Raw genomic sequence first — 72,089 nt, forward strand, 5'->3', positions numbered from 1 at the left:
AGCCCAGCCACACTATGTTGAATCAAATGCAAACTGAACATGAAGATCTGAAAAGGACTTTGAAGAGCAAAGAGTCTGTAACATAAAAGTAAATTATGGACTGTGTATATATCTATAAAGAGGTGGATACCTGTAAGAGCACTGGTGGGCATGTAGGATCACCAGGCAGGATATCAGAAAAATGAGAAGCTAGTTGAACTGGTAATTGCAGGGGAATTTGGGCAGGTTCTGCATATGGTAGTGAAGATGAAAAGGTGTCAGACTGCCAAGGTATCACAACAGAAACGCTGAAAGAACTTGGAACTGCATACAGAGGTGTCACCGTGTGTTGTACAGAGCACAGCCAGGGCTCTGAACAGGCAGCACCACTGACAGAAAACATGCCATGTGCGTGGATGCTGCAGGTGTGATTTGTGAAGCTGTGCACTGGATTTCACTTAGAAAAACCCACAAAATTTTTGGCCGAAAGTGAGTGGTAATTTTGAACAGGCTGACGGGGACAGTCCTGAGAGGGTGTGATCTCCCAGGGGGACATGTTCTCTCCTCAGCCCACTCCAGCTCCTTCTCTTTGACTTCTGCTGCTTTGCTCTCAGGTGGGTGGGCACAGTGGTCCTCCTGCCTTCAGTTCCTGCTCTCCTGCCCACACACTTGTAACTAACTCCACCATCTAAGCCCATCCTCACCCAAAACTAGCTCATTCTCAGTAAGACACAAATCTTCAGCTTCTCTCTGACTTCTGAAAGCAGAGAATAATAATGGGAAAAATGGGTACTTGGCCTTTTTGATATTTCATGAGAAGGCTGTATTATTTATAAATAATTTATGACTTCAAAGCTACAGACTTTCTCCCCAGGTTATATGTCTTGTATAACTGAACTGTATGATTTACCTTAAATTGCCCATCTGCCATGCATCGTGAATCTCTTTACAGCCCTGTTTCTCCTCTCCTGTATGGCCTTCACTCGTGGATAAGAGATTTGCATAAAATGATTTCTTCATGTAAATGCGATCAGGCTGCGGCTCCAGCATCTTGTTATAACACATGTACCAATCCCCTTGAATTGGGCTCGCGTCTACCTCGGTAATTGAATCTGTTTGTTGCTGTAGTTTCGGGAATTAGCGGGGAGCAGATGCATGTGCTGATGTGTTTTTACTGCAGCCTTCGTAGCCTCACCTTATCCTAAGGCTTCTTTGGAAAAAAAAAACAGCAGGTGGGGGTCGGGATGGGGGTCGGCAGTGCTGCAGCTTAGGCGGGGCTGGAGCAAGAGCCAGGGGCTGAAGGGGCTCCTCGGGGACACCCCGGTTATCTTCACTGGCCCTGAACTGGGCAGCCAGCCCTGTGGGGACAACCCGCCCAGGGCCAGCACAACCACTGTAATTAAAATGGTGCATAAGCCAGAGAGATAAGGAGCTCTGGCGTTTCAGTTGGTGTCATTCGGGCCATGACATGGGGCCTACCAGGGGTGTGTGAGATGCCGGAGCGTGTGGAGCTCCTGCCTGAGAATGGAGCTGTCAAAGCACCTCACAGGCCTTTCCTGCACCCCTCTGCTCCCAGTGGTCTCAGCCTTGCATTTGTATTTTTTCTTTACCCTCAGTGTTTTTAGCTGAACTCATTCACTCATGGTCTCTTCTCCCTGGACTCACTTTCCTTGCTCTGCTTGATTTCTCTTTCCAGCTCCTTTTGTAGCCATCTTGCCCCAGCTTCTGCCATCTGCCGGGCACCTCCTTGTCTCCCCTTTACCTGAAGCATGAATAAATGAGATAATGAGACACAGACCAGTCATCTCAATTACTTTGTATATGTATGCATATGTATGCTCTAACCTACTCCCTTGTCTCTCATTTTTCTGTCCTTTCCTACAGCAGTCTCTGGAGGATGGGATTATCTTTTGGTGTGTATTTGGCACATTGATGCTGCTGCAGTATGAATGGCATTGACTAATATTATACATCTTTTGAAAAACTAGAGCTGTATTGTAGCGTTCATTTGGGCTGGTAATGCCCAACAAATTACTGCATAGCTTAGCTTGTCATCGCTGTCAATAAAATGTTTTCCTGCCTTCAGGTTGTTGTTGTATAGTTTTACATTTTTGAAGTTGGAAAGGCCAAGAAAATACACTACAGCCACTAATAATTATGTAATGTTTTTATACTAATGCTAGTATGTTCTGAATAATGGTTTATGGGAAAGATGTTCTAATTCAGGTAATGGTGATAGTATTTTGATCAGGTGTGTATTAAGTGCAGAAGTTGGAGGGTATTCTTTTTTTTGAAGTCTTCTCCATCTTTCTGTAATTATCAGATAGATAATACGAACTTGCCAGATCCAACATGCTAATGATTGCCTTACAGCTTTTAGAGAGACAGAAATTATACACTAGCTGTGTCTGAACGAGATTCAGCTTTGGTAGTGTAATAAAACTTACAATACTGCGCTCTCTTGCCATTGCATAAACATCTATGAATTTGTTCCTGGCCTTTCAATACAGAAAATAAAGAAGATGAAGCTAAATTTACTTTAGGAGTACTCAAACAGCTATTGATGGCTTGGGAATGCTGGTTTATCAATAGTAGATGAACTGCTTTGCTGTTGTCTGACACTTTGTAGAGGTGTTTCATGAATCATTTTCAGATAAAAGGTAAATGCTCTTACTGTCCAATTTTACTCCTTTTAAATTGCTACATTTTTCAGCGTTGTCTGCAGATTTCCTGAAGCAAGTTCTCTGTGGCTGAGATGCAAGGTATTTTCTTAGCGAGATGCCTTTTTTTGAACTGGCTCTGAACTGTGCTGCCTGATTAAAGTCAAGTCTGCTAAGATTGTAGCGTGCAATGATTGTCTGCTGTGCTCTGTGTTCCTCGGGCAAGTTAGTGCTGGTCTGTGCTGGGCTGTTGGAAGGAAGGTAAAGAGAACTGTGTTTGGATGGTGTTTTTAAATATATCATGTGCCCTTGGTGCCTTGCAGTTGGGTCTAGACTAATGGGGAGATAGCGCATTTTGGCTGTTGGGCCACTAGCGATTTTATTAGTTGTATCTTACTGTAACTCACTTGTAACGGAATAATTTGCAGCCCACATATCCCTCTGTGATGAAGAGCGTTTTTTCCAGTATCAGTTTTCTTCTAAAATGTGGTCGGTATGGGAGGTTTCGACAGAGGTACATGGAGACCTTCAGTCTTTCATACTTGCTACCATCTGCTTGGGACTGTGTAGGTAAAGGAGTAGTCTGAGGTACTGTGTCAGCCTTCGGATGAAGAAGAATAAAAAAAGCAAAAAGTGGTAGAAGCGGGAGCAACAATATTCCTCAATCTGCAGGGTATCATCTAATCCCTAGTTAATATAAAACATTCCTAAAATTACCCAACCCTTTGAAATTGTTTTTTTTGCTTCAGAAATAAGTGGTGCATCCCCAGGGCAAAGGGTGATGTGAATTTACTGGGATATTCCTGCTGAAAGGTCCCTGGAGATACAAGACAGGAACCTCACTTCTTTGTTTGCCTCAAGAGCTTTGAACCAGATCACAAGTTGGTCTTCTCTGCAGGGCATGGGGAAGTTCTGGGAGAAAACATTTATAAACTTATTCTGTTTGGTTTATTCTGAAAATCCATAAATTAGATACTGTTATTAATAGTGTGTGTTTTATACTGGTTGGTGTTAGGAGATGAGGCTCAGATTCTCCCACGCTTCTTTCAAGGTGTATATAGTAAACTCTTACTGGATACTTTTTTGTATTGTAAGTTTCTGTGATAGCTGAACTTTTCTAGCTAAGGCGAGGACTGAAATATATGTTGCCCAATGGTTTAAGGGTGGTTTGGGCTCAGAAGCCCCAGTTCATGGGAATGTGTAATACCAGGAAATCGGCTTTTATGTTTTTGGATGACAGCTGCATATTTTCTTGCCTTTCCTATCTCCTCTCCCCCACCCTGGATTTTCCCTTGAACTTGCTCTAACTGATTATGTGAAATTGAACTTCATTAGAATGACTGCATCAAGCAGCAATGAAGTCTCCTGCATGCACTTTTGTTCCAGTAGCTAAGAGGCTGCTGTTGACATCTAAGTGTATTGCTGAGTTGCTTTAAAAACTACTTCCGTACTGGGTCATGGGAAAGGTTTTCAGTGCAGTATTTTACCCTGATGCATCTATAACTCTAGGAGCAGCCATCAGCAGCACCACTTCTGCAGCTTTTTCAATAAAGAAATAAATCTCACAGTCATTTTTCCTGGGCTCTGCACACCAGATCTCTGAATTAAAATCCACAAAGAGAATGCAGCACAAAGGGAGAGTAGTGGTGTACCTACCAGTTACCATGGAAATAATTAAGGGCATACTTAAATTAGTGGACCCAGGAGCCCTCAGATCTGGGGATACTGTAAGTGTGACCCATCAGGGTGAGCCTGGGGCAGGTGTCCCCCTCTTCTTGTCTCTCTTCCTCCCCTGCAGCGTGGTTTCTGCAGGAACGGCACCTGGGTGTGGGGTTCAAAGGGAGCTGCCCACACTCCTACTTTGCTTGCCAGCCTCCAGAAACCTGGGGAGGGATGTAGTGACAGGAGCACCTGAGTATTTCTGGCAGGTTTTGAAACCTGTGTTTACTTCAGCGAGTGGTTTTTGTCCTTCAGTCACAAGCACCAAAAAGATCTGGCTACATGTCTTGCTCGCCTCTTGCACAGTCTGCCGGTGTTGTCCCTGTCTTGTCCAGCAGAAGCTGAGGGTCATTTATTCTACCCTCGTGGTTGTACGTGGGGAACAGTAGCTGTGCTGGAGGCAGTGCAAGGATGTGGGACATCAGTGCCCTGCAGAGCTGTAGCTGGCTCTTCACGGTGTCCAGCAAATGCTGGATGGGAGAGACTACAGGTCTCCCTGTGGCAGACCCTTGAGCTGTTGATATGTCTAAGAAAGACAGTTTGAACAAAATCCATAGCTTGTGTAGATTGGTATTGCACCCTTAACACAGGCACAGAATGTTATCGTTTCATGTTTTGAACAAGCTATACTGTAATATCGGTCCATTTTATTACTGCTATTGGTGCCAGCAGAGCTGAGAAATTAGGTAAAGCCCACTTGTCCCCAGAGTGTATATTTTACTGTGGCTGCATACCTGTGCTCCATGGATTTGGCTCTGGTCTTTTCTGACCTTCTCCTTTTGACTAGACCTGTTTCTTTTTCTCATAGGTTGTTTGTCTTTTCCTAAGCCTTATTCTTTCTTCTTTGCCTCACTTTTACCACGCTCCTAGGTGTATTTCCCTCTGCAGCCACTCTTCATATCTTAGCAATCTGTCCATTTTCTCTTTTTGCCCAAATGGACTTGCATTACTGTCCTGTCTTTCACTTGACTCCGCGTTGTCACCAGCCGCCCATGCAACTCTCAGGTCTCTCTGGCTCCCCAACCAAATTTTTTTTGCCTATGCTTATCCATCATTTTCCCCGTATATCTCTCAGTCCCAGTTTTCCCCTCTTTTCCTTCCTCTTCTCTCATTTCCTTACTCTTGTTCCTCTTTTCACAGGATTATGCCTTTGCCATTTCAGAAGGCAGTAAAAAGCATCTCTGACATAAAGCTTTTTCCTAGGTCATGTCAACTCCCTGCTTCAAAGAGTAGAGATACTTGAGCTTCTCAAAGAAAAAGGATGCCAAGACCTTCTAACTTGGGCAATGAAAAGTACTTTGGCTTTATTTTCAGATACATGTGCATCATTTTAATGGAGATACCCAAAATCATATTTAGTGTGAAGCTGCATTTTTTAACCATTGAAACTGGCTCTGAGCAATAGGAATTGCCCAACAGCTGTGAGAAGCAGCTCTGCTGCCAGCTTCATCTCTGGTATTCATCATCAGGAAATGCCATTACAATCTTCCAATTCCTTTTTCTCAACATGGTGACAAATATGTAGTCTTGGGAAGATTTAATAACGATGCCACAAATTTTACAAGGCTCCCGGTAGAGTCAGTTGTCCAAGGAGAAGCAGATGCATGAGCAGTGAATTGCTGCCTGCGTTGCTGGCTTGTGAGAGTTAGTTGAGGAGTGAGAGCCCCACTTTGGAGCTGGACATTGTTTGGGAGTCCCTTGACTGTGTGTGTGTGTGTGTGTATATATGTATATCCTAATCATCCATGCTCCAAGGCTAGTTCTATATGTGTAAATCAAAAAAATAAAAGACACCTCACCAATTGCAGGAGCCTGTATCCCTGTAGCCTTTATGTTTTATAGAAGGGTCAGACTGGGAAGCTGACACCCAGAAGACAGTTGGCGATGCTGCAGAAAATTTACAACTGTAGAAATAGATTTTTGGATTTTAATGGGTAAACTCAGAGAGCAGTTCTGCCAGGTTTATATTGTACAAGATCTGTCTGTTGTGTTGTACTTCTCCCCAGATAATAAAAGGAAGACATGATCCCCAGTGACTTAATAAGAATAATTCTTTCATGCTGGGGGAAAAAAGTGAAAGGAAAAATGAGCTACATAAGATTTGTCTGTGACATTTAAAGACTAAATCTGAGTTTGTCTGAGTAATTTATCTTTGGATATTTGCAGGAGGGCGAGCAGGAGAATATGAATGAGTGTATCTCAGTTATGTCTGAGCTTCCTGATAGATGAAGAGAATATTTTGGTGACTCCATCTGGCTAGAAGGTCTATCTGTGTGATCTCTTATCTGGCAGATGGTAGATAACACTAGGAGGAGTCCTTTGATTATCAAAGCATGGGAATTACTTCAGTGCAGTATCACCCTGAGACATGATCTTCTTTCAGAGTGACAGGTGATGTTTCTAGGATGTTAGAGCTGATTTACCCCTGCTGCACTGAATGTGTGTACGCCAGATTTTCTTCAGTGATATTAAAGCTATCCACTTTCTGTACCTGTCGCTGGTGAGGAAAGGAAAATAGAGAGTATCCACGTAGAGAATATAGCAAGTACAAAGGAACCGAAGGAAAAGGATGTGTTTGTCAACGTCATTAATATTTGTTTTACAGTCTGCTTGGATTCTTGGAGTTTTTATGAACTACTTTTTGAAACATGTAAAATATGATTAAGCTGACATTAGTTAAAGTCTTTTCTGAATGTAGAGGTTCTTTTTCAAAGAGTGTAGCGGTTTTTATTTCCCACTACTGTTGGCTTTGTGCTTGCAGTACCCCATTGAGCAACCTCACGCTTCTGTCAAGACTTCTCTTTGCAACATGCAATGCTGCAGGTGAACCTACCAGCACTCTTGCATGCAGGCCTTCCTTTAATTTCTAAGAATAAGATTCAGCTTGTTCTTATGAGTATGAGAAGTAATGGAGCCAACGTTAGCCTTCTGTGAATTGCCTGCCGCTTTGGCATGTGACTTGCACGTAATTGTCAGAAAGCAGCTACACGTGTCAGTCCTTGCTCAGAGGTAGAACAGGAAAGGACTCTGCAGCCGTGGGAGTCGTGGTTCAGCTGGGTTTCCTCTGGGGCCTGGGGAAATGTGGGCTGGAGAAGACAGTCTGTATCTTTTTCTGCACTGGAGTATGTTCTGGTCCATAGGAGGAGAGTCCACATGGCACTTTTGGAGGATGGCTGTGTTTCCAGCAAGCAAGGTTGGAGCACTGTTTTTTTCAGCCTCTGCTTGTTTCTCACCTGCTTTTCCTCACAGTTGCACATCACATAGAGTCACTTGAAATAAGTTTGTTTTCATCAGCTGTTTGCTGGTGAAAGGGCTGGAAGGAATGTGCTATGAGGAGCAATGGAGGATTCTGGGTTAATCTAGTCTGGAGAAAAGGAGGCTGAGGGGTGACCTCATTGTTCTCTACAGCTTCCTGGGAAGGGGATGTGGAGAGAGAGGTGCTGGTCTCTGCTCCCTGGGATCCAGTTCCAGGACATGTGGGAACGGTTAACAGCTGCAACTGTCAGGGAAGGTTCAGACTTTACATTAGCATTGGCATTTCTTTACTGAGAGGGTGGTCAAATGCTGCAACAGGCTTCCTGGAGAGGTGGTTGATGCCCCAAGCCTGTCAGTGTGTAAGAGATATTTGGACATTACCCTTAGTAATATGCTTTAACTTTTGGGCAGCCCTGAAGTGGGCAGGCAGTGGGACTAGGTGATCATTGTAGGTTCCTTCCAACTGAAATAGTCTGTTCTATTCTAATGTTTTAGAGTCTGGACACTGGCTATGCAGTGGAATTCACCTGTGCTAATGGTACATAGCAGACTATAAGTTTAAAAGCCATGCCTGTGAGAGCATATGTGCCTCAGTCACCACTCCCCTTGTGCTGGAGGAAAAAGTCTTGTGAGGGGACCTTTTCCTACATGCAGATGATATTTCCTGACTTACCCATGCTAGTTGTTGCAGATCAGGATAGAAAGTTAGTGGTCTGCATCACACTTCCGTCCAAAGTCATAAAGATGTGTAGAGGTCATCTTTGTTGGTAGGAAATACTCATGTAGGGTATCTCACTGTTTATCCATATGGGTCATATTATGTACGAACTTGCCTCTTTTACCACATAGCTATTATAGCCTCATCTGTGACATTAACTTACGTTTGTACAAGCAGTCAGTGCTTTGTTCCTCAGAAACCCGAGGCAGATGAAGAACAGTCAGGTTTTGGGGGTGAGATGAAGAATTACCTTCTGTGGAGTTTCCTTGCATAATTCACAGATACATCTTGTTATCTCCCTGATCACTGCCTGTTTCATGTCACCTCTTGCTCAATTTTGGTTTTCAACATGAAATTCTTAGTCATAGCTAATATCATATCTTCAGGAAGTGCCATTATAGTAATCTTACTGTTGGTCTTTTGTTCTCTTTTGGTGCTTAATACAGAGAGGACACTGTAAACATTTGAGGTTCCAAATATCAAACCTCAAGATCCTGTTAGGGCAGCAGTTTAGTTACTCTACAAGCTTTGATTAAAATGAATGTGTTTACTGCTTCTTAAATATTTCCTTTGTTTTACAGTAATATTTGTAAAACTTTTCCTGCCTTGACTAACTTTTGTAAATCTACTTATCTGTTAATACCCTAACATGGCTGTGTGTAATTGATATTTAAAGGAGTTTTGATCTTCAGTGTGATTCCTTTGGCACTCTGACTTTTTTTCTCTTTGCTATTCACATTGGCCACCTGAGACACTTACTAATTTATTTTGTTTTTTTGATATAACATTCAATTTGATTTTGTAGTTGATAGCATTATTATTTTATCAAATAACCTGATAAATTGTTACAGCAAGACTACTGCAGCAGCAGCCAAAGCACTGATGCTTTCTAATGGCGCACTTTACCTCTGCTCTATTATCACTGCCCATTTCATTATTTGCAAGTTGATTACAGCTGCGTTTCTCAGGGGCTATGAAATATTCAACAGCGAGGACCAGCCTGGGGAGAATTGCAGTTTTTGCAGCCAAACCAAAGGCAAAGAGGAACCAAAAACTTCTCGTGTTTAAAACTGATGGGGAAATTTCTTCTGTGCTTTCCCACAGTGCTGACTTAGAGGTGCATGGTAATTAAAAAGGGCCGCTTTACTTATGCCTTTCATTGGAGGGGGAGAAGAATAGGAATAAATGTACAACTACTGCATTTCTGCCATACTTGCGTGGCTACAGTGAAGAAGGAAAGAAATGTTGGTACAATTGGCAGCCTCTGTGTCAGTGTGAGGCAGTTGGCGTTCTGGGTGGAGTTGGGAAAAAAGCTCTCCATTAAGGGCAAAAATTAACACTACCGGTTATGTTCTCACACTTTGTCTCTCTGGAGGACTAGCCAGCAATGATTGACTGAAATGTGCAATATTTTACCAAGTAGGAAACAGATAAGATTTTTATAAACAGGATACTTCATCATTAAAGTAAAGAAACAATTGCTTTGACCTTGACACTGAATAAGTAAGGCCAGCATTGTGATAATTGAGAATGTAACTAAGCAACAGTTCTCCGGGAGCTTGCACTGCTTTATTTTTAGTAGACTGCACCAGTAAGGGCAGCGGGGGGGACTGAACGAGCAAAGCAACTGGTTAATACTTACAAAAAAGAAATCATTTCTTTGTGCAAAAAGTTTGAATTGTAATATACCCTTATACCAACTTTAATTTGAGTTTATGTCAAAAGAAGGTAATTGAATCAGTATATCCTTCTGTGGTCTGAACAAGCAGATAGTCTGACAGTATCTCTAATTTCTTAAGTTCCTTTAGAGACTTGAGGCTCTTCTGAAAATTAATGATGTAGAAGAAATGGCATATTCCTTCAGAAATATTCTGGCTTATATCTATTTCTGCTTATTTCAGTGGTAATTAGGTTTTCTAATCTTACTGGTTAGTACTGTACAACCTAATTTATTTGAAAAGTTGGACAGTAGTTTAAATTAATTCGGAAAGTCCTTTAAATAAGTTCTTGCAAACACTTGCTGTAGACAGACTCTAACTTTGCTTTAGACTAGTCTTACAATACTATAGCAAGCCAGTTCGCTACAAACGGTGTAAGACCTTTTCAATCTGAAATAAACATCCATTGAAAGGAAGGTGCTCTCTTCTAGCTAAATCAATTTACAAACCAAGTTAGTTTAATTTTTCACTTAGGCAATGGAACGAAAATCAGTCTGAGATGTTCAACATTTTTATTACGTAGGCATTGAAGGATTGATTGCAACCATATGGCAACTCCGTTATCCTATAACTACAAGTATATGTTGCAAGGCTGGTGCTAAGGGAAAGTTGGCAACTTTTCTACCTCTCTCTGTTCCTAGTAAGTTTCTCATCACTGACTTGGGTGTTCTTTGGATGCCGAACCAATGCAATTTCTAAGAAACAATGAGTTTCTGCTTATAAAACCCAAGCAGTTGCAGAAATCTCTCTGAAGATACTGTGACTGCATCTGTATAAACCATCCTAACTTTACATATAAAGAGCCTTTAATTCTGATTTGGTCTATGAAATCCATATTATTGGCAACATTACGTAGGTGAGAGCATTAAAATGTCCTAATTCTAAGCCTAACTTCTTTACCAGATTTTTGAAAGTCAGAAGAAAGTAAACAGACAAAAATAATAAAAAGGAGTTTAAAAACTGTATTAGTTATTCTCTGGTATTTTAAATACAGGAAGAAAACCTTTTTCTAAAGTACTTTTCTCTGGGTATGATTTTAAATTTGAAGAAACAAGAGATGATGTATATTGTCTGTCATATTCTTATAGTGTGGCATAACTGAATTCAGAATTGTGAAGTTGTTATTTTTCTTGCCTAGGAGAAAACGCTTGTCAATACTGTATATCACTTGAACATCAAGCTTTACAGAGGCTCCAAGGTAATTATTTATGCAACTGCTTTTTGTTTCCTGTGGTGGTCGGCTTGGCTTGAATTCAGTTTTGTGAAGACCCTGTAATTTATGAAGATGCCAGCGCTAAGTAATTCAACTGGGTAGCAGCAGTGTTACAAGAAGCTTTTTCAGAAGCTGTTGCTTACAGCTTCATGATCCATGAGGTGCCATGTGAGATGCCAGTGTGCGCGTATAAAATAAAGATGTGATACATTTTGAAAATGGAGCTGTTGTTTTCATGTCTTAAAAAGCAGCAGTACCAGTCCCAGCTGAAAGATAAAATCAATCAGCTGGGTATGGGTTTGTATATGGCCATTCAGAAAGCCTTTCCTTACTCCTTAGCACCTCAGCCTTCTTGCTGGTTGTCTTCCAGGAGCTGTGCGGGAAGCACCGGGTGCTCTGCGGTGCTGACACAGCCTTTCCTGCCCCAGGTTTTGGGCGGTGGATCTGCTTTGGTCAAGCAGAGCGATGACTGTCTCCTCAGACATTACCATCTTTGATCACTCTGCCAGGTTCTTAAAAGCTGTTTCTGTTGTAATTGCTGTAGATGGCACAGATCTATACATTGCATTGGCTTGTTTCAAAGCCTGTTTTGAAAGCATAGCTAATAGTGTAGCATAGCTAGATAACAAAATAGACAACTGAGGGTTCATATTTCATGTTCCAGTTATAAAGCTATCCCACCAAGGAGCGTGCAGAACAGAATACCATGGCTAGGCAGTTAATCTGGGTGTGCAGCCTCGAAAGCATATCTGGTGCCTTTCCATGGAGACCAGTGAGATCCAGTCTTCAATGTCCAGACTGGTGTTGCTTGCATTCGTTACTGGCGGTCTGATGAGATTTGAGCAACATCATATTTATATTGGGTTGCCACTTTAATAATTAACATCTCCCAACATCTGGCAGATGGTAGATTTTCAAACAATGCAGTTATTTTGTATTCCACGTATCCTGGCCCTTGCTGGGTGGCTGTTTCTCATAAATGATGATATGGTACCGGACTGGATTTGGTTGTATGTAATGCACACAGTTTGTGGCTAGATTGAGAAATACTGGGAAGATTTCAAGTCCTTTTCTTAATGCAGTGATAGCCTTTAAACTCTCCAGGCTATCAGTGTTTGTTACTGCATACAAAGCATGTGGTCTCTGCTTAGGGCATATTGTTAAGACCACAAGCAGAAAACTTTCAAGGTAACCACACTGCATTAACTGACCTGGTGCATGTTCGTGGCTTTTCCTGAAGTTGCTTTGCTGAGACAAGCTTACTGCTTTAACTTTGAAGAAGTGGAGTGCACACCTCTGGTAGCATACTTGGTTACCACAACTTGTCTGACCAGGTGCCTCCTGAACCACAGTGACTGGTTGTATGAGTTTGTGTGGATGTGCTCCGAGTCCCTCTCTCAGTCTTTTTTTGTTATCTGTACACAGTACAGAGATGCTTTGATCCCAAATCCATTTCTCTCATGAGAAATGCATAAATATGTTTCTATTAATCATATGTCAGCCATTGCTTCTTGATAGCATTTGGATTTAAAATGAACATACAAATCCATGAGCTCGCCCCATGGAGATGGTTTACCTTAGAGATAAAATTAATGTAAAATTAATTTAATACCACTCATGCTTCTGGAGTCTTACCTTGTGGAAGCCAGAGGATTGTGATAGTTGTTTTCAAATGTGTCAAAGATGATGCGTTTTAGTTTTGAACTCTCATTCTCTGTAAAAGATACTCAGTTCTAGAAATGAAACATCTCTGAAAGGTAAGGGTTTTTTCTGTCTCTTTCCTGTTGAATAGCTTATCATTTTGGAAATTCTGTTTGCAATAAAAATGTGTTGATTATTCTAAAGGACCTGGATAACCTGAAATCTTGCACAGGAAATCAGAAATTGTGAACAGATTATCACACCGTGTAATTCTCTGTCAATGTTAGACAGTGGCACAGTACTATATGAGCACAGCTGTGGGTCCAATGAATTATCTTTCCAGTTCAAAAAAGCTGGTAGTCTCAGAGCTGAAAAAACAAGATTGTTTTATTGGGGTTCTAGGGTCTTTTAAAAATCTGGATGCACTTCTCTGATCCCCTTTATAGTACAGCCCAGAAACAGCTGTTTGGCCTTGAATGAGGCTGAAAGGTGAAGACAGGATCCTTTCAACCAGCTGTGTTGGTGGAGAAATAGTATGAAACTTTAGTGTGGGATTTTTGACTGTGTAAAAAACCAAACAACCCCTCCATGGGTCACTTGGCAGGTATGGCTTAGAGAGTGACCAAAGGAAGTACCTTCAGATGGAGGTAGGGAAGGCAAGTGTGACCAGTGATAAAGGAGATGGGTGGACTGAGAATTTTTTTGAGCCAGTTAGGCTGCCAAGGGTCTCTCAGCATGGAACCACATCTCCAGGTGCTATATGCGCAGATGGGTGGGGATATTTCACTGAGGGCTTCCTCCCCCAAGGTTGGTATGGCTCTGCCATGTTGAGGTTGAGAGGTTACAGCCTGTTTCAGCTTTAGGAAGCATAATTATTCATTCTAATAGCATAAGAAGCATAAAAGAGTACAAGTCAAGTGGTTGTTGGTCAAGTGGTCCTGTCATCCAAGGGTTTGGCATAAATATGTATTGTGTGGTCATTTTGTTAGAAATGGAGGAACAGTGGTTTCCTGTGAATAGATACTGTGGGGTGAGGGATGTCTGAGAGGTGAAGAGCAGGGCAGGGCTCTTTTGAGTAGGTCTCTGTAGCTGAACAGCTGAGGTGTCTACAGGCCACCCCTGCAAACCTACATCTTGCATAAGTTGCACAGGCCTGGTTTGATGTGCATGATGGCCATTGCGGGGCTTTGCAGTGGTCTGCCACGTTCCGTGTCTCTGTTTTGGGTTGTCTGGCCTGGCAATGGCATGGCAGAGGCACGAGGCATGGACTGGAAGGAAGGGGTGCGAGCTGGTGATCAGGTGCCTGAAGGAGAGGGCTTGCTGACATCTGAGCTCTCATGAAGGCTGGAGGAGCACCATCAGGAGCCCAGCCATGCCGGGGCCATGCCAGCTGCCGGAAAGGCAGTAAGAAGGGATGAAGATATGCTTCTCCCACAGTGGCTTCTATGCATGGGATGTGTGGTTTGGTGCTTGAAATTTATGGTTTGCCTGTGTTGGAAGTAATTCAGGAATAACTGCTTTTGCTTGTGGTTTCCATCCTGTTTCCCTAATAACATTCACATGCAAACAGTTCACTGCCGCGCCCAAGGGTTGGGGCTTTTATATATTCAGCATAAATAAAAAGCGGTACAAGCTTCAGCCTGAGCCTTCTCCTTTTTGCTTGTGTGGGTTTTGGGGGTTTTTGAGGGGAGTGATTTATTTGTTTGTGGGGGATTTTTTGTTGGATGGTTTGGGGTTTTTTTGTGTTTGTTTGGTTGATTTTCCTATAAAGCCTCCTCGTCTTTAGCATTTTCCTTTCTTTGAGTTGGTAAAAGTGTTTTCTGTCTGTGGCAATGGCAGCGATATGGGCTAGGGTGGACCTCAAGACATCTCTTACCTCTGCTGTCAGTGGCAGCTTCTGCACGTCTGCAGGTTTCCTTCCCCAGGGCATCAGGTTTTCCCTCTGCCTTCTGTAGACTGCCCTTCCAGATGGCCAGCTCTCCTGCAGGAGGAAGCACCCCCAGGCAAGGGCACTCATTGCAGCTCCTCAGTCTGAAAGAGTCATAAATACATGAAGTTTGTGCTTTTCATTACAGTGGATGTAACAGGAGGAGCTGCTGTGTCCATCCACATGCTCCCAAGGGGAGGATCTGCACTAAAATGTCTGCATAACAGCATGGGGCAGGGGGTGAAAAAACCCTTTTGAGAGCAGTGTCCCTGGGCTGGGTGTGGGTGACTTGGAGTCAGTGATCTCAGAGGTCATTCATGGGTCTGACTACAGCTTGCTGTCTTGTCTTTACCTCTTTGTTTTCTTCCTCCTTTGGTGTTTGCATGACCATAGTGCTGAGCCTGGGTGCTTGTGGCTGTTGTGAAAGCTGCTGGCAGTGACCACTGGCAGCTTGCTGCCATGCCAAAATAATCCAGCCAGCTCCTTATGGGTCTCCAGTGTCAGGCTGAGGAGCAAGGAACATGATGGGAGGAGGTGAGGATCCGTGAGACTATGGCCTCGCTGGCCCTCAGTAAGCATCGGCAGGGGCTGAGCGCTGCCGCCTGGCACAGCCCCAGCTTTCCTGGTGCTGGAGGACACGTAGGTGGAAGGAAGGAAGGAGGGAGGGAGGTGCAGGAGTCAAGCTTGTGCAGGTCCACCTTCAGTTAGATGTGGGAAAGCAAGTGAGCAGCAATTCCTACGATGGTGCTCACTATATGGTGTGTTTAACATAACCCACAGAATGGTTGGGGTTGGAAGGGACCTCAAAAGATCTAGTCCAACCCACCTTCTAAAGCAGGTTCACCTAGAGCAGGTTGCACAGGAATGTGTCCGGGCGGGTTTTGAATGTCTCCACAGAAGGAGACTCCACAACCTCTCTGGGCAGCCTGTTCCAGTGCTCTGGCACCCTTAAAGTAAAGAAGTTTTTCCTCATATTCAGATGGAACCTCCTGTGCTTCAGTCTGTGTCTGTTGCCCCTCATCCTATTGTTGGGCACCACTGAAAAGAGCCTGGTCCCATCCTCTTGACACCCACCCTTGAGATATTTATAAACCATCCTTCCTAGACATAACGTAAAGGAATTAAAGAGCTGCCTTGCAACAGGAGTTGTTTTATTTAGACCTGTCCTATAGAAGTGGAGGAATTCAAATATTCCTGTGGTGGATTTGCATCTGTGGGGCTACAGTGGTGGGTGTCTGATCCACGAACTACGCTGACTGCAAAAATAGGCTTAGATTGCAGGAATGACTAAGGTTGTTACTGAGATGCACGAATGATTAAATTACACTGATTTTGTTTCACTTTCAATTCCAGGCCCTCTGGGAAAAAGAAAAAAAAAAAAAGAGGCAATTTTGGAAGAAGACATTCTTGAAATAAAAAATAAATCAGTTTTAATAACAGCTTAACTACACAGTTATGCACCAAAACTACTGCAAGAGGAGCAGACTGAAAAATCAGTTGCTACTGTATCTCTATAACATGACTATTTGAAATTCGTAGACAAGTAATCACCAAATACTTTGCAATCAGAATATCTATTCACGTTTTAGGAGGATAATATTATTCTTCTTCAAATAAGATACAGAGTGACATAGTGGTAGTGCTTGCTTAATAACCCTCCATTAAGCTCAGTTTAGAAAGCATTGGTTTTGTTATTAAAATTACTCCACATATTTGAGACAGACTTCAGCTAACAACTGCCTAACACGTGCTAGACACATATTGATTTTTTTTGTCTTAGCCCAACGTTTCCCCTGGGCATCATATTATTTATTCATAAAGCAGAAATGATGTCTGACAGACAGTTAGAGGGGTGTAGAGCTGTGGCCCTGAAACAATGTGAAAAGCTTTGCAAGGACCCTAAGAAATCAATGTGCTGATGCTAAAGAGCAGCCTTTTAATTCTGAGCACACATTCTTGCAATCATTCAGTGTGGAAAAGGGAATTTAAATAACAAATAGTTACTATGAAAAGTGTAGGCCTAAATTTTCATTCATCTTTATTCCAATTATCCGAGCCAAGGTGGAAGGAGGAGCTGAAGGCAGCTGGCCAAGCCCAGGCACCTCTCCGCCTTAAAGCAGCCTTGCTGCTCTAGCCCTGATTTGCACATTTGTATGTAGATTTCTATGGGATATTTTTATCAATAAAGATTTGAAACTTGAACTTTGTTCAGGGAGCCAGATATTCCTAAAATGTGCATGATTCATAACCACTTACTCTAATTGAGTGTTAGACTGATGTCTATACAGCAGATTAAAATAATAAACAGCTGATATTTTTAGATTGTGAGTCGAAATATTTTGATAAGCTAGTCATTGTGATAGACTCGTTTGAAAAAAATAAGGCAAAAGGAGATTTGGTCTGGTTTTGTTCATTCAAAATTAGATCACAGCATACTATCAAGCAGTATTTGCTGGTGGCAGATATATTTTATTTCCAAAAATGTCTATTGAAAAAAAAAAAATTGAACTGGTGGGTAATCTTAGGAAAATTTTTATCTGACCTGATGCTTCTCTCAGCCAAATAAATAACTTTAGTTATTAAGTATTATATTTGAAATGAGATGGACATCTGAATATCACGTCAAATCAGACCACTGTGGAATTTGTTTCTTGTTATTTAAAACACAAATAATGCAGTCAAAAAAATAATCATGTAATTAAATATTACATCTTAATGTATAAACGCAAGAGAGCTGAACTGAATTTGCTCTGGCATTTCTTGACTTTCTAGTACTTGACTTTGAACCTGAATGTTCTTTGATATATAGGGTTGGGAATTTCAAAATTTACTTTGCATATTTTGAGGGGGGATGGGAAATATAAGAAAATAATTATTTTCTACTCTATAGACATGAAAGTTCCTGCCTTTCTCTTGGTTAATAAAAAGGTCGTGTTATTTACAGTGAAACCAAGGCACACAGTAACCTCACGAAGCTACGAAGTTCATGCATATTCCTTAAATTGTTCTGCAGAACACCTTATAGCTGTTTTCCGCAGGGAAGTCTTTGACCTCTTCAGTCATTAAACATCACAATAAACGCAATTTTAAATCACTCAACTGGGACAGCATAATCTGCGTCCATCCAGAAAAAGGAAGAGTGCCTGAAGCATGCACACATTTATATTTTTTCCCCAGGAAGTGGTATGGTTTTAAAAATAAGGGAAAAATGTGATACCTTGTTGGTATCTTCTAGGAAATCAAATGTATGAACTTTCACATTTAGTGTTCTGACATATGAAGATGATGGCATTGGCAAAGCACTACAGTGTTTCCATCTGCCTTTCATGGATTTGAAAATCCGATTTCACTTGACTTGATCTGAAGAAAGGGTAGCAAAAATGACATTTTTCTGGGCTGCTGTACATGTTGCAATGGGCACATTTTTTACAGTTGTTATCTGATGAGAATATGAAGTCATGAAAATACTTCTTTTCTAAAAAATGCATGCATTTTGATTTGCTCTTGCCAATTCTTTTGAATGCTGCTGTTAACTCTCAAGAGTTCCGATGTATTTACAAGTAGGTTTTAAATAACAAATATACTGCATAGAGTTAAGCGTGTCTGAATGTTTAGTGGGTTTAAATGTCACTTTTCCAAACTGTTAAACAACAGCTGTAATAATAATTCTTTTAATCTATTTAGAAAGCTGGTAGCCAGTCAGTTAACGGAGTTTGTTCATCCAAAGCTCAACTGCATCTCTCTGCCTCTCTGAACTCTATATTCTTAATTTAGTTCTGTCATTACTGTTGTCAGGAACATAACTCTCTTGCTTTTGACAGCAGAATACCTACCCCTAGATAAAGCACTAAAACATGAATACAGGCATTTTCTGCTTCACCAACCTGGAGTGCTCTTCAGGACACTCAGACAGAGGATGACACCCAAGGTCTCCCACTAGTCAGGGGAGAGAAGCAGCTACTTTTAGGACATGGTTCATTTAACATATTTTGAAGGCTTATTTTATTGTATGGTAAGTTGCATCTTATAAGAGCCTTACAGGATGCTGTAGTCTGAAGGGATTGTAGGTACCCGGTTGTGGGGTGGAATTCAGCTTCAGGCTGAGACAAGCATGTTGAGTTACTTCTGAGCATCTAGGTCCACGTGTGAGCACAGCATCTCCCTTCACATCAGTGGAGATGTCCTTTGGGTGTCAATTCTTAATAGCTTTTAAAAGATGTGGTGAAGAGCACTAAGCAAAAAAAAATGAAAGGTAAGCATATTTTTAAAAGGCATTTCATTGTTAAGGTTTATCTGAAGACAGTACTGCAAAAAGAGTTTCCTTAATTTCGTGATGTTGTGTTCCTAAAATTGCTTTCTTCTCATGCTTTGCTGGAGCTTTGGATGAAAAGTGGTTGATTTGGAAACCAACGTTAAAAAGGTCATGTATGGGAAGAAAACATCTGCCTTTTTCTATTTATACCTTTTTTCCCCCTAAACAATAGTTTACCTAAAGTCAACATGTCTTGGGTGAACACCTTGCCCCATCAAACAAACATTTTCAGAGGCTTAGTAAGAGGCTGGTAGATATTAGTCCATGTCATGGATCAGTTGAATAAAAGGCAGTACTGCTGTCAAGACTGTCATCTACTGAAAGGCAAATGTGTTTTAAGACCAAGGTTCATTACTGAGCTCAAATGGAACCCAGATGCCTTTGCTTTCTTAACTTTGTAAAATGGCTGAGCAAAGGAGGTGACAAAAAAACATTACCTGAAATATTTCTAACAAAATTAAATAGCAATTACATATGTGAATCAATTTATAAAAGACCAAATTAGTCATTGAACACAGAAGTTTCCGGCTGTTGTGTACAGATATTTTAGGAGTCATTAGAAGATAATAATTCATGAAAACAACCAACTTAGCTAACAATGTCCTGGGATAAAAAAATCAACTGTGAAGGATATTGAATAAGTCATTCTTCTTCCCCCAGAGATGTCTGTGGGCCAAGAGGTGTTTAGGAGCCAGCCCTAGGGATGCCTGTGGTCGTGAAGCAATGCCACCCCTCAGTGCTCTGTCAGGCACGGTCCACGTATAGCTTGTCTAGCTTTTACCTTGTTCAAACCTGCTGTAAAAAGAAACCTGTTTTCTTGTGAGCATTTCTGTAATATTCATCTATCTCTCATAATAATGGTAGTGAGAAGCAGCCTGATTTCACATCCAAAGCTCTTCTGGCCCATCCGTTCACACATCCCTCCAGTTCATCTGTGTATCTGCTTCATTACTGACCTGCCATGTATCCAAACCAGCATCTGTGGGCTTTATTCGCTGCTACTGCTGAGGGTAAGGATAAGCTGTGGGCAGACATCAACATACTTAACCTCATTTTCCCCTTTTAAATCCCTTCTTAAAATCTCCTCTGCCATAATCCCTGAAAAAAAAAATATATATAAGTAGGTTAGTGATGTGTTACAGCCACTGCCTCCTGTGTTGACTGATGCTGTTCTTTGTTTCCTCCTCCTTCCTTGTCAACCATCCCTAGCCGCTTACTAGCCTTTATTTTATGTTTAATTGTGACTCTCAGAGGCAAGAACCATCATTTTTGTTCTCTTTGAGCACAGCTTCCAGTGTGCCTGTATCCTGACCTGGGGTTCCTAGGTGCTACCATGGTGCAAGGAAGAGAAAATAGCTGTGATGGTTCAATGCTCTGCAGCTTTCATAGGCTTCTTCACAGCACCATGTGAGGAAAATGAATTATTATATGGCAGTGGTGAAAAATGAAGGCATATGTCTTTAATAAGGAATGTTCTTAAAATATTACTATGAATTTTGAATATCTGAGCTGAAATACAGAATGTCTTTTTCCTTAAGAGCCTGGGCAGGTGTGGGTGGCTTTGCACTCGCACCACAAAAGGTTCCTCCACACCAGCCACATGTGTGGAGGATTTTTACACCAGTACTATTGAAATATAAATATTATAATAGATATAAATATTACAGATTTTTTGCTGTTTTATTGCTATTACTACTCAGTAGTTTTCTTACAATTTAAGTTAAACTTCAGTGTCTTTTATTGTTTCAATAAGAGTTATGCAAATTGGAGTAGGACATTTAGTGAACAAATGTTTATTGAGGGACAGTAGTCCTCCTGTAGATTGCATATCTCATAAAAGCACTCCAGTGTGCTGTTATAACCATTTGCTCCTTTTTATTGAAAAGTAGGACCTACACACAATACATGCCAGTATAAGGTGGGATAAAGTTTAGCTACCATTTGGGATAGGAATATTGTAATTGACATGAAATCTATTTTTTTATATATCTCTGTTGGCAAATCTTAGTGTTGGACTTTGATTATACACATTTTGATGGTGTTCCCTTCCTGAAATCATGCTAAATCTCAATATATGGCTTTTTTTAGTGTATAGGAACTTCATGATTTTAAATGTCACTGTCTGTGACACATTTGAGACAAGTAGTATGTACCAAGGAGAAACTAAACTGCCTTTTCACTGGTGTAAATCCTCTTTGTGATATCTTTAGATGGGCTGTTGCTCTGTTTCAGTAAAGTAGGTTGAAGGTCCGGGTAGCCTGTGTCTTTGGTGTGGAGAATATCTCCTTTTCACATGATAGACCAGAGGAATGTATCCGTCACAAGTTGACTCAGTTGATGATGGTGACTTGGGGTTGCTGGCGTATGGTGCGAGAAAAATTAGTGAATAGGAGAAGCACATAAACATCATTTGCATGTCCTGTATTTGCAGGATGTTTGTCAGTATGTGCATGTGTAATGCATTTCTAATTGCTGCTTGAACAAACATAGTTGAGGCTACGCTACGACACTTTTTACTGGTGGGAAAGGGGTTATAGAGTGAAAATTTAAAACACCCAAAGCTCAGTCTCTAAAAATATATGATATAATACATTTCTTGCTTATTGAGGAAGTTATACAATGGATCTGAAAATAGAGATTAAAAAACCCCACAAAATCAGAAGCATTTAGGTCAAGCTTTTCCAAACTGAATTAAAATGTATTTGGAAGGGACATCTCTAAGATGCAGCAAAGTTAGTTTCTTTTTGTTCCTCCAGAGAGTCTGACTTGGAAATCCATGTTCAGGGCAGAAGAGGAGTTCAGTACATGTGGGACTCCAGCTGCAGGGTTCTCCTCCCTGCAGACACTGTCAGCAAAGCTGCCCATGACAATGGCACTTGCTGTAGTGTGGGCGCTGGGCTTCTCCCAGCCGTGCTCAGATCATCCCTTCAGGTCAAGCAATTGTCACATCGTAGCAACTTGGCTCAGTAGTGGCTTGACCAGCAATTATGTTCAGTACCGGGACTAAAACCTACCAAGTTCTCTTCCAAGTATTTTATACAGGGCATAACTTAACGGCTACTTGGAAATTTAGATTGACTCTTGTTAATTAGTGAAATATCCACATATTAATTCTCTAGTTTTTCTCAAGAAAATATTTAGAACTCTCTGCCTTGACACCACCAAGAAAGGATGTGGGCTTCAGCTTTCAGCCTTACCTCTGGATGTTCTTATGGTCGCATATTAAGAGACTATACCTTGTCTGAAGCTGTCAAGATGTTTTGTGGCCATCCACTGAACAAAGAGAGCGCCAAACTTCTCGTTGTATATAAACTTTATTCAGAGCCACCGATGGACTTTTTTTTTCAGAGCTAGTGAAGCTGTAGTCTGAAACTCGCTTCGAGGTAACTGAAAAATAAAATGGGAATAATCAGTCCTATCAATATACTATATGCTGTTTCTATTTAGAGGCCTTTTCAGCATGTCTTTGCAAATGATTGCTGTAAAGCTTTTAATGTTCTTGCATTGCAAGTAGCTGAGCAACATTTTCAGTGCTTATTCATAGCATATAGTCTTGGCATATATTCCTGCAGTCCACATCAGGCAGAAATCCCCCTTGAATTAAATGGGCTTTTTGCCTGACACAGTCTCTCATTCTAACTAAATTATCAGTAACAGATTTAACTTCAAATAATTTTTTGCTCTGGGCACATTCCCTCATAATTGCCCTCCACTAGTATATACTTCACTGTATCAGTGAAATACGAGAGCTTTTAATTCTTTAAACTCAGCAACCATCTTTTATTTCAGGACTGGTTCTATTGGAAGAGAAGTTTGCTTTGGTTTTATGGTAATAGAGATCACTCTTAAAAACAAAACCTGAGTGTAGAAGTAGGAAATTGCCTTATGAAATTACTGCCTTATAATATGTGAAGTATGAAGTTTTTCCTCACTGAACACCTCCTGCGTTAGAGATTGGGCAGCCAGGTCTAGGAGGGTTGGTTCTTTTTTTAATGCTTTCATTTTCCAGGTATGCATTAATATTGAGAAGAGGCTGATTCATGCTAGACTACATTTTTGGTATGGATTTAATTCCACCAGGAATCGGGGGAGTGAAACGTGCTGCATGGCAGCTGGCACAACAGCATTTTTAATCAAATAATAGGTTCCATCTGGTGGGGAGTCAACTGAGTTCTAAAGCAAACGTGACTTAATGTAGGTCTTCCTTATTTCTTCAATAAAACATGTTACCTTTGCATATTAAGCAAATATAAATGGAGGAAGGGAAGGAAACCAAATTCGTACATTTTCTAGAAATAAAACTAATCATTATAACCTCATAAGGTGAATTAAACAAGGGAGAATAGGGAGTTTTGTGTTCTGCATGATAACTTATCTTGTACTCTTCTCACATATCATGAAAGGATTTCTGTTTTGCAGGTGTGCTTGTGTTTACAAGATTTCATTTTCTATACTCTGTCCTTGAATATTGCATTGGGTGCTCTTTAGCTACCTACTACTGTCACTGTCGCCAGAAGTCACTGACACTTCTTTCAGACAGTCGTTTTTCAGTTATGTCTTTTTCTCTGCTCTTGCTAGAAGTGTAGAGATTTTGATAGGATTCAGATAATGAGGATCCTATTGATATGTATAGCTGAAACAATGTGATTGTGCTGCAAAGCCAAATGTAAGGGTACTGGAAAGGTCAGTGCGTATTGAAAAATGTCAACAGGTGCTGCATTTTCAATTATTTTTCTTATTAGTTTCTGTCCCATGATCTAAGCTCAGCATTTAGCCAGGACAAGCAACTCATTCATCACTTGATGCTTACCGAGGCTTAGTTCATGCTGTTGAAAGAAATGGTAAATGCTACAAAACAAACAGAACATTGGCTAAGGCTTTTTCTTCTCCTAGCTTTCTTCCCATCTGGAAGCTGGAAGTTGTACGCTGGCTGGTTGCTTTTCTGTAATTTTGCTGTTGGATGTTCCTGGCAGAACCAAGGTGAAGTCCAGCATCCCCTACGAGAATCAGCAGGGTCTTGGTGGGAGCAGGTATCCTGCTGTCCTGTCTGCAGCCGAGAGGAATGAACCTTTGAGGAGCTGATAACTCCCATTCCATTAGCTGGAGCTGCAGAGGTTTGATTTTTCATACAGTCCAGCCTGAAAATAAATGAAGTAGGAAAAAAGCATGTCTGATGTGAGGAGACCCTTTCTGAGTTGAGCAATCCCCATTCCCGCCCAGTCCCCCTGAGGTCACTTGTTTCAGTCAGGAACGGCTGCATGGTAGCAAGATCAAAGCCATTGGGAGCAGTCAGACCTCGTCATGACATCTGCTGAAAATGTGCCTACAAGGTAAGTTTTCCCCTAAAAAAAAATCATTTATTTTTACTTTATATGTGTGTTCAGAACTTCATGCTCAGTGAAAGTCCTATGGAAGAATACTATGGAGTATTTTTCTGTAGATGGCTGCAATTAACATCAGTCTATTAATCCAGACTAGCAAGAGAGTATTGATTGCAGTGATTTTGCACTACCTTCTGACAAAAGGGAAAAGTGATGGGAGAAAAACAAAGCCAAATTGATCTCATAATTTCAGGAGCTGTCTTGAAAATAAAAATAAATATTCACATAGCTTCAATTTATTGCCTGTATTATTTCCATGATGTTTCTTTAGTTATTGTCCGTTTCTGACAGCATTACAGTATATATTAGAGACCTTTTGAGTTAGATTTGGTTTTGCTATGTCAGTTGTCTTTTTCCTCATGTAACTTATTGATGCCATAAGTAAGTTTAAAATGGTTTTGAATGTGGAAAATGAACAGAAAAAGAAAAAGGTAGTCTGAGATATGGAAAATACTAATAGGACTTTGAAAGAGATGCTTAGGTAAGCTTTTATATTGAATGTTATTAAGAGTTTATATTAAGTTTCTGTTATGCATTGGTAGTTCAGGAGTGGCACTGGAAGCGTGATTGTTTGTGTCAAATTTATTTTGGTGCCAAATGCTAGGTTTGAAACTTGCTTTTTTAATTTTTATGCAGAAGCAAAACTGCGTCTTTTGCAAACATTAATCAAGCAATATGAAGAAAAATTCATCCCAAAGCAGCCAGGTGTATTTTGGCCAGGCACTTTGCTGTAGCACCAAGAACCCAGCCTCAGATCTCTCATGTGACACGTCCTGAACTAATGCTGTCAAATACAGTCAGCAGCTTTTGGTCAGAGACACATAGCTCCTGCTTTCTCCTGCTCTCTCTATTCATCTTGAAATTTTAACTCACGTCTGAGAAATATTTCAACCATCAGCTTTCTTAGGAAGTGACTTACTGGTGCAAAACGTTTTAGTCACCTTCTAAATTTGATACATTTAGAGCCAGCTTTGGTAATTCAAACTAACCTGGGTGAACAGTGGATGTGTTCTCATTTTCAGAAGGACCCTATCAGTTAACAGGCTTTATGTTCTCTAAGGTGTCTATGTGATGCACATCAAAGAGTTGAGGTTGTGATGCCCAAGTTATAGATTTGGGTTTGTCTACAGCCTTATTGACTGGAATGGCAGTACACTGGTTTTTATTTGGATGCATTGAGTTTCATGTACCACCTATAGAGATTTGACCAACAATCTGTTGGTTTTAATGAAGTTGTGTCAGATTTGCAGGATTCATTTCAATGAAAACTGATAAATGAAAGGTAACATATGACATATTGGTCATCTAGTTTAAGAAAACAGCTATTTCAGAACTAATTAGTCTATTTATGAAATAATCTAGTAAATATTTAATGATTTGTTTGATTCTTATAAACAAATACTTGTGCTTGTAGATGCTAATTACATGAACAGAGCCCTTCACTTTGCATGGGCAGAGTTATATTTGTGTTGAAGTGTTTGTTGTATTTGTGCCAAAAAACAACCAGAAAACCTCATTAAGATCTGATCCTTCAGATGTGCATGTGCTTAACTTGACTGCTCAAGCAATGTTGCTTTGGCACTGCTGATTTCAATACTTTGATCATGAAATAACTCATGTAAGGCGGGGGAAGGATTAATACAGCGGTAGCGTTGATCTGTATAAACAGTCATTGATGAGTACATGTTACACCCTCCCCTGGAGGCAGAAAACTATGTTTCTGCTGAGTTGATGAGTAAAATGAAGTAGCTCACCGAAGATACTTATTGTCTTGTGGTCCGTTTTGCTTCTGCTATCTTAGCACCAACTCAGATTTCAGAGTGATTGTTTCTGTATTTTCCTGCCCACGATTTCTCTGGGTGCTGCTCTCCAGTGTTCAGGCTCTTCCTCTTGTTCTCCAAATGTTGTTATTAGCTGCAACACCTTCGGCTCAGTTCCCTGAGCTAAGCTAGGGATAGCACAAAGACACTTATGAAGGTAAACAAGAATATTACTTGAGTGTCTCTACAAATAACAGAAGATAATTTGTTTCCCCAGTGGAAGAGGATTGTTTACTATCTAGCAAGGAAGGAAAAGTATTTTTCCTCCAGGCTTTACTAACTAGAGAAAAATGACTGCATCCTAAAGCTGAGTGGAGCCCCTGAACCTCTCATGTTAGATACCAGCAAATCCTCAACTGACGTTTTAAGAATAGAAAACAAGAACCCTGGCATCTAGCAGGGGGTGGACTAAGGCAAAATTAAGAGAGAAGTATAGGAATAAAAATGAAAAGCCATATAAAATTCATGAAGAGTAGGGGAAGGAGATCACCAAGAAGATGAGAAAGGTGGATTTCTGTGATTGTTGCTCCTGAAGGATGCCTGGCAAACACTCCCACCTGACAGCATCTCATTTGTATTTCTGCCAGTCCAAGATCTCATTCATAATTATAACAAGGCATTTGAATTTCTTCTGCACTACTCCTGTGTGGAGTTCTTCCTGCATTGGTGTGCATGCTTATTTTCTCAAAGGAGAAAAAAATTTGCAGAATGCCCAAATATTCTAAAAAGAAAAGCCAGACGTTTATTTAAGCTGGTTCTCAATATGCAGAAAGTTGCCTCCAAAAGAAAATGGTAGTGTTTGGCTTTAGGCTTTCTGGGGAACACAAATAAACTGTTGTTTATTTTTAGTCTTTGAAGATTTTTTAGGTGTTTTTATTCCTTCCTTGTTCTTTTAAGCCTTTTTGTCCTACTTATCTAGCATCTCACATAACTTTGATATTTATCTTTGCAATAGGATAATTTACATGAAGATATGCAGGGTTTTGAGAATGTTTTCTTTACCAGTAGACAGAATAGGAAGTTAAAAATCATCCGTTTTCCATTTGATATCTGTTTTGCAGCGCATGTTGAAAGAGGCATATGCTGCCATGTGTGTGATGAGGCTAATTCTGTCTTTGCCTTAATGGAGTTGTTCACACTGAGCTTCCATTCTGATGAATTAAATGACAAATTATGAGTTTTGGTTCACAGTGGGCTCTTAGGAGATGGCTTTGTTATAGCACTGACTTCTTGCTCAGAGCTCTGTGAAACTCCCCCAGCCTGCTGCTGCCGTGGGGCTCTTTTTCTTGCGGGTCATCCGATGGAAGCTGTGGGTGACTGAAGTCTTCAGGAGGCTCCAGCGCTTCTTCGCCTACAGCCTTGCTGTGAAATTAAAATCGAGTCTTGGTAAAGCAACAAAAACTCACGCAGGTCAGACTCTACCAGTCTACCCAAAGTTTTGGTTTCTGAGGCTCCTGGTGGTCCTCCCAGAACCTTTGTGCATCGGAGACTCATGGAAACAGAGTAGCTACAAAGGTGGATTTTTGAGTGGGTAATTTCATCCTCGACTCCACAGCATTTACAAATTGCCTAAGTCAGGGATATTGGTGAGCGTGGGCTGTGGCCAGCCACATGGTCATTTTGGCTACCTGCATCTGTGCCTTGGTGAATGGCATTGAAGGATTTCTTTTTAATGGGCATGTTAAACATGGGACAAATTTAATTTTAGTACTGTCATTTAAAGTAATTTATGATACAAATTATATGCTGGCAAATGAGATGTTAGGTCTACCGTAATTTGGGGCTCATCCAAGTTTCTGTTCCTCTAAATGCAACTGATCCAAGTGCACAGTGCTCTTCAGTATTTTAATGTAGACAGGTCATTCTGACCACGATGATGAGTGCAATAGCTAAACCTCTACACATTAAGAACAAAAGGTGTCTGCCATCACCTCCTTTAAAAACACTGAAACCCCAGTGTGGTTGGCTGCTACTTTCATCCACTGCAAGGAGAAACTGTTTTAAACAAACCCATATTGCAAAGTTCCCCATGGGCGTTTTTAGTGCAGAATATAGTCTTACTATTGAATATCTGAAAATATCACCAAAAATTGATTTAAAGGAATAATGAAAAATTGATAAAAACTCTAACTTGATATCATAGAATAGAAACTAAAGCTTAGAATAAAACCCTTGTAATGAGGCATATAATATTTTATACATCAATCACAGTGTAAAATATTCTGACAAAATTTCCCAATTCAGGTAGTTTGCTGTACGCTGGTACATTCACAGATGTTCTCATCCTAGCTGTACTAAAGTGAGGACAGTAAAATTCTTTTAGAACCTAAATGTGTTTTGCATGTGTAGTAGAAACATCTATCATGAGATTACATTGCATTTAGACTCATGATGACCTGTCTTTCTTTTTACTTTGACTTGTAGTTACTGAAGTCCCCAAAGATAACACAGGCAGAATGCCTAGAGGTGCTCTTAAATGCTTGACAGCAAGGTTCTGACAGTGTTCTGCACACACTTTAAGCATACTGCCAATTGAAGGATAATACTGTACGCAGTATATAGGGCTTACAGAAGAAGTAGATGGGGATTTTGCAGCTTATGATGGATAGTCTTTGATATAAGTGTTTCAAAAGTCAGATTAGAGTGTATATGGTGTATATGGTCATGCTTGACCAACCTCATAGCCTTTTATGAGAATGTTACAAGGTGGATGGATGATGGCAGAGCCATGGATGTGGTCTACCTTGACTTCAGTAAAGCCTTTGACACAGTCTCCCACAGCATCCTAGTTGCTAAGTTGCGGAGGTGTGGTCTAGACAATAGAGTAGTGAGGTGGGTTACTAACTGGCTTAAGGAGAGAAGCCAGAGAGTGGTAGTCAATGGTGCGGAGTCTAGTTGGAGACCAGTATCTAGTGGAGTACCTCAGGGGTCAGTACTGGGGCCAGTATTATTCAATATATTCATTAACAACTTAGACGAGGGAATAGAGTGTACTATCAGCAAGTTTGCTGATGACACTAAGCTGGGAGGAGTGGCTGACACGCCAGAAGGCTGTGCTGCCATCCAGCGAGACCTGGACAGGCTGGAGAGTTGGGCGGGGAATAACCTAATGAAATTTAACAAGGAAAAGTGTAGAGTCCTGCATCTGGGCAGGAACAACCCCAGGTTCCAGTATCGGTTGGGAAATTACATATTAGAGAGCAGTGTAGGGGAAAGGGACCTGGGGGTCCTGGTGGACAACAGGATGACCATGAGCCAGCACTGTGCCCTTGTGGCCAGGAAGGCCAATGGCATCCTGGGATGTATTAGAAGGGGGGTGGTTAGTAGATTGAGAGAGGTCCTCCTTCCCCTCTACTCTGCCCTGGTGAGACCCCATCTGGAATATTGTGTCCAGTTCTGGGCCCCTCAGTTCAAGAAGGACAGGGAACTGCTGGAGAGGGTCCAGCGTAGGGCAACAAAGATGATTAAGGGAGTGGAGCACCTCCCTTATGAGGAAAGGCTGAGGGAGCTGGGTCTCTTTAGTTTGGAGAAGAGGAGACTGAGGGGTGACCTTATTAATGTTTATAAATATATAAAGGGTGAGTGCCATGAGGATGGAGCCAGGCTCTTCTCGTTGGCAAACGATGATAGGACAAGGGGCAATGGGATCAAGCTGGAACACAAGAGGTTCCACTTAAATTTGAGAAAAAACTTCTTCTCAGTGAGGGTGACAGAGCACTGGAACAGGCTGCCCATGGGGGTTGTGGAGTCTCCTTCTCTGGAGACATTCAAGACCCACCTGGACATGTTCCTGTGTGACCTCACCTAGGCGTTCCTGCTCCAGCAGGGGGATTGGACTAGATGATCTTTTGAGGTCCCTTCCAATCCCAAACATACTGTGATACTGTGATATAATTTGAAACTTTCTTTTAGTTGTGCTGTAAATTTTATGGCAAGGTTTTGTTGAAATGAGCTCTTGTGGTCTGCAAGGAAGAAAATCAGTCAGCATGCACCTTATCATTTTTCTATATCCTTGGTAGGGATGCAATTAAATTCAGTCTAGAAAGGTCACAGTGTGGGGTATACATTAACCTCGCACTAACCCTGTATGTGATACTGCCACTGAGAATGAGTTAATAAAGGTATCAGTTGGAGCTATATGTTTGTTGTCTTTTTTCAAATGTATCTGCATACACACACTTCTAGTTAACTGTTTGTGCGTAATATCAGTAGTTATCTAGAATATTTGCAGTGCTGCTAATTAGGTTGCGGGCTAGTGTACAATGGAATATACAGCAGAGTTCCACAGCTGGTGGCCAAAACCACTTCAGCTCATTTGTTGAAGTTAATACTAATACAGGAATATGTCAATGAGACAAGGCTTTGTTTCATTTCTAAACTCTGCAGCTGCAAAAACTGGGTTTAATTCCAAAGTGCGGTAGAGTTTCTGATTGCCATTTGCATTATACACATTTGTTCCAGATGAGAGAAATTAAATTTCTTATTGAGAATTGGACAAGTACTTTGCTGATGAAGAGAATCTTGACCTTTTTAACCTTTTAAATTAAGTTATGGGGAGGTATTTGATTTTGAGTTTGATTCAGGAGGCCTCTTGAAAGAGGAACCACATGTTCCCTGTATTAGCTATTAAAAAAAAAAACCCCACCACATGCAACACAATAACAGTCCAGTGTGACATTAAGAACAGCGATACAGTTTCAGGGACAAGTTAGAGAAACAATATCCAGCACTTCTTTTCCAGAGACTGGCAGTGAGAGGGCATCAAATTTTACTTCTAAAACAATTTCTGCTGCTCCCTGGAAAGACATCTATTGTTATATGAGATTGCAGAGTTTCCAATGAATATATTGAACAATGAGGCATAGGAATGAGACATACAAAATTTATACTTCAAATTATGACATAGAGTCAGGGAAAGTGGATTTGGGCAAATAACAGCGTGTTAGGCCAATCTCTAGAGTATGTAATATTTTAGAGCAAATTTTGAACAAGATAATAAAGTCAGGGAACCAAATGGGAAATGGGATAAAAATAAAAAAAAAAAATAATTAATAAATATTTGTGCCAAAGGTAGCTCTTTCACCTTCTTAATTTCTGCTGTTGAAGAAAGGCAATAGATGTAAACTATCTCAATTTTGATAAAGAATTTGAATATGGTACCTGCATGGTAATTTATCTGTATGGTAAGAAAAGAAGGAGATTTGTGGAAGAAATGTCAAATAGGTAGAGAAGTGAATAAAGAAGAGATTGCAACATTAGTCTTGAAACAGGAGTGTTGAGCGAAAGGGAAGCTGCAAATTAAGTTCCTCAAAGGAGGTGAAATGTTTAATATCTTGTTATCATTGTCACAAATTAGCAGTAGTACGCGTATTAATTTACAGATGACTCGAAGGTTAGAGTCACTGACATTTCAGGAGAGGATCATAACATCATACAAGAAGGATTAGGTTTTCTTCCAAGTTGGAGGAATAGATACGGCATGAAATGCAATTGCGCAAAGTGCAAGGTCATGCTTTAAGGGAATAATCATCTTAATTTAGTCTGTGAGCTGGCAACTCATCAGCTGAAAAACAGGAAAGAATACTTATAGCTGTGTTAGGTCATCTAGGACCAGGATCCTACATCTATGACCTGTTGTAAAGCAACAGGACTATCCAATCTAGCATTAAGCTACCAGTATGATGCTGCTGTAAATAAGAGAAATGCATGCCAAGAGGATAGTGGGTGAGGTATTTCTAGCAGGGAAAGTATTAACAACATATTTTGAATTGTTGAAGAAGCACAGTGAGAACAGTGTGTACCATTCACGTTACACGAAGATGAGTTTAACCTGGAGCAGGCTGACAGAACAGTCGGGTGGACAATAAATTATGTGTTGTACCAGAAGGCCCTTGTAAAAACCTCGGCTTGTTCAGAGAATAAAGCAGAGGCTGAGATACTCCTTTCTTCAGGAGGATAAATATACAGGAGGAGAGTAAACAGCAGGGAGTGAAAAGAGCTAAATTTTAGGTTAAATGACAGAGTGGACCGTTGGGGAAGTAAACGGGCCGTGGGTGGAGTGAGGCTAGGCAATAGAAGATAGTCCCCAGTTATCTCAGTTATCTCTGATGTTCGTGAACAGATTATTCCTGGTATCTGTATCCTGTTCCTAGATTATTCCAGCAGAGGTAAAAATAAGAAGCAGCTCTAGGATGGAGTTTCTTCAGTTGATGGAAGGGACTCAGTGGTTTTCTTGCAGTTGTGCGCTCATGTATTTATTTAAGGTGTTTCTCTTGAGGAATGGGACATGCACGTGCCTCGCTGTGTGAGTGAGTGTATTAATTAAATTGCTACCTACTTCCGTGTGTTTGAAGCATTCCCCGGTGGTGTGTATATGTGTCTGTGTGCTGCAGGCAGCGTAACAGGAGGTGTGTTCTTGTGCATGCAGCTGCAACGCAGCAGAAAAAGGGAACACTTAAGAGACAGCAAACTCTGCGTGTCCTCAAGGGACGGTCATCAGCTGCATCCACTTATCCCAGGTCCTTCACTATTGTGAAGCACTAATTCTAAGCACTAATGTGCTTAGTTTCAGCTCCTTTTTTGATAATCAGTGATCACTGCTCATGAGTACAACTGAAGTATTGACCTGCCTGCAGAGAAATAGAAAATCTCCCTTCCTACAGCACATAGGTTTCCCTACTTGTGCTTGTGAAGGAAACTTGAGCTGTTTCTCAGAATCACAGGAGGGCTGAGGTGGGAAAGGATCTCTGGAGCTCATCTGGTCCAATCCATTATTCAGGCAGAGCCACCTAGAGCTGGTTGCCAAAGACCATGTCCAGGCAACTTCTGAATATCTCCAAGGACAGAGACTACTGTGGAAGTTTCTCTGTGGAGGTAGGTTGAAATCATGTAGACAGGCATTAGAAGTGAAGATTCCAGGCAGTTACAGGAAGGTTTGGGCTTGCAGTGAGGTTTAGGTAGCCAAGACACAGGAGATGAGGGAGACAAGTACCAGCTCCGCTGTGCCGCCTTCCAGCCTGAGTCAGACAGATAAGTGCCCTGAGATAGTGGTTGTGCCATCCATGCTCTGAGCAAAGCGTGGCTTCTCTGCTGCGTAGCTACTGCCATTGAGAGAGGACCTTGGATGTGTGAAAGAGGCAGCTGAGGCCTGAGAGGAAGGTGCAGTGGGTGGTTTGCTGGGCACTGGGGTCAGCCCCAGCCGTACGGGCAGGACTGTGCCAGGACCAGGCTTTTGATGCTCAGGTTGGAGCAGGTGCCGCCTCTTCTCTCTGCTCCTGTTTGCTCCTTGCCTGCAGTCCCCTGAGGTTAATAGGTCTCTGTGGATTTTAGGAGGAAATTTGTGTCACCGTTTCTGTTCTCTCTCGTCTTGAAAAAGCAGAATTGAAGATTTCACAGGAAAACCAGCCATTTGTTTTGTGCATTCATATGCTAATGCTCGTGTTTCCTTAACTGCCAACAAAGGAAGGAGCGGAGATGACAGTTTATTCTGCTTTGAGTGCACGAAGCTTGCTTTTTGCCTTAGTCATAACAATCGTTATTGGTAGTGAGGTTGTATCCTGAAGCATCTTCTTCATTTTTTTTTCTTCAGATTATTCTCACCCAGTATCCATGTTTACATTGTTTACCTTTGACATGAATGACTACTTCTTCCAAATATATTAAACACATTAATCAAGTTTCCATGGCTGAAGTAGGTTTAATATGCATTTTTAGGAAAGTCTTGGACACATTTCACTGCTGTCGTTCCAAGAATTTTACTTGCTGATTTACTGTGCTTTGAGAGTAAGATGATGTCTTTTGTGTCAGACGCGCAGCATGGCAAGCCAGCAGACGTGAGAATCAAGAGTGACTCGATACAAGCAAGAATGTGCGATTTTCTTTCCTCCGTCTAGTTCTGTTTAATACCAACAGAAGTGGCACATCTCCCACCTTCATATGAGTACAACTTCTGCATTTCTGCAGTGAATCCAGAAAAGTCTGATCAGGGCTTTCCCCAAAGGGGACAGAGGAAGCTGTGGCACTGTCCACCAAACCCACTACTGCTCTGAGAGAAAGCTGCTTCACAGTCCAAATAAGCAAAACTGCATAATTTTATTTTTCATGGTTTAAGGACCTGTGAACATGCTTAGGAAATACACCCTTCAGTGTACAATTTTCTGGTTGATTATGCCTTAAAATTGTGGAGCAGTTGTATTAATTTTTATACAGCAGTGTGGTGAGGATTCAAGAATACTACTTAAGCGGTATTGATCTTCAACTTGAACACCGAGGTTCATGGGTTTTTTCACTTAATATCTCTTGAATTTAGTACTGGTGATAATCACTGCTTATCATTGCTGCTTCTTGAGGAAGGCAGGAAGAAGTACAAACTAGCTTGTGCAAACATGAGAGATGAAGTGATGGTGGTCCTCATAAAATCATTACATAAAACAAAGAAAACTGGCACAGAAGTTCACATCCTAATTGTTGCTGCAGTTATAATGCAGCGTGGGAACTATTCTGTTACAGGGAATAAGGGAATACTTACTCTTTCTGTCAGAGGCCTTATTATCTTTCTTCTATTACTAGCAGCATCATGATTCTGCCAAAGGAAAATATGTGTCCAGACATTACGTGGTCTTGTGCTTTTCACAGTTCATTTTTTCTATCTGTCAGTGAGTGCACGTTCCTTCACCATGATTTGGAGCTTCCTAATGGTGTCAACAAAGAAATGTCCATTCCCACACTGTTAAAATATAAATTCGTGGTTCTTCTTACCCTTGGGGTGGGAGAGGATCTAAAAAGATTATATTACAGAAGATTGATTTGTGCTCTTCATGTAAAATGGAAATCTGTTTCTAATGTGGTTGGAGATAAGAATTTGTAGTGACCATCTGTGTGAAAATTTTATCCATAGTAATTTATTTAAAAAAAAAAAAAAAAATCTGGCTCAAAATCTCAGCTGCCTTTTTGTTTTGTTTTGCTTTTTTGTTCTCCCTGAATAAAATTTCCTAGTCTGGCATCTCAGGGAAGAGCATCTGTTTCAAGTTTTTCCATCATGCTGCCTTGTACAGCCAGCAAGAAGTCTCCAGTTGTTGTGGGCAAGCTCTGTAGTATAGACATTGTGTAGTTTCATCTGTCTTCGTTAGAGATATAACCACACTTTATTCCTTAATATGAATGTCTTTGTTCATCTGCCCCTCCAAAAAAAAAAATAAATTGACATTGTTATTTTTCTTTCATTATTCACAATTTTGACAGAATTTTTCTACTAAAAATGATCATGGTTCATATTCCAGACTATTAAAAAGAAAATTACAGCAGAGTCAGATAGAGGGCTAATAATATTTAGAGTGTCCAGTTTGCAGTTAAATTTTTCATTATTTTTGACAACTTGTTTAGAAATTATGTGTTTGTAAGTTCCAGCCTGGATTTCCAGAGGGTCTCAATGAATATTTTTATTAGGTTTTGCAAAGAATTTGTACGTAGGCTGAGCTGTTTTCCCACAGGAACTTTTTTTTCCACTGGACATTCAAATAATTATACTTTATTCACATAAATGCTTACACAAATATTTAATGTTCACATTACATTAAATAATGTACTTATATTAATGTAATATATTGACATTAATCTCAATAGAAATGTAAAATGTTAATTGCATGTTAAGATGCTACCGAGTATCAGAAGGGAGCAATGTTCCCAAAACTCTTTGACCTGGTTCCCTGCAAGAAACCAGTTAAAAGCCAAATAAGGAGATGAAAATATCTTTCAAAGCTGTGACAGCACAACATATGTTACTACTTTGTGTGAAAATGAGCAGAGACAATTTAAACTCTGCATTCGGCCGATTAGTCTTATGGTGTCTTGTCTTTGACAATAAAGATGCCGTTGGCAAAACCTATCCGGAGAGGATGGAGTGGGTATTCCTGCAGAGACTGCCTAGTAGATTGGGATGCTTCTGGCATACAGATATTTGTAGCAGATGTTTCCAATTAACTGTAATAATGCTGAAAAATAAATGAACTTTCTTCAGGATCTCCTCTACGAATATTGATGTGGCAGTGGTCTGCTTCAGCCTGGAAGGGCTCACGGTATCCGTGCTCAGGGAGGAGAGGAGCAGAAATTGAAAAGTGATGATATTGCTCAAAACCTGAAGGTCCATGTCCTTGTGCGGGGAGAGATGAAGGAGGGAACTGTTGTCTCATTTTCACTGTGTTTCTTGGCTGTTCTTCCCTGGCCAGCCCTCCCTTGTGGCCAGCCCCAGGCCTGGCTCCCAAAATGGTGCCTGGGGACCCTGGGGACAGGGGCAACACCACTGCCTGCCCACCGTGCGCCGCACCAGGTGTCGCACCCAAGAGAAACGTTAATTTCTGTGGATTGGTGTGGACGGTTGTGTTAGGCTGTTTCATAAGTTTAGCGCCAAAATGAAGGGATGTTTTCCTTTGGGTGCTGGTGCTTCTGAGTACCACTCTGTCCATTGGGCCTGTGAGCTCTGCTGGGGTCCAGCGGCTCTCCATGCAGAGCTCCACAGTTTCCTTGGAGACATTTGTGGTGACGTATGGAGAGCTGAAGTTTAGTGTGGTTGTGCTATAGGAGACTAGAGTGAGCATGGAGGTTTCATCTGCTGTCCACAAGCAGATGGGAAGCTGTCCTATTTAAAAAAAAAGAAAGTCAAAATATCTTTCTCAACCTGTACACAATTTTATATGGCTTTATCTTAGCATAGTTACATTCCTTGTCAGGTACATATTGCTTTATTTTCTTCCTTAAAAGCATATTTATTTTCATACCTGTAGCTAAGTCTAAGTAGTTTTAATTTAAACTCGATGACTTAAATAATTTTTATTGTTTGTATTTTCTTGAAGTGTACCAGTATTTTTGCTAGTTCTATTTACTGCTCTTCTCATAGGTCAGTTTTAAGACACATCTTTGTTCTGATTTCACCTTGTTCTTCCTACATTCTTAAACTCTTCTTTTATATTTTAAATTTTTCAGCTCATATGGAAGATCCCACTTTTTGGCAGTGATCGCAAGCATCACTAGTGTCATTTCTTTGCTTTTATTTTTACTCTTTTCAAAAGTTAAAGCCATGAATGAGATTATTTGAACTAGGAATGCTCTAAGATTCTCAACACACGTTCCACAAGAGAATGTGAAAGCTTTGACCTTGTGGAGCTCCTGAGTATTTACCAGACAGAACCGGGATTTCACTAGAGAAAGGGAACTCATGCAAGGTTATCTTGGGGTTTCTGACTTTTATTTCAATTGAAAGATATTAAAGCTTGTTTCAGAGCATTTTTTCCAAAACTCTGTCTGAAAGAAAGCTCCAGCCTGGCGAATCTCAGGTGGCCATCCAGCCTAGCCATCAAGTGCCTTGATCTCACTGCTTGTTGTTTTAGCCCAGATACCCATCTAACCTGCTTATTCCTGAGGTGCTTCTATCTTTCCAGAGGCTCAAAAATGCATCTTTCTCCTTTCCATCTGCAGACCCTCCTGCAGTGCTACGGGCAGTGTGAACCTGCAGGAAATGTTCCCACACTGACGATGGAGAAATTATGGGCTGGTCCAATGGCCAAAACTGAGTATCCTAAAGCAACAAGTGCTGCATCCTTGTATAGTTTCCACATTCAGCTCTCCAAAGCCTCCTCATCGGTAGTGTTTCTGAGGTGTTCTGCTTGTGATGCCGCAGAGTTGAGGTCCCAATTCAGAGCAGGGACCAACCTGGCCATGGGGAGCAAAGCGTCCTGGCTGGTGTTGCTGCCCTGATGGTTTGGCTGCTAGCTCTAAAAGCCACCAGGAACTAATCTCATTCATTACCATTTATCGCTCCTCTGATGAGGGTATTGGTGTAGTTGCAATGCAAACCCATTGTGTGGGGTCCTGTCTGCTGCTGTCCTTTGACCCAAGCCTTAAGTTATTCTATGTTTCTTCTTTCACCTTCTAGAAACTCAGCTCTGCAAGCTGTGAAGGGTCCGTGTAATGTTTCTTTACAGAAAACCCAACTGACTGTGTATAATCTCAAGCTGCTTCATTTTCCGGTACTTCACATTATTCACTTTGGGTAGAGAATTGCATGCTTAAGAGACAAAAACTTTAACACTACCAAATAGTTCCTTGCAAGGCTTTTTTAAAAGGAATTGCTTGCAAAGCAAACCTCCTCACTAGTTTTTGCCATTCGAGAGTGTCTAATTTACCCCAGAGTCAGGAACACACAAAAGATGAGGTCTCTGCAGCAATAGCAATCCTTCACATTGCACATGTGCGGCTCTGTTAGGTTTTCACGCGTTCATCTGCCCTTTGGACGCTATTAGTAAGAACATAAAATTATTTGGAGGGGTAGGGCTTTTGCCTTTTTTACTTTAAGGCAGAATTGAGCTTAGCAAGGTGAAGCTCAGGCAAAACAACTGTATGTGTAACTCTTGTAGGGCTAGCACTAAAATAAGAGTGAGATGTCACAAGGGGTCTTGAGCATGTGAATTGTGAAGGATAAATGGTTCCTATAACTCCATCTGTATTGAAAAAAACATGTCAATAGCATGGTTTAATTTTTTTTTTTGGCTGCATGCTCGCATGTGACAGAACGTAGTTAAAACAATTCCTTCAAAAGCTTTGTCCTAAGCAGGTGGATGTCTGGAGAGAGTGTAGAAATAAATAAATGACTGACACGGCACCACAAGTCCGTGGCAAGTGAAGCGGTGGTGCTCCTGCCCGCTGGATCAGCTTGTGGGCTTGTCCACCTGCACGAAGCCAAAGCCTTTCTAAGGATTTCAACAGGGTAGCATTGCACTAAGATTTATATAGGCAGAAATAGGATTTAAATTGGCAAATGTGATGGAAATACAATCTTTCAGATTGTTTGCTGTGGTTTTCGCCATCTGTTTTAACTGTGTCCTGGCCAGAGTGCAGTGAGAACAAAGCCATGATCGTCTGAAATGATTTTCCAGTCATTTTGAGAGATGCTCTTGCAGCGTAGCTGAAGCATTAATGTAGTGATGCTTAGGCATGCCTGGGGGATTTATGTTGTGTCGATCCAGTGATGAATCAAGTAGCAACATCCCGTGCTGGGAGCCGTGCTGCTTGGGGCTGCCGCAGGAGGGGAAGGACGGGGACGCATCTGTAGCAAAGGGGTGGCTGGAGCAGAAACATGGAGCAGAAGTCAGAGGTGGTAGCTCACAGGTAACAGTGGACCTTAACCAGGTCTGGTCTTTCTGTCTGTTAGCAGTGGTTTTGTCTGTGCAGTTGTACAGGGTGGAAAATACATACTTTGTCTAGAGGCATGACTTGAGCTGCTTATCCATTTATGTCCTCCCCCATGTTAAATATTGTTATTAAAAAAAACCACCACCAACAAAAAATCACTGTGTTTTACATTTGAAAAAGGCACTATTGGCAATTATTGTATCAGCAAGAAACAACATAAGCTTCTGACACCTCCTGTGCTTACCGACAACATGAAATTAAAGCAGAGAATGGCTTCCTATTTAAATAAGCAAACAACTAAATGGTTGCCTAACATATCCACAATTTTTGCTTGAAGCTCTTGGTCATAAGCCCATGAAACACAAGCAAAATAAATTTGAAGTATTTTTGTGGTTTGGGTTTTGTGTGTGTGGGTTGTTTTGTTTTGTTTCGTTTTGTTTTAAATCAGGATTTTGAATTAATGGAAATTCTGAACTACAAACAAAACCAACCCAAACCCAGCAACCCCCCCACCCAAAACAACACTCAGAAAACCAGCTTAATAAAGAGAGACAAGGAGATTTCTAAGAGCATGTACAAGACAGGTAATTTTTTGAAGTGTATCTACCAGTCCGGTTGTATGTCTACACTAATAGGATCTCTTGGAGAAGATCAGTATATCACATATTCTTAATTTCTGTGGTTTAGTTTTTGAGAAGGCTAACCACGGGAGATAGCCTGCCCTTATTTGAGTTTATTTTCTCTGTGCTCTATAAAGTTAGTGAAGTAAAAATCTCAAGAGACCCACACTAGTTTTCTTGCCATTTGGGATTATTTGCTGTGATGCTTCCAGTGGCAGGGAACAGGAATTGGTTTCCAGGGGGATGCTTTTGAAGCTGTTGTTCCTTGGAGATTTGTGTGAGCAAAGGTTTAGGCTTTGACTCACTGTGATTTCTGGGGTGTAATACAGAGAGGTTGCTAACAGCCACCCTGAAAATCTGATTTTAAAAGTAATGGGAAAAGAGAGCTAATATTTTATCTTTCCCTTCATCAGACAGTAAAAGCAAGGGGAGGGTCTAATCACCATTATTCCTGGAACACTTCAGAGGAGTTGAGGCTTTCCTAAACATATTGTGTGATTATTTCCTCTGCCCCACTGGTTTCGGCTGAAATGTTTCTCCTGCTCACACTGTGTAAGGCACACTCATCTCCCTGGCTGCAAATTGAGCAGCACTTCACTGCCCGGGCTCCCACGGCAGCAGCAAGTGATCTCGTCTGAAGTTAGGATGCTCCATGTCATCACAGGACTGTCACTGAGGCAGCAGTGGGCACAGTGACATGTGGCTGCAGCTGCCCTGGCACCTTCCTTGTGGAGGCAGGGGTGTGCATTAAAAAAGTACTGTAGTGAAATCCATTAACAACTGTTGGGAAGGAAAATGAAGTTTAGTAGAAGGAAAACCATTTACACAAAGCCACCTTCAGTGTTGTGGTAACTGACAGCTACGAAACAGGATGACCTCTCTTCCTGGGGCTGTGCTGGATGGGGGCTTGCCCCCTACTCCAGCGTGGCATGGGGCACTCCAGGGATGCTTCCCAGCTGTGGCAGAGGTGCTGGCAGGAGCTCAGCCCCGCTGGCTGCCCAGCCACTGCTGTCTCCGTGCAGAAGGGAAGGCAGCTCTGTGAAAGCCAGGCTTTGAATGCAGGGGCGTGATGTACTTGAGGGCTCCTTTACTTGTTCATCTCCTCTCAGGCTTAATGGAAAATGTTTTTCTCACATCCCTGTCTGCCCATCTGGCTGCTTTGGTGTGGGAGAAAACACATGCTGGAGCCCATACAATTCTCATGGATTTAATGCAAATATTGAACAAGAATTTCAGGGTTTGGTTAAGTGTGGGCTTTTTCCTAAGGAAGCCTAATGGGATCCTCTGTGGCGTGCAATTATTGTACATCTTCTGGCAAAGCTTGCTTGATTAAGCAAATCCCCCTTCTGATCTATGTTTTAGGGTTTTATGATAGCATCCCTCCCAGTTCAATAAGTTGGCATAGGCAATACTGTTTACTATCTTGTCCAGTGTATTTTGTCCAGCACAGAGTCTGGAGGTGGTGAATAGGGTTCTGCTAACCTGCTGCATATCTCAGCAGCTTATGTAAAATGACAGAGGTCACACTCAAAGATTCTAAAAAATCTTATCATCCACAAGTTATTGCAGGATTCCTTAAGCATCGTGTTCAGTTCCAACTGGCAGAGTGATTTAAAAGGTTATTTCCCATAGACAGAGACATACAGATGTTCTGGTGGTGATGCCCTCTCCCTGGAGCGCTCCCTGTCCATCAGTCCACTCCATCTGCTACCTCCAACACATCGGGAGGAAGACAGTGGGTGATGGCACACAGGCAGCTGGTACCTGCAAAACTCATACACTGAAGGCATCATGGTAGACCAAGGCTTGTCAGTGCTACTCTGTCTCCGCAGCTTCGATTTGGCATCACCGGCTTTATTGAGCCATGGTTCTACTGAGGCTTAGTTAATAATTACAGGGTGAAGTGCCCATTGCTGATACTGGCTTTTGTATGTCAAGGGCTGATGGAGTGGAGGGATGCTGAAGGCTGAGCCTCCGCTTGCTGGCTGTGATTGATTCTTGATGCTCAAAATAGTTTTTATTACGTTGTTATTAATTATTAAAAAGAAACAAAAACCAATACCAACCTACCTTTTGTCACAGCTATACTGTGTGATCAGAGCAAAACCTTTATGGACAGATACAAGAAGGGAGGAATTGGCAGTTCTGGTTTATTTTATTTTTTGCACTTCCCACATGAATTACTGCTGCTGGAAGCAAGTGGAAGAGAGGTTGAGTATTCTGCTTCAGTGGCTTTTTGCAGTGGGGATGAGCATTTCTGGACTGAAACTCATATGAAGAGTTCAAGTGTATATCTAGCTGCTCAAATTAACAAAAAAAGAGAACTTTCGGAGAGCTCCTGTGGTGGTCAGGCACCTCTGGCTTACTGGGCCACTTCACCCTGAGAAGTGTTTGCTTCAGATGTGCTATGGAGTTGAAAGCATACTTGAAAATCAGGGCAGGGACCAGTTTCTCAGCACCCTTGCATAAGACTGCCTTTATCAGACACTTGTGAGATTTGCTCTTTTAAGTTTTCTTCTTAATTACTTTCTAAATTCTTTCAGTCCAGCCTCATGAACCAAGTTTGGGTGAGGCTTCCAGATATGTGCCAGTCCATCCATGTTGAATACATCCACGGGAGACCACTGTATTCAGGAACAATATACTATTAGATATAAACCCAAGTCTGATCTTTTATAGGTAGTGTGCAGTCCAGGCAAAAAGCATAAAATCCCAAGACAACAGTAGCAGAAAGAACCTGGAAACACCTTCTCTTACTGATCTGTTGTTCATCTGCTCCATGGGCTTTATGAATTTGAGCTGCCAGCGACTTCTTTAGACTGTTTTGTTGTTTGTTTGTTTGTTTGTTTGTTTTGGTTTTGTTTGTTTGGTTTTGTTTGTTTTGCTTTTTTTAATACCTGCAACATAGGTCAAATTTTGGGCAATATTGCTAGATTTCAGACTAGTCCCACACGAAGCAGGTGCACGGGCACCCAGCACTCTGTTCTGCTGTGCCCTGTGGTTGCTTAGAACAGCACAAAACAGTCTCGGTGGCATTAAAAAAGTGTTTGACATTATTAATCAGTTTCATATGTTGAAGAAGATTAAGGTTGTTCATCTTGTTTTTCTTGCTGTTTAATCTAATTTTCATTATGAAGGTTATAGTGATGATAATCAAAGCGACCAAGAGCTGTTAGCTGACAGTTTGCATCCCATCTTGTTTTTCCTGAAATGAATCTTCCAGTGTTAAACACTATTTCAATTCACTGTGGTTAAAAATTAGATTTCTAAGAGTGTGGGTTGTTTTTTTTTTTTTTCATTATCTCTTATTTTCTGGATAAATAAATGCTACAGACATCTTTAGCACTGATTCAGTACTTAAGTGTGCTTCCAACACTTCCTACAGAGCAGTAGCTCTGTTAAGAGGACTTGTATTAGTTTGTGAAAATACTGGCTTGGACAGAGAAAATTACATCTTAATAATTACGTTTCATATAATGCTGAATACAAACAGTTTTATCTCTTATGCTTTTGCTGAGTATGATGCCACCACTTCTGGCAGCAAAACTGAGATAGTTCGAACAGGTCTTGGAAACACGAGTCAGCCATAGGAGGCAGGAGGCAGAGTGGTCGTGGCTGATGATGCTGTAGTGACAGGGGTCTCATTCTTCGCAGCTGCTCTATCGCAACTTGCCTGCCAATGACAGGAGGATGTCGTTCTTTGTCTTTTGCGTTTATAACCTCAAGATGAAATCCTCAAATCGTGAATAGGTTTCTGTCTTCTGCTGGCTGTTTTTTCAATTAGCATGGTGTCACTTCCATTTCCAGAACCTTTGCCCGCTAGTATCCTATGGTCTGGCCAATTATTTTGAGCACAGCTTAATCAGATTTGACATTAAAGAAAAAAAAAAGAAAAAAAATTCCCTTGTGCATTTAGAGTTTAGCAATTTGATTTAGGTAATCAGATCTTGTCCATATATCCAAATAATTCAGGAGAGTTTCTCTTGGTTATCTATGACAATACAGGATAACGGATTTGCACTATTTTTTAACCAAATCTGAAAACATTTGAATGCCATGAGTCAGAAAGAGCTTTGACCTGAAATTTGATTAGGGATTGGAAAATAGGAAAAGTGGGAGGATGCGCAAGAGGATTAAGCAGAAAAGAAAGTCCCTGGTCTTTCAAGACTTTGCTCTTATTAAATGATCTAAAGAGCTCTTGCTATAGAATAGTTGGGCCTTGTAAATGGGTTATATTTGAAGATTAGGATGAGTGGAAAATAAAAACTTAATAATGTGATTTCTTTGCTCATTTTTAATAAAAATGAGCAAGCTGCAGGGAAGAATAAGAGGCAAGCTGAAGTTGAAGGAAGTACATTTGTAGCCATCCATGTCCCAATGAGCAGCATTAGGAAATCATATGTAAGTATTTAGTCCTGACTGCAGCAAATTGAATACATTTGGTCTTATCTGGACTAAGCAAGCCCAAATCTATCAAGTATTTGGGTTGAAAAAAAGTTGGAAATTCTGGTTACTGCAAACAAAAACTGAAGAGCCTTGCTCACTTGGTTGATAAATACTGGAAGCAGATGAGGTGGAAGTTTTAGTTCCATTATCAGTGCCAATCAGACGGGTGGAAAGAGGAAAAACAAATTTGCAGACAACATCAGGTGGTCTTAATGAAATGCTTCCCTGAATGTATAATAATTAATTATTGCTGTAATGCTGCAAAACAACTTCCATTAAAAAAAAACAAAACAAAACAAACAAAGAAAATGATTTGCATTCTTTAATCATAGAGTCATTGTGGTTGGAAGAGACCCTCAGGATCATCGAGTCCAAGCATAACCTAACTCTAGCACTTAACTGTGTGAACCTCGTCTCTATGCCTTTTAAACACCTCCAGGGATGGTGACTCCACCACTTCCCTGGGCAGCCTGTTCCCATGCCTGACAACCCTTTCCATGAAGAATTTTTTCCTAATATCCAGTCTAAACCTCCCCTGGTGCAACTTGAGGCCATTTCCCCATGTCCTTGTAATACAAAAACTTAGATTGTGTTGGTTACACTTTAAATCTTTGTAAGGCTTTGACTTGACTGTTCTTAAAATTCTCATGGCGATAAATCTTCTGTAACTTGTGTGGCTGATGTCTTCACCTAGTCACGAGCCTTGAGTGGAGAACAGACTGTAGACTCAAATGGTCTATGTCCAAGTGAAATACTTCAGTAAGATGGATAGCTCTGTAGGAAATACTTCAGCAGTGGAGACAGTCCAACCTGTGCATGTCTTCAGCGTGCATAGGAGATATGCAGGTACTTCCCAGGACTGACAAGCTCCTAGACAGAGCGAAAGGTGATGCTTGATTAAGTGTAATTATGTATTTAGTCCCTGGATCTCCCATAGATGGAGAGAACCTGGTACAACCCAGCACTGGGCTCAGACAGGTTGGAAGGACCTGACGAGATGTGCGTACCAATGCCATGCTGTGCTACAAACAGAACTCTCACTGTAACTAACTCTCTTAAAAAGTTAATGCAGGAGGGAAAGGAGGAGCAACAAGTTTGACTGGAAAAACTGTAATTAAGTCAAGTCTAAAATAAACAGTGTTATCAAATTAGTTTTCATCAACAGCTAATACAGATTTAACTAAGATCTCTAGCGTTAAGTCTTCATTATCACCTGATGCAGCCTGAACAAGTCTTTCTTTGTCTAGTGGAAGATTTGATGTAACACCTATTTAGAGAAGTAATTTACAAGTGTAACTTTTATCTATATGGACAGAGACGTTCATAATTTGCTTAAAGATATTTGTTCTATATTTGTAGAGATTGAATTTGATATCAGGGCATAAGAGTGGCAGTAAGTCTTGCCATTCTTCATTGGAGAAAGAAGCTCTTGGTCTTGTGTTTTCTGAAAACTAAATGTTACATCCCTCTGTCTCTTGGTTGTAGATGTAAAGTAGGAGTGTGAACGTGTGTGTGTTGTAACAGCCTGTGAGCAAAACAGATTTTTCAGAGTAGCAGCACACTAACAAATCTAATAATCCTTCTGCAACTCCAAAGACACGTGCTGCTCCTTACTATCCCTGTCAGAGCACACACTGTGCTCCTTCCTCTTGCACGTTTTTAAGGAAAAGATCTTCTCCGAAACTTTCATTCTGTGGTTCCATAATCCATCCCTCCATTTAATGAAAAACTCTTATGTGACCTACAGTTCCCTGAGCATTATCTTTGTGGTTTTATACTCTTGGAGAGCTAAAGATGTGTGAGATATGTGTGAGGGACATCTCGGATGGGTGGTGTACATCCAAAGATACTGGAAGTTAATGGTATTATTGTGGGGTTACACCAGTGAAAATGAAGTAATTTTATGTACTTTTAAAATAATTGTAAGAATTATCTGAAATAATTCATTTTTTTTTCACGTGACACTAAAAAAATAATAGCTGGATCTTTACATGCCATAGACATGGAAAAAAAAAAGACAGTAAGGCCTTTAAAAAACCGAAATCAAATAAGATCACAAAGAAAGAGAGAGAGAAGGATCTCTAAGGAAAAAATCAGTAAGCTATGCCCTGTAAACCACATATATGTAAATGATAAATCTTTACACATCTGCTGACCAATGCAAATACTATAAAATTTGATTGTCACATGTAAGTTTGTGTACACTAGGTACAGCATGAGCCTTCAAGTAAAATGTAGAGGTGCAAATTGTTAGAGATGAAGTGAGATGGCACAGGCAGGCTGTAGCACTCTCCTCTGCTCCAGACCTAAGATTTGCAAGAGAAGTAACCGTCATTAGTGTTCTCAACCACCTCCAAGCCAAAGCATGCCATATATTAGACATTTTGCATTAAGCAATCTATTTATGTAATGTTGTGGTTCCCAAACTTTGCACAGTAAAGGATGGAAATGGTAGGAGAAGAGTAGTGCCAAGGACCACTGGTTCGTCTGAACTAGAAACTTAGGAGAAGCAGAAATGGGAGGAGGAATAAAGCTGGCCTGTAGGATGTTGCTCTTGATTATACTTGACCTGTTTTAGTTGAAGTAAATCTTCTTGCCTCTAGCAACAAGCATCTCCTAATGTATTTTACCATTAGATGTTGCATTCTTTACAAGTTATTGAATGGTTCATGTCGGCAGACCTCTAGGCAGTTCTCATTTAGGGCATCTTTTTGACTCTTAAGTAACAGCCTCAGCACTTTTTTTAAAGGATAGAAGTATATGTTTTTTTGAGATTACTTATGTAATTCTACAGGGCAAAAATAGATTGTGTTTGAGATCCATCGGCTGTGATTCTGACCCTGGAAGCTACTTAAAAGATGGTTTAGATATTTATGATGCTCTATCAAAGAACATTTGATTTTGTATATTACCACGGAGTCATGGGGCTCTGCTGATGTAAAGCAATTCTGATCCTGCTTAAGTCCATTTGGCAAGAAGCTTAAGACAAATATCATGATCTTATTAATGGATAAAAGGCAAAAGTTTCCTTAAGAACTATTATTAAAGAATAAAATTAGAAGAGGTGGTTGCTCATTTACAGCTTTCCTTTTTCAGCTTAATTTTGAGTCTGACATATAGAGTCTTACTGGGGAGTTAATATCCACTGGCTCTGCTACTCAGTTCTCCTGAAAATGGAGTTTGGCCTCAGTGAAATGCTTTCAAACAAGTTTTTTTCTGAAAATATTTATAAATTCTCTCTAGAAATCTCCCTCTTAATTAGATTTCTCATGTTATAAGCTCATATGCTTTAACGTGGAAGTGGCATAATTGTAATTGTCTTTTACTCAAGGTAAACCTTGCCAGTTCCCCAAAAATTTAGCAGTAAAAACAAGCCCCAAGAGCTGGGGCACCAGCCATGGCTGCCTGGCCTCGCTGATAATCCTCAAGCCTGACCTGGTAGGACCTGCTAAATGGGTGAGATAGGGCCCCTGGGGGATTGCCAGCAAGTCACCAATTAATACTAATTGCATGGGAAATTATGGTAACGCTGCAATGGTTCATCAGGGACCTGGAATGAGTTCATGGCTGTGCTGCACCCTAGGGCTGCGTGTCCCTTGGTGCTTGCTTCTAGAAGAATACTGCTTGTTGCTTGCTGCTCTGTTCATTTTTGCAGTGTTTTGAGATCTCAATTATAATTAATGTGGAGGAATCTGAAACAACTGCCATCTATTGTGGAGTTGGCTTGGGAATGTTTGAGTTAAATTGTAAAACTCCAGTTGGTTTCAGCAGGAATCATCACCAAAACTTCTCTGGAGCTGGGCCAGATCGCTCCTCGTTTTCTGATAGGAGAGAAAACAAACCTGAAGTTATGTGAAATGTTTGCAACGTGCACACCACAGTCCTTTCAAAACAAGAAAAATACGGGTGTCTGATTTTAAAAGGGCTTTCTGCTTTGCCTCTCTGATTTCCAAGGGGAGCTTTGGAGAAAACTGAGATTTAAGATGTTGCCATCTTCCTCCCATCCTAGTGACAGCTGTAAACATCTGCTGAGGATGTCATTCATTATCTCATCCTACAGTTGCTCGTTAAGATTGTGAAGCGCCATGCCTTCTTGAAAATTAAACTGGTAATGCCATGGGGAGGGAGCGAACAGCCAGCGTGCTCAGAGGCTCTCCAGAGTGTGGTTTTGGAGCAGGGCAAGAGCAGCTGCCGCATTGGAACTATGTGCCGGGGATAACGCCGTGGCAGGGAGGGGACCTTCCTGGCCCCTTTCAGAGGACAGGTGGTGGCAGGTGGGCTGGGTAGGGCATGCTGCTGTGTCATTGCTGTGGTTTCGCCTCTCCATCCTATTCTCAAAGGCAGACAAGGCTTCAAGTCATAAATTGTATTTCATGTAACTCCTCCCCTGTTTCGGCTGCTTGCTCACGCAGCCACCCACCGATGTGAAACAAAAATGTGCGAAGCGAGGCAGGGAGCACTCTCACCAGTGCAGATCTCGTCTCCTCTCTGGGTGCTGGGGTGCCCGTCCTGCACTGACACCATCATCTTCCCTAACACCCCAGAGCTTTGCCTAATCACAAATACGTATGCATTTTTCTCCCATCCATTCTCATCAGTCCGTACTCCAAGAAGAAGCAGAAAGAAAAGTCTGGGGCAGTACGTGAGCGTGCCTTTGTGCCAGCGCTGGCTCGGGCTGACAGAGGCGGCTTTGTTCCCCGGCTGTGGCCAGCTTGGCAGCCAGGGAAGGTGGGGGTCTGCGCCGCATACGGAATCGGCCCGCGGCCGAGGACGGGGGTCCCGAAACTCCGAGAGCTGCCTGAATGACAGGAGGGAGTTTCTCAGCACCCGGCTGGCAGCTTGTCCTGGTGTCTTCTGTGCAATGCAAGTTGGGTTCGGGATGAGGAGTCCTTGTTAACTGAAGGTAATGTTTTTATTTTTATAGTAGCATGGTAGCGATTGCTGCTATTCAGTTATTAATTAAAATGTGGGTGATAGTACTGGGAGATGAGGTTGTAAAGTCTGCCATACTCCTTAGGAGAATAAAGCTTCAGGCTGGCGTCGTGCTGGAGCTGAGGGTTATTGAAGTTTGTCTGTTCCCCTGTATGTGGGCTTCATTCGTGTTACCCTTAATGAGAAAATCTGTATGTGTTCCCATTAGAGGAAAAAAAGACCATTTAGTCTTTTCTCCAGCTTTCTTACTTTTTAAGCCAAAAGCTACTGTGTATATGCAATATTAAATGGATTTTGCTAATAGAAATACATTAGCATATAGCCATTAGGCAAGGTAAATACTTCTTCCTGTTACCAGAGACAGTTCCTCTCCCCTACAGGTACTCCCTGGGGTAGAAAACATCCTGTACAGTGGTAAAAAATTAACATTTGTTCCACACACCTCAGCAGAAAGAATAATTGTTGTTGCCTTTTTTTTTTTTTCCAGCCACTTTGTAATAACTAAGATTATGCAGACTATTCTAAACAGAATTTATGTTTTTGTGCAGATATTTCTCCTATATTCTTACTACTTCAATGATATTTTTGGTAGTTTTAAAATTACTGTTATTTTTCTAGTTTAAAGATATAGTTTGTCTGAGCACTTCTCCAGGTCTTTTGTTGTTTGTATTGCAGTCTGTCCCCTGTAATTGTTAACTATATTTTTGAGTGTGCATACTGCTATTTGAGGATGATAACGAACAGGGTCTAGTAAGTGCAATGCCTTGGAGCTGCGGTGGTTGTTCATTTTGTGTGGCCATATTGACGTGCTTTTGGGGTGAATGGGCTCAGCTGTGCTGAGGACCCCCCAACACAACCCCAGATCTGGAGCTCTTAATGTCACAAGTGGTATTTGAAAGCTATGGGGTGGGGGGGTGTTTTTTCTGAGAGGGGTAAAAAAGAGAACAGTATAATTGGTGTGCTGAAGAACTTCACTCCTTTCTCCCAGTGCAGCACTGTTCGTGGCACGTAATTTGGGAGAATCCAGCTTGTACCTCCCATTCGCCCGATGGCACGTAGCAGCCCCAGAGGAGCACATGCTGCTTTTGTGCTCTTGTTCGGCTCTAATCTTTAGGGAGCAACTGTTTGAAAGCATAAACACATTGCCTTGTAGGAGAAACTCTGGAAAACATCCTGCTAGTGACAGCGGCAGCCTCTGCCCGTCACACTGCACGTCCCGCTGCCAAACCCGGCGGGGCTTTGCTCGCAGGCGGGGAGCTGCAGGCTGTGTGACCGTGAGGGGACTGGCACGATGGGACAGCAAGCGAGGGTGGCCAGAAGAAATAAGGCTTATCCATGGGAAAACACGAGGCTGCCAACTGCTCGCTCAAAACGTGGTGCCTGGGTTCATCCTGGACTGGGGGTTTGCAGCATCCCCTTCCTGTGGGTGTCCCAGCCCTGCTGATCCGTACACAACCCCCCGGCTGCTCAGTGGTGGGGCCACATCAGCACCAGGCAGGCAGGTCATGAGCCTGTTCAGGCTTTACCCCTGTGCCCTTCCTCGCTGGGAGAGGGAGAGGGAGAGGGAGAGGGAGAGGGAGAGGGAGAGGGAGAGGGAGGGCTCCCTGGCTGGGCAGCAGGGCTGGAGGGATGATGCTGGACCGCAGGTCTGGCCATTTGGACGTCAGCATGTTAACGATGCCTTTCTCATCAAAGAAACACATTGTAGACATTACCTGCTACAGTAAAGAGGGACATTTTAGAGTAATAAGTATATTTAAACCTGTTCTTTTTTTTTTTTTAATCTAACAAATGAGAGATATTTACACTCATTACCTCCAGAAGGGAGAGAAGTGAGACCCTAGATTAGATTCTGTATGTCAGAGTGATTTTCTTGCATTTGTCAAGGACCAGCAAGTGTGGAAATCCCACATCAGAGCTTGTCCACACAACCAAAAAAATGGAGCCAGAATACAGGGTGTTTCAAAAAGATGGACCCAATTTGAAATCACTATATCTCTGCAACCATGAGCCACCCATGAAAGAAACTCATAGCAATTGAAAGGGCAGGGCAGAAAGTTTCAGATGATTACTTGATAACTTATTAAACCATTTGTAATTTTTTGTGTAATTGTAACATTGCCGTTGTGAAATATACTGCTTTGAAATTGGGTCCATCTTTTTGAAACACCCTGTAATTAAAGGGGTTGCAATTCACACCCATTTTTTCACTGGATGCTTTACTATAGGCACTCTTATCAGGAAATAAAAATATATGTGGATAAATGTGGTTTTATGTTAAATCAAAACTGGACATTTATCATTGTGAATACACGGACTTACACTGCTGTAGAGCCTGATACTTTATTTTACTGCTGATTTTTAACTGACAAAGTTTCATTCGCTGTTAGTTTAAAAAAGTGGAGCAAATACATCTCCCACACATTAAATTATCCTGCTTAAAGTTTGTTTGCTAAATGCTGCATGCCTCATTTATACAGTGACTTTTATAACCTATTTCCTCCAGAGTATATGACACTAAGCGGGCAGGGTCAATTTAAAATAGATTAGCTTTTGCTTACACAGTCAACTTTCATCTATTGTATATGTTTCTGTAAACAAAAAGATGCAGCAGAGTTAGTGATGGACGTAAGTACAGGCAGAGCCTTTGCAGTAACTTCTTAACAAGCACTTCATCATTTTTTTTCAGCACAGAAGCTTTTGCTTCCTCCCTGGGAGAGGCTGTATGAAGACTAGCGTGGCCAGTGCTGTAAGGTAAGGAATACCCCCATTGAGAGCCAGGGTTTTAGGTTCTTCTTCCTAATTTTACATTGCCACAGACTTCCCATGTGAGAAGTTGCTTCACTCTGCATCTGATTTCTTCTCAGAAGGACTTATATATGTTCAGTAGTAACAAATACGTGAGCAAAATGAACTGTTTACTGTGTAGATGATAATATGTCTTACATGATGTTGACTTTCACTGTTTTGTGAGATTTTTCTCTCCTGTGAGCCTCAAACAGTCCCTTTGGGGAAAGGATCATGCTATGTGTCTGGTGTACCTCTTGGCGCAGCAGGTCCCCGTGCAGCATCACTTGCAGTATTTTATTAACCTTTGAAGTGTTAAACTAAAATAGCAGAGTCTGGTGTGTTTTCTGATTCCCAGAAATACCATCACTTCATGGCCTTCCCCTGCCAGCTTTAGTGTCACCTTTCCTTCTCAGCTTCACTTCTCTCTTCTCCTGGTGGGTAGGAGTCCCCATTGTCTCTGCAGCCCTTCAAACACACACCTCATGGCTCAAGGCTTTTAGCCACAGGCAGACTGATCATCGGCAAACAGCATCATTCTTACATCTTCTCCCAGGAACTGTGTCTCTCGTGTTTTACTTTACCTCGTGCACTCAGTGAACAAACAAACAGGCAATAAATGAAGAATGTATTTGAAGTGACTGGAAATTGTGTAGCTCTTCTGATTTGGGGGCCTAAAAGACAGGCTTTCAAGCAGCACTAGGCAAATTACACAGCTCGCATGGATATTACAAAGTCCAGCAGTGTTAGTATAGTATATCGGGGCTGCTTATTTCCTTAATGGGCTTGTTTAGAGACACCAGGAATATTCATCTTAATCATCTGTTTCCGCTCTGTAGTAGGTAGAGGAGGAAATACCACAGAGAGCCCTGTCACTGGGAAAACGCATCATTTGAATGTGCAATGTAAATATTTTAACTAACCAAATGTAAACACTGTTTTGCCTGTAGGATGGGAAAAGAATGTCACAGTCAAAAATTAGCTGACGTAAGAGTGACCCTGGATAGATGAGACACAAAATTGTGTTCACACATTGTGGTAATCAAAACAGAGCCCTTAATGAATTGCCTAGTGTGAAAGGAATCACAAACACAAATGTGCCTGACACAAGATGGTCAAAAGTCGCTGTTTTATTAATGTTAGTGGGAAGGACTTCCAGGATTCATTGGAATCTGAGGTCCATGGGAAGGTTGATGTGAGATAACAGATGAGATGATGTGAGATGTTAAGAACTAGGGGGAGGCTGGAGACCCCGGAGGAGAACCAAAACTCTAAGTGTGCTCTGAATATCCATTCTCCTCCATGCCCCTGGCTATGACTTGTGGTCACCATGCCAGGACAGTTAATTCAGAAGTTTTCAAGGGTTAGAAGACGGTAGAAGCAACAAAGACACTAGATAAAACAAAGCAGCACCTTATTTCGGGGGTGTCAAACTCGCTTTCACCGGGGGCCACATCAGCCTCACGGTTGCTTTCCAAGGGCTGAATGCGAGGCTGATGTGGCCCCCGGTGAAAGCGAGTTTGACACCCCTGCCTTATTTCATTTATGGACATGCTGTGGGTTTTTCAGTTGGTGGATTCAAAGGAAAGCAGAGCTCTTGGGGAGCTCAGAGCAGCTGCTCATTAGCACTCCCTACGATGGCTTCATAAGTGCTTGAAGACTTACGGTCAAGTGGTACTTGATGGAAACCAGACATGGGGTTTAACTTTTGGTGCTGAATATGGTCCCGAGAAACAGTGCTATAGCATAGGATACGGAGTGGAATAGCTAGGACTTTTTAAAGTTGATTTTTGCTTGTATTGCTAACAATGGGTAATATATTAACATCTGCCTCACATTTGCTATTTCTTTGTTCTTACAGCTGGAAATTTACATTAACACATAGGCTTTAGAGCTAAAAATGTCATACCCAAGGTTAGAAACCCATACTGATTTTTGTCATTGTCCTTGTTAGGAAGGGAGAGCTGGAAACATGGGGGAAGACAAATGGGAAGGGTAGCCTCCAGATGACAAATGCTTTCAGTTGGAGAACAGATTAATCGGCATAGAGTAGCCTAAGAGTGTCATTGTCTGCCACTACTACAGCAATTTAGATGTAGCCAAATGAGCAAATCTATTAAGAGTGAAAATTATCTAAAGAAAGTAGAAGAAACCAAACACCTAAGTCATCAGTGAAAAGAAAACTACAACAGCATTTTTTTTTTCTGTGTGGAGGAAATTAAGAGCCTTTTTTTTTTTGTATGGGTGAGAAGTGTTTTGCATAGATGAGAATACCTTTGATATTATCCTTGAATAAAAATTCTGTTGCTAGAAAATCAATCAATTTATGCAATAAATTCATGCAACTATTCTCGCAAATACAGATAATCCCGATCTTCTTTACCTCCAAGACAGATGTATCATTTTTCATGGAAAGCATGAATACATTGAAAAGTAAGAACTTCATTTTTTCCATTTAGGAGCAGGAAGCTCATATACTTTTGCTAAAGTGCTGTATTGTGCTTGCCTTATTTATTAAAAAAAAAAAAAAAAAATCTAAAATGGCTTGGTTTAGCACCAGAAAAAAAAAGGTAGGAACAGCATAGCATCATAGCATCATTTTTCTAAAAGAAAACAGCATTATTTGAAGAAGGGTTTTAGATGGCTGATGAGAAAGAGGGAATTTAAGAGGAGGGAAGAGAAGTATCGTTGAAAAATGTTTGGAATGACAGTGTAAACCTCAGGGAGAAAGGGAATTAGATAAAAGAAACTGTGAGAGTAAGAATAATAATGTGAAGGGGAACAGGCTGTGCTGGTGAGATCTTTTGACCTAGGTTTTGAAAAGAATTCAGAATATGATCTGCAATCTCAGTCTTTGTTTGGGAGGGGGAATGGAGTGTTTCCATTTACGGTAAAGTGGAGTAATAATGTCATTGCCCTAGCTGTTTAAATATTTTAAAATCTTCTTCAAACTGATTATTTATTGCAGTGTTAAAGTATGGACTGTTGTTGTCAAAAGAAGGAGAAATTGGAATAGATCCTAAAAAGTGGAGTGAAAGCATAATTTATGCTTCCTGAGAGGATATGGGACCACTAGTCCAGTCTGGCTCATTCTCACTCAGTTTGCTAAGAGACTGGTTTTTAGGAAGCCACTTTGGACATAGCTGTGAGTGAATAAATCTCAAGGTTCAACTCTGCAAGGGGAACTTGGAAGTCTCTATCACAGCCAGGGATAAATAGGATGCATATCTGGAGTACAAAAGTGCATTGAGGGTGCCTTTGCAAAGCACGTGAAGACCATGGCATCCCAAGCATCTCTGGCATATATTTGAGAACTGCCTTGGGTGAGACAGTTTTTCTGTGGAAGGTGGATGGACTACATGGGACTCCCATGTCTATAATTGCTTCAGAAGCCACTTTTTCATCATGGTACAGAGTAATCTGTGAACTTTGCCTGTTTAGTCATTTCTGTGTAAGAGAGTTTTCAGATTCATATCCACATATCACCTATTCCAGATGAACAGCAGTAACTTCCAGCATTGGGTAAATCTGTCTGTGAGGTGAAATTGTATTTGCACTGTCGTAGTCTGTAAGTAGCCTCAGACAATCTGCTATCATCAGGCTAAATTGGTTTCTTAGTTCTGCTCTTGTGGCCCAACCAATTCCATTTCAGTATATGTCAATTAAGGAGAGTATGCTATAATAATATTTTATATTTGCACAGCACCTCTCATCCCAGAGTACTGTATAAATCATGTATATTCAACACCACTGACCTTTCGCAGTCCCTTGAGAGCGGGAGAGCAACCGTTTTACAAAAGCAATACAAACCATAGGAATTTTTTCTCTGTAATACTGGGAAGAACCCGTTATCTACAGAATGAATTATATGTTCCCTAAGCTACAGCTTTAGTTTTTAAAAACCTTTATTGAAAATTTCCTTAAGATAAGGTGCATGAACCTACATTTTGTGTACACCATGAACAAAGGGCTAATCCAGCTTTCCAAGATTGGACCATTGGAAACATTGCGCTATTGCCTCTAAATGAACGTAAGAGTATCACTGCCTCTATACCTTGGCTGTCATTTTGTCTGTAAATTGTCACATCTTCCTGCAGTATCTGCCTAAAATCATAGAGTCATCAAATAGTTTGGGTTGGAAGGAACCTTCAGAGGTCATCTAGTCCAACTCCCCTGCAATGGGCAGAGACATCTTCAACTAGATCAGGTTGCTCAGAGCCCTGTCCAGCCTGGCCTTGAATGGCTCCAGGGATGGGGCATCTACCACCTCTCTGGGCAACCTGGGCCAGTGTTTCACCACCCTCACTGTAAAAGTTTTCTTCCTCATGTCCAGCCTCAATTTCCCCTCTTTTAGTTAGAAGCTATTACCCCTTGTCCTGCTGTAACAGGCCCTGCTAAAAAGTCTGTCCCCATCTTTCTTAATGCATTCTTTTAAGCACTGAAAGGCCACAATAAGGTCTCCCTGGATCCTTCTTTTCTCCAGGCTGAACAACCCCAACTCTCTCAGCCTGTCCTCATAGCAGAGCTGTTCCAGCCCTCTGATCACCTCGGTGGCCTCCTCTGGCCCCTCTCCAGCAGGTCCATGTCGTTCCTGCACTGAGGGCTCCAGAACTGGAGACAGGACTCCAGGTAGGGTCTCACCAGCACAGAGCAGAGGGGCAGAATCACCTCCCTCGAACTGCTGGCCACGCTGTTTTTGATGCAGCCCAAGATACAATTTGCCTTCTGGTCTGCAAGCACACATTGCTGGCTCATGGCCAATCTCTCATCCACCCTGTATTCTGCATTCCCCCCCTCAGCTGCTGAGGATCCTCCCGTCTCAGTGTGAGAAGTACAGCAAAACAAATACATTGGAAAGCCCATTTAATTGATTTTGAGGGATCCAAATGTAACTGATATTTTAAGATATTGAGCTGAAGATATTCAGCATGGCTATGCTGTGGGCCAGCACATGCAGAGGAGAGATGAGCAAGGCCAAAGGAACAAGGAGGGAGGATGATGGCAATGAATTAATCTTCCTGGCATTCAGTGCCCTATCCCCTAAACATTAAGAGGACAATCTGTAGCCTACTGAGATCAGTTAATGTCTGTCCCTGCAGCCCTGGAGCCACGGGGAATGGCAGTGGTCTGTGAGGGAGCTTGCCAGGCCCTGGGTCTGCCCGGGGCATCCTTCTTGTGATGTGCAGCAAATGGATTACACAGCCCCAGTTAACTGCAAATGCCATGGATGGTAACTCAGTTAACAGTAGATTAAAAGAATCTTTAGGTTTTCAGTGTATTGTTTTGCCATTTGTATCTCTTTGTAGCTTGTCTGGGTTTAATGTAGTTTATTCCATTTAGGAGCCTTACTGAGACAAACCCCATTAAAGCAGGCATTATAGTCCTTGTTTAGATTAGCAGTCAAAGCCACTAGATAATGATGCTTAAAAAAAAATCTTGTATTTCTCTCATGGTCATTAGCACTGTGATCACCACCAACCTTCCTACAACAGTGTCTTTTTTTTTCTCTTTAAATCCCAGAGCCAATTGTGAATGCCTCTAATACAGTTTGTGACACTTGAACTGTAACATTTATCTCAAAAATAGCAGTTCTTGCTCTTTGAGTGCTCATACTTGCAAGAAATCGAATTGCTGTATGTAAGACTTATGGTCAAAAACTCTCATTACTAGCTAATATTTTGCAAAGTTATTTTATTGGGGCAATTTTCTTTCATTTTATTTTGTAGAGAGGCTTTCTAGACATTCAGGTATGTACATGTTCTTCTCAAACAACACCCTGGCCAGAGAAAGACATTTGCACCCGTCCTACCATGATAGTGACCAATATACGGCCATTTCAGTCCTAGACTGATGTGGGCAATTAAAATAATTTCCTCATATCATGTTTAAAACAGTGACATGTAATTCTAGGACAAAGCCTCTCAGCACCTTTTTCCAACACTCGTCTGCACTCAGAAAATGAGCAGCTGCTATTAGATGGTGATGTCTTTTGAGGGTGAATGGCCATTTTCGGACATGTTATTAACTCTGTGCAAATGGGTGCATTTTCCAACCTAGTGCACAGAGTTGACCTCACATGCTATTGCCTTTACAGGTTGTAGTTTTGTTAACCAAGAAGAAAAACAAGAAAAATTATGAGCTTGATGTCTCAGGCTTGGTATCTTGAAGGATGGAGAATGTCCATCTCTAATTGCACACTCTGACTGTAGGGACCAGACTGTCACCTTAGAGGTGTGTGGAATTGGAGGACTCTAAGGGCAGAAGGCTAGCCAGGACAATTAACATTTCTGATAATGCAGCTGATTCCTTATACCAGTACTGCTGTGTTTTACCTACTGTAGATGGACGCTTATGTGCCTGAAAAGAGGCACTCACCCTATTCTTCATCCTCTATACGTACAGACCAAAGTTGCCCTGTGTTTTCACTAATTTGCCAGCCCCACATATGAAAGCCCAGCAGTCACCTGAGGCCCTTGGAGCTGCTCATCAAAGCCTCAGAACAGACCGAATGCATACTTTAATCAGCGTATTTCTACATAAAAAGTGACGCTTTATTTTTTCTCTCTTCCTCCTGGAGAGGATGAAGATGTGTGCACAAAAAAAATGTAGTATATGGAGCCTTATCATAGACTTGCTTTGGCTTAAGACTCTTCTGTGTTACCACTGGCGGTGTGATCCCCCAGCCCCTGCTCCAGCATGTCGGGGACAAGTGGCCCAGAGTGCCAAATGTAGAAAATGTTAGTAATTTTTGTTGGACTGTTTCTCCATTTTTTCCACTAATATAAACCCTCTGAGCACAGAGCCCTTTTTGTTCTTCTGTTGTATTGTAACCTGAGTCACCTAATCCTTGGGTTTGGGTGTTTCTTGCTGGATTTTGCTCACTAGAGCCTCTAGTTCTGCTCTATTCCTACTATTTGTTTTGTCTGACCTTGCTCAGATTAGATAACTAACGCAGTGGTTAAAATACTGTCATGTCAATGTTCTATGCTTGTCTCAGAAGCAGTTGTACATGAACCAGGATGAAGAATGAGCTTCACAGTAGAATAACGCTGAATTTAGTATTCAACCAGTCACCACACTGGCTTGATTTGGCCTGTTGTTATTTTTACCTAGATAGTTGCGGCAGTTAAATTAAAAGCCATTTCCCAATTTCCAAACAACAGAAGTGAACCAGATGTCTGGAAGATATTATCTTAATAAAATCCATTTAAAAATATGTAAATCCTCACTTGTGAGTTCCTGATAAAGAGAGAATAAATTCCCACAGTTCCTTATTTATTTAATTTGTATGCCATCATAACTGTGAATGAGGCTTTACAAAACCACAGGGACATAATCTTTGCCCTAAAGAGATTGTAGCTGAAATTAGACACAACATATAACCAATGGCTTCAATAGACAAAGCAGGATTACACCAAATAAAAATGATTCATGTTGTGTATATTGCATATGTTGTAAACTTGTGATAATACAGTTACTTAGAAAAGACCTGTTTGTTACCCTAAATGTGGTGATTAATAACAAAGCTCTGGAATAAAACCATCATTAGTGTTTGCTGGTCTAAACCAGAAAACTTGAGACACTAGTGACTAATCATTGCTTTCCTAAGGGCAGTTTAATTGGAAAGCTGGATTTAATGTAGGCAATATTCAGTGTTGTATTTGATTTTCTAGATGCTGTGGCCTCCAAGGATCTTCACTCTGTTTTTAGACCCTTCTTCTAAGCTAATGACATTAAATTTGCCGTCCGTGTTTTATTACATGATGAAGGTAGAGCCTCTTAGGGGCTCTATCAGGACTTCCATGGTTTCTTCACCCTTTATTGTGTGGTGTGCACAGTGGATAATAAGATTTCTCTGAATTTTGAGTAAAGGAGTGTCTTACTCCATACATGTAGAGCTCTTATTCTATTAGTTAGAAGTAGCTGTGTAATGTTTTGTTTCTGGGATTAAGCCACGATTGTGCAGTACATCCCTGTTTGAGTGTTCTCAGCAGAAGAGGTTACCATTCTCACGTAAATACTGCATGTACTTGTATCAAATCCTCAGGCTTTATTTTGACATTTGAATATCTAGACTTTTTGTTTAAGAGGACTTTGGGTAACAAACTGACTTTTAGCCACTGTTTCCAGACTTCTGCAAGAACAGAGCTCATCTCATCTGTTCTCGGGAAGAAAGGAGCAGGTCACACACCGGGGTGGGAGCAATATGGGCTGGGCGAAGGGCATGGGGCTGGACACCTCCCCACCTTCCCAGCCCCCTCAGTGGCCAAAGGGGTTTTTCTCCCCAGCAATTTGCTCAGATACAAAAGGGGGTTAATGTACCTGCTCATCTACCCCACAGGATTCTGCTGTGGCTAATTAGTCAATATTTGCACAGCTCTGTGAAAATGCTTTAGAAGTGCCAATTATGAATTATAATTATCTTGTGAAGATGATTGGGAGTCCACATTTGCATGTTGACTCAGGCCATAGGAGTAAGCCTTTCAAATAATGTCTCTTATTTAAATTCTTTACCTTTTCCTTATCTCTTGTTGTGTGGTTTGGTTTTTTTTGTTGTTTTTTTGGATGATGAGAAGCATTAGTTTACCCTCAGGAAAGACCAGGTCTGACTGTTTTTAATAATGAGTTATGTACTTAGTCACAGTAGGTAATTCTACAGACCAAGCAGGACACACTCAGAGATTGATTCTGTCTGCTTGGCAGATGGTTTTACACAATCGGCATCAGGACAAGCCTGCTGAGACTTTAAAACAAATACTTCTAAGTAACATTGCCATAAGCCTGTTAATACAGTGGCAATTCCTGTTTTAAACTCTGCAGAGCTCCTACTTTATTTATATCCCATCTATTTACTGAAGTATGATAGATTTACTCTGGGAAGAGGCTAAATCTCAGCAGGTTTACACCGAAGGCTGACAATTAAGTTTCAGCTTACTTTCACAAAATGGTAACTAATGCTTAGCACTAACTGCAGGACACTTAGCTATTTTTCATAGCAGCACACCAGTATTAAAGTGAGAATAGCTTACAAAATAAGTCCATGATTTGACTTACAGTTTTTTATATTCCTGGAAATCTTCTCTTGCAGAAAGAATACTTTTGTATTTTTCTTAAAGTCTCTGCATTTTCTTGTAGCTTTATAAGTATTCCTAGTCTCTCTAACTGGATAATAAGAGGCTTTATTATTTATTCTACTTTTATGTAAAGTAGTTGGCAGATAGTTGCCTCTAATGCAGATTTAATATTTTAGTGTGTCGATTTGTATGTTAATGCATTAAAAAAAAAGAAACCTAGAGCTGCACGAAATTCCACAGAGGGAACAACATTCTGCCTGCAGTTATTTTATGAGAACCATTGGAACAGAATTGGGCCAAAAGTTCCCTGCATACCTGTCTTTTTGCAGTAACCTAAAATTTTAATGGGGAAAAATTAGAGGGAAATGAACACTTTGTTTAAAAATGTTCATGAAGGGAAATGTTAATTTCTTTTTTTTTCCCCTGAATATGGGTCTTTTGACAGTTGTTTGCTAATCTTCTGCTTACATTTGCATTCTGTAGCTGCACAGGGATGTTTAATGCAACATTGATATGAGCCCATGCATTGATGCTCCAGTAGAGGGGTCTTAAATATTCATATGATGGTCAGACTCATGTGGTTTTATTTGCTTCTTTTCTTCTCTACCCAGAGTCCTGAGCACCATCAGATAATTAAACATTATAGAGTCTGTGGTAGTGAACATTTGCAAATCTGGAGGTTCATTTTTTGTCCTTCCAGCTGGAAGAAGTGTGATGCTCAGGCGTTGTTCTGCTTGGAGAAAAGTGTTAGACTAAAATGTTTTATCCCTGCATAAATCCTTATGTCTTTCTGAGAACGATTTAGTGGTAAGAGCATTCAGCCTTGTGTAGGAAATGATTGCAGATGGAAGGTGCTTGTATCTGTGTAAAAAGTAAGCATGAAATTACTGGTAAAAGATTCAAGTGCAAATGAAAATGTCTAAATTTAGGCAAGTGCTTGCAAGGCTCCTTCAGGCCCTGTTAAGAGTCAGCGGCCACCTTCAGCTGCCCACCCAGAAGCAGCTGGTGCCATTTGAGATGCCTTGGGACATTTTTCGTAGTCTCTAATCTCTATCTGAGAAGCATCAGAGTTTTCTGTATGTCCTGGGCCTTTTCTGCTAACCATATCCAGATGCAGGTTTCATCTGCCTAAAGAGAGGGTATTGAATACTGTTTTAAATGTCACAGTCTATGCCCCTTGGCCTCCAGCTGCCACTCCAGAAGGGCACAATTCTTCTGGAGTTCCTGCATTAAGTTGCTCATCTCTATAGACCTATTTGCATAGACATCCAGATAGCTCGGGTGTCCCCAGCCAGCTCAGGTGATCCTGGCTGCCTGTGTTTGGGCAATTAAATGGCACATCCCTTGTGAACCTTCACTGCCTGGTAGCCCCTGGGAGCGCTCAGACACATCATTCACACATAGACACACATGGGCATCTCACGCATCTCATGATGGGTGGCTGACTTCCACCCATCACATCACACGTGTGACATTTCACTGAGCCTGCAGTGCCGCCTGGGACTTCGTTGACAGAAGATGAGGAAACTATGGAAGGGCTGAGAGGAAGAAAGGAGAGAAAGCTGTAGTTGCTGCCCATATTACTGCTCTGTTGTGCTCTGTAACCCAGCTGGTGAGATGCACTGTGAATCTGACCCATGGTCTCCCGATTGTCCTGTCTCATCTGCAGAGCCACAGAACAGCAATGTGGGCAATCAGGCCAAGTCAGAAATCTGCACCAAGGGAAATCAGTATCCCTGATGCTTGATCACTGGGCAGCACCAGCACAGTGCAATAAACTGGGACTCCTGAAAAGGGGCAAAGGAGTGTCTTTCTGAGACACTAGTAGGTGCTCCATGGTAACTGGCTTTTTTATCTCCATCCACTTTGGCTGATCTTTGAATTTTCCATTATCATTTTGCCTTTCCCTTGCCTTTACCTGTGTTTGCCAGCAGTGCTGTCTTTGCCTATTAGCAATTGTGTAACAGCTGCTGTGCTTTTTCTTTTTTTGGCAGTTTCCCTGCAGATTTTGCTTGCTTTTTTGCCCCAAGCCTTTTTGGTGCATGTCAGCATTTTATCTGCATGCACTAGGGGATGATAGAAGCCATGATCTATTTGGGTCAGTGCATGCCTGTGTATAATCATTCGAAAATGAGGGATTTTCTCAGAATAAATTTCCCCTTACCAATCTGAGTTCTTGTTCTTGCCCACATAATATCTGTTAGCTCAGTTCTGCTGTTTTGAGACTTGTGACACTGAGGTAAAGAGAGTGATGAGTCTTTCTGTTGTTTTTGCTTTCTTGCAGCTAAACTCAGTCTTGCTTTTCTCCTGTTAGTTGAATAACTCATAGAAATACATAGCGGAGCAAGTAGTTTCAAACTGAGGTCTGTAGTCACGTGCTACAAGTCAGCTGAAAATTTTGAAAGGATTCTTTGAAAGCATGGTGTGGTTGTTTTTCTGATAGTAGCACGTCAATTTGATATTGCATCTAAGTAAATGCAGAGCTGGGTGACCTCTGCTTTTCAGGCAGTTGGCCAGCTGTTCGTCACAGTCGAGAAAATCTTTCAACAAAAAGAAAAATTAATTTGGTATTGCTGCCATCAGATTAACCTGTAAGTGTTTCAGTGTTCAATAACTAATGGTCACCCTCTTGATCTATGAATGGTTTATTTGAAAATAGTTTCCTTCTGCAGAATCTGATTGCTTTACAATAAAACTGTCTCCCTAAGCGATGGAAAAGGATAAAAAGAGGCTTGTTCACCTTATAGCGTTAGGTTATCCTTTAAAATGAGCCATGTTCAGGAGGGTATTACAGCAGGCTGAGCATGGCAAATTTCTCAAAGAATAAAGATAAGGCGGATTAAACCCAGACTGCTTGGTGAAGGAAAATCAGACCTGAACAGGGTATTGTAACAGTGATTTAATGGTAAATTGTAAAAGTTAACTAGCTGTTGAAATTACTGGAGGGACGAGTGGGTGTATTGTACCTGGATATGTTCTTGAGTTGACATCTGATTATCATGTGTATGTTTGAGTCTTGTGTGTTACTTAATTTATCACATTTTAGGTAAGCACTCCTATTACTTCATTCCTACCATTTCATTCTCTGAGAGAGTGTTTTAATGTATTTCTTATCATCTGCCCTGTGTATTTCTTACATACTCTGCCTTTTCTTATCACTTGGGCATCCTAATATTAATAGGCCATAACCAAAGTAATCAATAGATGTTGCTATCAGTACTGGTAATTTTCTGAGGAGTTTGTGTGAGTATGTTTCATTGGTATATTATTATAGAAAAATAATTGGGGGAGGTAGGGGGGAGGAAGAAAAAAATGTTGCCCAGAGTGGGAAATACTCAGCTAATGGCAATAATGGCAAGGGTGGCAGTGCCTTGCTAGAAGGACCAAGCCTGGAGGTGGTTGGAGAGCTGCTGGCAGCTCATGGAGCCATCATGCAGAATGGAGCTGTGGAAACACTGGTGTGGCCTCTGGAAAGGAGGAGGAGGCAGATATGGAAGGAGGAATGAGGCTCTATGTGTGTCACAGGGTGGGTGAAGGTACCAGAAGAAGACAAGACAACAGAGGCGGCGGCTTCCTGGTTGTGCGGGAGTGGAGGCAGTGGCTGTCATCACAGTGTGCATGCATGTAGACATAGGCTCAGACCTATGTGCATGATGTGGTCAAATCTGCATGGCTGAAAGACTCTGCTTAGCTGCTGTGTGAAAGAGACGTGCTCAGTACTGACCAGCCATGCAAAGGTTTTGAGCTTGCTGTCTGCTCTTCCCCTCGTACATCACCAGTGCGAGGCTGTTGTTCTTCTTACCTGCTCTGCCTGACTGTCTCTCCTGTCCCTGGGGAGCAGTTATCCTGTATCCAGTATGGGTCTTCATCAAATTCCCGTCTTATTCTTCTCCATCAAAACCTTAACAAGAACCAAGTTCTGTGGGGAAAAAGTAATGATTTCAGTCAGCACAAAACTGAAACCTCAAAGAAGAAAAGCCAGGCTGGTTATCGATTGTGTGGTGAGATGCTTGTCTTGCCTACCAGCAATTGCTTCTCTGTCTTCATGCTTTGGCAGCTCTTAACTCAGAGTAGTGGCAAAATTTTTTGCACCAGGCATGATGTATTTATCCTTCTCTCTGCAGTGCTACCCATATTGTAGCGCTTCCTGCTAAAATAGTGCTCGTGATAGTAACGTGGGAAAGCACAAAGGCAGGGGAAGTCTCACAGAATTAGTGATGCTTAAGTTGCAGAAAAAACGATGCCAACAGGCAGCAAAAAGAACAGACTGGAGGAAGGGGGAAAAATGATTTTTTTTTTTCTTTTTTTTTTTTTTAGTCATATGTTATTTGACAAATTCAAGTTTACAAGCTACAGACCAAATTCTGTCTTCTGATTCTTTCTTAGGTGCAGGAGGGGGTATATTTTTATTAGAGATCATGATCATTCATGTTTAGGAAATGTTCTGTTTATACGAAGTTCAGGCTGCAAAGTAGTCATTAGTAGACATTCAGACTGGAGATTTCCCTTGAAACAACATGAGAAAGTATTTATTTTCTGAAGTCCATTTCCCTTTGCAGATAGTTTCCTACCATTAAATGTCCTGGAGTCAGGAGAAAGAGCCCAGAACTGTGACAAGCAACTGCTTTTGCTGGGTATGTAAATGCAGTATTCATACATAGCTTTATTTCTTTTCCACCGAGTATGAACCAAATGTCTCAATTAAATTGAGAAGGGAAAGACCTGGTTTTCATTAGCTGTGAAGACTTTCGGAATTACATTAGTTGCAGTTCATTAGATCTTATAATCGTATTTGCTGTGTGTCATGATGAGGAAGTGAAGGGTTTGGGTGTGCGTAGGGGGAACCCAGCTCATAGATCATTCCCACAGGACCCATGATTAGCTTGTACTGCCGCGGTCCATTGGGATCAAGCCCAGACTTTTATATTTCCCTCTCTGCAGCAGGCAAGCAAGCAGATAAGATGCACCATGTGCCAGTACATTGGTGTGAGGAAGCTGTTTGGCTTATTTTGCCTCACTACCCCACATTCCTCCAGCTGGCAAGCAGGGCAGTGCCTGTGCTTCACTGGGAAGGTGAAGCCACCAGGGTGTCCTGGTGTTTTCATTTGCTTCAGCCCTGCTTCCAGCTGAAAGGACAGAATGACATCATTATGCTGGTCTCGGAGAGAAATTGCAGTGAAACAGTGCAACAACATGAGGCCATGAGAAGACATGGTCTGTCGGTGCTGCTCCCGCCGCACAATGGCTTAGTCATGTTTTCTGTTCTGATGCGTCAACCAAGGAAGTCAACTCAAACAAGTGTGTCTGAAGACCTTTCCCATCAGGTCACCACACATTAATCTCCCCTGCTTTTGTCCATGATTTATAGGTATCTCTTCTGCTAATTCTAGGTGTCTGAAAGTTCACTGGTCTATAGAGGAGACTGGGTATGACCAGGTTTGAAGGTCATACCTGGTCTCCATCTCTGACAGTAGTCCTCTCTCCACAGGCAGAAGTTAGTCTTTATGACCATGCAGAGTACACAGGCAGCCAGATCATATTGTTTTCAGATGACTGAAGTTAAGGCAGCGCCTCCCCTCAAGGGCCACACAGCTGTTTCCACGTCAAGGGAGAAAAGGAAGATCACATAGATGCAGCACTAGCTGGGGACGCCAGGTACCTGGGATCAGTTCTCATCTCTGCCAAAGAGCCCTTCATAAACCACCGAATCCTTCTCTGTCTTGGACTTTTTTTTCATGAAAAGGAAGGTTTTAACACACGGATTCTCTCATGTGTTGCCTTGGTCTTATCTAGGCAAAATGTAAACTCTTCAGGACAGGGACCATCTCCAGCAATGAAAAAGGCCCTGCGTGTGTGCACCAAATATTTAAGAAAAGCTGACATTCCTAAAGAAATACAAATGCTAAAAAGTTTAAAATCAGTTTGCTGAATGAATTAGAGTGAGTAAAAAAATTTGAGTTTGAAACAGGTCTTCACCTTTACAAAGCACATCATCGAGTGAACACTGTTTTCGTGAAATTGCTATGTTGCTAAGCTAAATGACTGATGGATACTTCTCTTGTTGTGAGAGAGTTACTGTTTTACTCAGTTCAGTTGTCACTAATTCCTTTTGCTTCAAGTTTATTTAATCTGAAATATGAAGAAGCCCGTCTGATGTAATTTGTGCTGTACCTCCGAGGACCATCACTTAGGTTCCCTGGAACACTCCTGTCTTTCAGTCATGGTATCTACCAATATCATATTTATATGCTAGTGTTGGTACTCAGTAATCTGGGCTTTCTAGATTTAAAATTCTTTTGCTTAGGTTTTTCAAAGTTAGGGTGATTTTGGCGGGCTTCATTTTAGAGGGATCTCACTCAAGACACCTTAAAAGGCTGTAATATCCGGACAGTTGGATAAAAGGCGTTTTGTAAATTTCTCAGTTCAGATGGAGTTAATCTCACTGTAAGTAATAAAATTTGAGCAATCTAGAAGTTAAGTGTCTGTTTGGTGGAAGTCATTTAGCTTTCTCCTGTGGTGAGAACAGAGGTGAGATCCCATAGATAGTATCTGGGTGAACAGAAGCTTATTTTTAGAGACATAGCCATACGTGAATTGAATCCCACTCCAAATAGAAGTCTTGCTTATTATTAAAAAAACCAAAACAAAACAAAACACTTCTTCAGCAGCATTTCATTGGGAACAATCAGAGTACTGTGTTTTGCTGCTGCATATTTTGCAATCTTCTGTATTTTTGTAATTTCAGAATCTTTTGAATTGGAAGTAGCCTCTGGAAAAGTACTATCCATTGCATTTCATAGGCCTGATTCAAACACCAATTTGAGAACAAGTACAATTGCCATGGATTTTAGAGGTCTTTTAGGTCAGATTACAGAGGCAATCTCTGCCTGTGCCTGCTTTTGCGTTATTACCTGAGTTTGCAAAAGGGCTGCTCCAATTGTTGTTGCACTGTAAAGAGTAATAGCGGGCTTGGCGTGGTAGATTTACATAAACAGCAAAGTGCAGTTATAAACAGGCTGTGTTTAATAAGAAGTCGCATCTAGTTCCAGGAAAAGCAAAGCTATCAGGAGTAGTTGTGTCAGAGCTGGAAAACACTTCACAAAGACAGCTTTCATTTCTATGCACTCTGAAGTATGCAGTAATCGTGCTCTAATTACCTCACTGCAGCCAGAAAGCAATATGGGATATTGTGGGGTGTGGGAAAGAGAATAATATGCTACAATTAAGCTGTAATCTTTGGCATGGTCACTCGTCAGATAAAGCTTTTCTGCTGTCACATTCGAGACAGTCATTATTGGGCTGCGCAAGCCTGGGGAGAATATGTGGTGGTGTTCCTGGGAGCTGTTTCACAGACATTTCATTATTGGTTTCTTCCTCAGCAGCTGGCCTAGCCCAGCCAATGCTCTGTGCTTACAGGCTGTGTCCACAGCGTTCCGCTTCTCCCTGCTTGTGCCCGGGGGGGTTGTACCGCTGGGAGCGAAGCGGCGGTAACATTATTAGCCACCGTGGAATGAATTTGTGAGCGTCAAGTTATTGGTTTAAAAACCTGTTTGCTCGGGACCTGATTTATAATGGAAGATACCTCTGGCAGAGATTTGTGAATGTATGGATTATACGCAGAAAGACCTTGAGAGTATGGGAAATAAATGTCCTAGTTATGTGATAATTTAGGCACGTAATTATGCACATGTATTAACCCCATGATGCAGACTGCGTTTTGCTGGGACATAATCATGTTCACATGCAATTATGCTCACTTTCCTTTGAAAATCTAGTTTTACAGTGTACTAGAGTAACATCTCTTATTTTCCAAGATTCTCCAGCATTTTAATAGAAACTATTCCACTGCCTTGAAGCAGGCTCTTGAATCCACGTTTAATTGTTCGTACAATTGTCCTGAGCCTTCTGACTTTCCCAGATGTCTTTCTGAGGAGGAGAGGGAGCATGCAATGCAGGGGGGTTGGACTAGATGACTATGATTCTATGGATGCAGGCTTATGTAGAATTGCTAAAGTTCTAGTAGGAATAGAGGGGAAAGTGTGGAGGCAGAAGTCAGGTCAACTTTGAATATGTTGACCTTGAGGTGACATGGTCTGACAAGGCATGAATGAGTTGATTGGAGTATGAATGCAGACTGTGGCATGGATCAGCATTTACTGCTGCAAAAGCCTTTTTAATTTTTTCTGCTATGTCACAAATAGATCGTTTCAGAGAGGCTTGTTTTTTCTTTAGGAGATGTTACAACTTAGAAGGGGTTAAAAATGACCGGTGGTTTGGGACTGCTCAGTTTTGTCTTAGATCTGGTTTTGCATTATAGAGCACACACATCCTTTGATAAGCCGGCTATGATTTCTGTAAAAGTAGGTACAGTGGGGAATTAGATCAGAACCTCATTATTCTGCCGCTTCACAAAGCAGAAACATGAGCTATTTCGAAGGCTATGGCACGCACAGTCTCTGCAAGGCTCGGCTGACAGTCTGCAACAGCAGCGCAGTCCATGTCAGTAATTCCTTCCAGCATCAGGCTTTCAGAACCAGGCCTTAATTATGTGCACATCTGGTCTTCTGCAGCAGTTCTTCACTGCTTGGAATCAGACGTGTCTGTCTTTAACTGTTCTTGTTAAATTGGTGCTGCCAAGCCAAGCAGCTCGAAACACAGCTGCACCAGAAGAGCTTTTATCTGTTGTAGGAAAGGACTTCTCCTGATTTAGTACACAGAAACCCCAAAAGTGAAATGCAGTAGGTACCGCATGAGAAAGGTGATCTTGATTTTCAGGTTGCATAGTTCGGTACAGAATCTACATATAAACAGCTAGCAGCTGAAACAAGGCAATGCAAATGCAGAAACAATAACATAAATCAGTATTGAAACTGTTTTACGGTGCATTTGGAGAAACTTCACAATCTTGATTCTGATGACACTGTGGTGTTAGGAGAGGTCCTGCCAAGCAGGACCTCAGTCCAGACAGTAGTCCTCTTGCCTGTCACCTCCAGAAGCATTTAATAGCAGTTGCTGTTATGCACCTAGCACCAATTCAAAGCAAAGATAAAGTTTGTGTGTTGAGGCAATTCCATAGCATCATCTATTTCAGTGTAGCAATGCCTGACAATTATCTGAATTTTCTCATTTTGATACAATGTCAACATCTTTGTATTTACTTTATTAGGTACTCATACATGCTTATTGCTATTTTGATATCTTAATGTAGTTTTTGTCTTCTATAACAGAGGCAGTTGCCCCAGACAACAAACAAAACTGGGAACCATGAGAGAGGCAGAACTGGTGAGAAGTTGGAGTGGGTAGAAAGCTGGGCATGTTCTGTGGTGGAGGACTGACAGAAGGGGGATTGAGGTCAAAAGGACCCGCTGTTATTGCATTCTCAGTCTGAGATACAAGGGATTTGGTTTTACCAACTTAGAACAGCCTGAGGCATAGTTTTAGCTGCAGTCAAAAGGCTTTTTCCCAAACTAATCCCAAGCACCACTCAGGAGTTAGCTCTGGCCAGGGACCACTCCTTGAAGACAGTTTGGAGAATGGGAAAGTTTAAAAGTGTGGGCTCAGGGCTGCACTGTGCCAACTGGCTCTAGTACAAGACAATTATCCCTGACATGTTTAATTTACTGCTATGGATGTAACCTTAATGTTCAGAGCACAACTCCCACCAATTTCTGCATACAGGCTCCAAAACAGGACTTGCAGTAGGAGATACCTGTGAAAAGTTTGGCCCAAGTATTTAGCCCACACAGGAACAAATGCAGCCCTGATGGGGTCACAAAATTTGAGCGTAATGCCATATCGGGTTATGCTTCAGGAATCCACCAGCTGTGGGAAGCTACAGAAAGGAGACACTCAGCAGCTGCCTCCAGCTGCTCCGCTGCTGAAGCATGGTGATGAGGCCACATGGTGAAAGAGGTCAAAAAACAGTTCAATTTAAAATCAAAAGGTTTAGAGAAAGGATGTTTGGGTGAAGGAAGTGTGCTTTGAGTTCATTTCAACCCAGTTCACCATAGCCTCACACCTAAGTTCCTGCAAGGAGCATAAGTGGTATTTCCCTGCCAGCAGTGTAGTGTCTCCATGTGTGCAGAGAACAGTCCTGACATGGAAGTGGTTCTGGGTTGAGCAGAATGCATCTACCGTGTCCTCCCTCTTCTCTACATCAAGTACATGGTTTGGTGTGAAGTCTTGTTCGTGCAGGAGTTGTGGTAGTGACCTGCCTTCCTTCAGGTGTTTTCTTTAGGGTGGCCTGAGGATGTTACATACAAGGGATGTGCTCAGTCCTTGGGCACTTGGAAATACACTGTACCCACTGATGCCTGACCTGGGTTTCAAGTTGCAGAGGGACTTTTCTGGAGAGATGGAGTAAAGTAACAGGACCTCATTAGGTCTCCTGTAGGACTCTAGCTTCATAGAAAAAGTCTGTTTTGGTATTTGGTGGAACAGAAGATAAAAAGGATCAGCATCCACAGATGTTACTCACACCTGCAGAACTGTTTCTGCCGCTGCCTGTTTGTTGTAGCCCAGGTCTCTGTTCTGGTTTTCTGTTTGAATGACAGTATTTGCAGCTGGATGTAGACAAAAGGACGTTAGTTTCATAATTCTCAGCTCCTGTCTCAGTTCATGGTTCCACATATCTTGTACTTCACCATTTTCTGGTTTAACACAGCTCTCTGGGGGCTTGCTACCAGACCAGTAAATTCTCCTTTAA

The sequence above is a fragment of the Nesoenas mayeri genome, assembly GCF_963082525.1.
Source record: "Nesoenas mayeri genome assembly, chromosome: 2".
Taxonomy (NCBI): Eukaryota; Metazoa; Chordata; class Aves; order Columbiformes; family Columbidae; genus Nesoenas; species Nesoenas mayeri.